This window comes from Atractosteus spatula, chromosome 6 (assembly GCF_055471065.1).
Source record: "Atractosteus spatula isolate fAtrSpa1 chromosome 6, fAtrSpa1.hap1, whole genome shotgun sequence".
NCBI classification, from domain to species: domain Eukaryota; kingdom Metazoa; phylum Chordata; class Actinopteri; order Semionotiformes; family Lepisosteidae; genus Atractosteus; species Atractosteus spatula.
In genome coordinates, this window is record NC_142711.1 from 57,897,383 (window position 1) to 57,969,471 (window position 72,089).

Below are 72,089 nucleotides of genomic sequence, written 5' to 3' on the forward strand. Positions count from 1 at the left end.
TCAGTCATAACACAGGGCAGCACAATATATGAGGGATGTTAGTTTTCAAATGTATGTAAGAAAATGAATATAAATTGCATTAATATATATCAAAAATTGGATAATATTGTATTCTACACTGACTCTGTTTTAATTTTTTTTTCATTCAGTTTTATGTGCCCTGAATCTCCGGACAGCTGGAAGACAGAACTCCCTGTCATCTTTGTTCTTTCCAACTACTACCTAACCTAGTTTTCTTACACCTTTTATTTTCATTTTTAAGTGTACAACACTGAAGTAATATTCTGTCATGCAGATTCCAGCCATGCAGAATGTGCAGGGGATACTGCAGTAGTTCGTATTTCAGGGGCTGCAGGTTACTACAGAATTTTAGAAATACCTGTTGTGGTGGCTGCACTATTTTGTAAAACCACCAGGTGGAGCATTTGGGCTGTCGCCAGAAAATCCCTAGTTTCAAATCCCGGTCAAGGTTAAGGGACAATCTTTTTTTATCAATTATAGAATTTAAGTTGTATACTATTTAGACTTTTATTAATTTTACAGCATGTTTAACATTAAACTATTTAAAAAGTAGGTATGTTTTATAAAAGCAATATTGCTCAGTTGGATATATAAAAATGAGTTTATTATTATACTGTAGCTTGTAAATCCATGCTGAAAAAAAAGAAAAGAGACACAACATTTCATCTGTGGAGCCTTCTTCAGGTGTGAAGTATTTGTTAAATTTCTGTTAGGATATTTTAAAGAAATTCGTGCTTAAAGAATTACTCGTTATATATTATGTAAACGGAGGGTTAGGGAAATGGTGAATATTAGGAACTGACCAAGCAGTTTAGTCAATAAGTGAAATAATTATTCATAACCCCCAACCTGTAAGTGATTTCTCCATTACATACCCAAGTAGTTGGTGTAAACAGAGGCACATGAATTCTTTATTCTCTGGCACAGCTTAACAGAATAGCAAGCTCTCTCTAGCAAGATTCAAATACTTAGATCCAGTCAGGTTTTGTTTGGATGAACATGAAGGGCCTCTTGCCTAGTGGAAGCTTCAAGATACAATTCCTCCTGACTCCTCTCTTGTGTTCTGAATTTCTTTCACTCCTATCTCTCACTCACTTCTCTCTCCTCTCCTCACTGCTTCTTCTCTCTTTCCCCCCTTCCTCTCTTAATGTTATCTTATATAGTGTGTTTCTAGACTGATCATTGTCAATCATTTACCCACACATAAATTAACAAGGTAAACCAAGGCAAATATTTTTCAATTGTTTTTTATCAGCCCCCCCATTCTTTATCTAAACTCTTCCTGGTCACTTTTACCTGTAACAATGTTATGATGAAGCAGTTTCTACTTTGAAAAAAGGTGTCTAGAGAGGATAATTCTTTGGATGGTGACAACATCTAATCACTGTAACATTTCTGATTTTTTTTTTGTTATGGAATATTTTGTCCTACTGTCAAATCAAATCAAGTCATACCATTGAAGAGCAAAACAGGGTAAAGAAATAAATCAATAAATGGAACAGTATTTAAACTCCTTACCAGTCTGGAATCCATTTTTTTGCTACCACATCAAAACAATGTATATGACCACACTTTAATACATGTCACTAATTGATCCTTGGAGTGTTTACACTGACAGCATCTAATTCATTAATGGAAGGTGAATTTACCTCTCCACCTCTCCAAAAGAAACACTGAACTAATCTAGTAGAACTGACAAAGCCTTTGCCATTTTGATCACTATTAAATGATGAACAAAATGAAATGAAAGCACTTGACCCTGACCACAAATGGCAGTGTAAACGTGCCTCATAACAGTCCGGATTAAATCAATGCTTCCAATCAGATCAGAAGCTTTATTCACCAAGTACAAGATATACGTGGAATTTCTCTTGGTGCAGGTCTCGACATAAATTCCAATAAGATAAAAGTAACAAAAAAGACATCTACAGATAAAAACAAGGTTCAGTGGTATGTACAATTTAAAGTATGTACAGTTTAGTAATACAATGTACAGTGAATACTGCATATATCTACAGAAAGTATTGGTAGCATGTGCCGTTAATTGAAAATGTACAACTGATCAAAGAGGAGGGATGAGAGAAGTGTCCTTGTTTATAAGAGTCATGGCCTGGGGGGAAAAGCTGTGCAGGTGTCAGTTAGTTCTGGTTTTTAGGGCTCTCACTCTTGGTCTCCGCTGAGAGGGAAAACACTGGAAGAGAGAGTGGTCGGTGTGTGAGGGGTCAGCCATGATTTTTCCTGCCCCCCTCCTTATCTTAGACGAGTATAGATCTGTGTGTGTGTGGGGGGGGGGGGGGCTGGCAGCTGATGATTTTCTCTGCACATCACACAACGTGCTGTAATTTCTGCTTTGAGTGTGATGATGCAGAGCCAGACCAAGCTGAAATAGAGGATTTAATGACTGATTCTATTATGGCTGTGTAAAATTGGACCAGCAGTGCTTGGTGACAGCCCAAATGTCTTAAGCTGTTTTAAAAAATGCATGCACTCTTGGGCCTTCTTGGTAATCGTGGTGATGTTCCTACCCCATTTAAGATCCTGTTGGATGACAGTTCCTAAAAATGTATAAGACTGTGCTCTGCTAACCGCTAAACCATGTATTTGTAAAGGAAGAAAAGGCGTGGGCTTCTTCCTGAAATCAATGACCATCTCCACATTTTTTTGTGTATTCAGCTCCAAGTTGTTGACTCCACACCATGACACCAGGCAGTTTACTTCCTCCCGGTATGTGAATTCATCACCGTTTGTGATAAGACCAACCAGAGTGGTGTCGTCCGCAAACTTGAGAAGTTTGACGGATTCGCTGGTAAATGTACAGTCATTCGTTTAAAGTGAGTAGAGCATGGGAGAAAGCACACAGCCCTGTGGATCACCAGTACTGAGAAGGATGGGGTCTGAAATTTGGTCACCCACCCTGACATACTGTTTACTATTGGTTAAAAAGTCGTGGAGGCAATGGCAACCAGAATAGGGAACATTGAACTGCCTCAATTTATCCAGAAGTAGATCAAGAATGATAGTATTGAAAGCAGAGTTAAATCTACAAACAAAATATGGGCATAGGTGTGAGAGCTGTCCAGGTGCTGCAGGATGTAATGAAGAGCCATATTGAAGGCGTCATCAACAGACCTGTTAGCTCTGTATGCAAACTGCAGTGAGTCCTGAAAGGCATCGGTCATGATTTTAAGGTGATGCAGAATGGGTCTCTCAACGCATTTGAAACCAAGCAGAGGTTAAGGCAACTGGTCTGTAGTCATTCAGGCAGAAGATCTTCTGTTTTTTGTGAATCAGAATGATAATGGAGGTTTTGAAACAAGGAGGCACCGCACACTGGGCCAGGGACTGATTGAAAAGATCAGCAAAGATGGAAGTTAGCTGTACAGCACAGTGCCTAAGTGTTGTTGGTGAAACATGATCAGGGCCGGGAGCCTTCCTAATCTTCTGTTTCTTAAAAATACAGCTAACTTGATGCTCAGTAATGGTGATAGGAGGGTGCAGGGTGTGAATTGGTGGGAGTGAAAGGGAGAGAAGAGGTATTAAAGGTGTCACAGACTCACTGTGGCTAGGCTGGGGGGAGGGGGGTGAAGTGGAGATCCTTTGACTCTCAAATCTTGAATAGAAAATGTTAAGCTGGTTTGCAAGTGAGGGGTATGCTACAGCTTTAGAAGGTTTTGATTTATAATTTGTAATGGTCTGGAGACCCTTCCATATGGATGCACAGTCATTTAAGGAGAACTGCTGTTCTATTTTTTCCCTGTGTTGGTGTTTGGCAGCCCTGACTGCCTTATTGAGTGCATACTTGGCCTTTCTTTATGCATCCCAGTCGCCACTTTTATAGGTCTCTTCCTTGGCAGAGCGTAGTTTTCCTAGCTCAGTGGTGAACCAAGGTTTGTTGTTATGTACCTGCAAACAGTCTTTGTTGGTATGTAGGATTCCTCACAAAAACTGATGTAAGAAGTAATTGCATCAGCATAGTCATCCAAATTGTCATTGGTTGTTTTGAAAATGTCCCAATTGGTAGATTCCAAGCAGATCCTTAACTCCTTAATGGCCTCAGTTGACCATATTCTCACTGATTTTACCTCAGGCTTAACAGCTTTAAGCTTTTGCCTGTATAAGGGGATAAGGTGGATGAGGGAATGATCAGAGTTTCCAAATGGGTCACGGATGATCGCCTGGTATGTATCCTTAATGGTGCTATAACAGTGGTCCAAGATTTTGCCTTCTCTGGTAGGGCAATTGATCAATTGTATTTTGGCAGTTCAACACTCAGGCTGGTATGATTGAAGTCACCCATAATGATAACTGGAGAATCTGAATATCTTTGTTCTACCTCTGGTCAGCCAGCTGTTGAACATTGGCAGAAGGGGGGATATACACCCCAACCAGAATTATAGAGGCAAATTCATAAGGGGAGTAGAATGGCTTACAATTGATGATAAGACTTTCCATATCAGGAGAGCACATTCTGGCCAAGACAGACACATCGCTGCACTTTCTTTGGTTAATATAAAAACATAATCCTCCATCTCTGGTTTTCTGACAAAGAGAGGAGTAGCGGTCCACTCTTAATAGTGAGAAACCGGGTAGCTCCACCACAGTGTCGGGAATAATCTCATTTAACCATGTTTCAGTGAAGCAAAATGCAGATATTGTAGAAAACCCCTTTATCTTTCTTACCAGTAGTTGCAGTTTGGCAAATTTTTTGGTTGAGTGACTGCACGTTGGAAAGAAAAAGACCAGGAAGTGCCGGTCGAAAGCTATGTCACTGAAGCCGCACAAGGGAGCCGCCTCGTCTCCCTCGAACTCTCTGCTTCCTTGTCTCATTGCTAAGGGAGGTTGCTTGATGACCGTCCGGAGAGTTCCTTTGCAAAATTTCCTTGGGAATATACTGACATTCTATTAAAAAATTGACATGTAAGAGCTCATTCCAATCGAAAGTAATTCAAACTGTTTCACTATACGTGAGTTTCACAAAAAAAACAAACATGCAAGTCACCAAAACACCTGTGGCTGCATCTTGGGATGTCATTTTTTTTTCAGAGTTGTTGATAAACATTTAATAATACATAAAATAATTCAATTCAGTTTTTATTTACTGTAGTCAATCATCTACATTTATCAGAATCATGTTCATAACATAATTTAACATCATTAAATTAAACAAGATTTTGTTTTTGTTTCCTACATTTATATTTCATCTTCCAGCTAGATGCACTTCCCAGTTGATCAGGCATCAGTAACTGAACAAATGCAAAAGCCCATCAGTGCAAAAAATCCCCAATGTATTGAAGCTTGAAATAAATATGTCTGCAATTAAATATCAGTGCTCTTACAAAAAGCATACACAGTGTATATAAGATTTACCTTACAGTTATACAACCAGAAACATTCCCATTGCTTTGAACCAAGAAATATTTACACTGTGCTTTATCTAAACTCATAGAGACACTTCCTAGTCACTTTAAGTTGTAACAATATATCACCGATTGAATAAGATGTAGTAATTAATTACTAAGTTAATACTTTAATTAACTGTTAATCATAAAATTAAATTACCAATGCCAGGTTTCACAGAATGTAAAAACAAGACCAAATATATAAAACATATAAACTGTTAATCATGAGAAACTAAAATAAAATAGTATAACTTCATAAAAACTAATACTAATAAAAAGAACGTCCCGTTCCACTATAAAGCTATTTGATATTTTCAGGCTCTTGAGGTCTAACAATGACAGGTACAGTGCTAAAGCCCCAATATCATATTAATGAGAGTAATGAGATATTTGAAATGTAATTTTCTAATTTCCAATTGCTCAATGTACTTCAATTTAATTTTAATTATAAAGAAGGTTTCTGATATAATTGCACTCATAACCAGACATTGCACATTACTTCATATAACTCTTTCACCAAGATTGCAAGGAAAGCATTAACCAGTGTGAATGACATATTAAATGACACAATTGAGAATTCAGTAATTAAGATGACCTTTTGGTGAGAAAGCAGAATACCATAAAACACTCAATGAGACTCAATTGATGGTGAAATTCATTGTACATATATACGCTCACGAAACTTGCAAGCCATACATATATGTATATATCTTTTCATTTTCACGCTTTTTTAATTTTAATTATTAGTTATTTAGTCATCTCTGCTTCCTTATTAAGAAAATCCATTAATGTTGAGTATACTCTTCATATTATTGTATGGTTTCTAAAAATATACAGAATTTTTACATTTTGGATACCATTTTATGGTCAAAAGAACATTTGTCTGATACATAATTCAAATAGTGGTGAAAACAACAAAAGAATACATAGAAAAGCAATCTATATATTTGATGCAAAAATGAAATTTGTTTAAACTCGTTTTTAGATGGGCAATCAAAGCACTCTGTCATTGGTTTGCATTGCAAATAAGAAAAGATTCTCAATCAGGATATGAATTTAAAAGAAAGCAACCTACTTTTTTCATTTTGTATGTTTGTAATAAAATCATAACTGATATTTTTTTTCAACTTTTTTTTACAATTTTGATTAAGAAATTGTCACAGGTGGGACCACATTAAGTTGGACTACATTCAGCACATGAGGGAAATCAAGTGTTAATTACTTTCATTTACCTAATAATATAAAAGCTGTGCAAATTCACTTTTTGTAAATGCAGAATGCATGCAAATTAGAACCGTCATTAATACGATCAAGACAGCCATCCGTTCATCCATTTTTTAACAACTTTTTCCAATTCAGGGTCTCTGGGGAGCCAGAGCCTATCTCTGCAAGCAACAGTGAAGACAGGGTATACCCTAGATTGGGTAAACACACACAAACACAGACGTACACACTCACACCTAAATACATTTTTTCCAGAAGCCATTTAACCTATCAGTATGTTTTTGGAATGTGGAAGGAAGCCGGATCACCTGGAGGAAACCCACACAAACATGGGGAGAATACACAAACTCTAGACAGCATGAGTGATGTGTGTATTGTAATTCAGACACAATTAGACAAAGGAAATATTATGAGAAGTAATTGTGAATGTCTAGATGCAAAAATAGACACATTATTACATAACTGGAAGACCAATTGTGACTCATGCTATAAATATATTGAAATCAATATTTCCCCTAGATGCCACCAGGTGGTGCATTTTTTTATTTCTTTCTTTTGACATGATGCTTTATCATTCTTGTTGTTCATCATTTTGCCTTTTTTATTTCTGTCACTTATCTAGCTGGGCTAGAGTAACTTCTTTTTCATTAAAGGCTAACATTTGTTGTTAATCACAATTACTGATGTCTGTGTGCTATATTTTGGCAAAAAATTAAATGCGTGTCTAAAACTTAAAATATATATCACATAAAATGACCTGCACATTTGTAAGCATGACCTGGAATTGTGCATGAGGACCTATCTGCTGCATAAAAAATGGAAAATCAAGTGGAAAATATAGAAAGTGGAAAATCAAAGTGTTCAAGAAGATATTGTATGCAATTTCTTGCATTGCTCAAACCACCTCATAACAGAAAAAAAAGTGTAATTAGTAAAAAATAAATTAAATAAATGGAATGCAACTTCAACACCACATTCATTCTACTGAAGTAGAAATCTAATTTTGCATACTGTGTTTTAACTGTTTTTCTGATGGCATTTTAAGCCAAGTCAGTCTCAGCAACAGGACAACAGGCCAATACTTAATTGTGTCTAGGAACGAAGGGGGAAGTGTCCTTAACTTTGAAAATATGCAATGCAGCAATGCAGCTGATGGGGGCACAACAATATAGAGTTTATGATTAGGTTTTCAAGTGCTTCCATGAAAAATGTGGACAGAAACTTTTTTTTTTGCCCATGAAGTTACCTGCTAGCAATGTCTCAATGAAGATCATGGATAGAGTTGAATCCATGGTGAAACAGAGTGTCAGGATTACCAGTAGTGCAAGTCACAATGACTACAATGACTACAGATCTGTACTGTACAAAACTAATTGTAAGACACGCAATCTGCTGCTGTACAACAAACCAAGACACTGGTTTATTTTATTGAGATAATACAAAGGCTTTTTGTCTGTTAGATCAATTATTTAATCTATTTTAAAATGAAAGAATTATTGGTTTTATTTAGAAAAAAAATGTAATGTAAAAATGTAAAAATGTAATTTCATTCAAAATATTTGAAATAGAAAACCCTTATGCCACAGATATTATTATATGCTATCTATGCCATATGGCATAGATATTGTAGTGTGTTGGAGAGAGGATAAAAAGTGTTTAACTGCAAGTCAGAGCACACATTCTTTGGAGTGTTTGGTCAGGCCAATTGATACTCCACAACTGTGGAGAAGGTAATGGAGAGCCGTTCTCATTTGTCTTTCATTTTTCAAAAAATACTCTTTTGTATGATTGATTCTATAAACGACAGGATCTAGAAACTCAGTGTTTTTGTAAAAAACTGCAAATAATAGTAGGAAACATTGTGTGTCAATGTTTCTCTAAGTAATTGTTAAGGAATATTCATCTTTTGACTGCTGCCTTGTTCTTTGTTTACTCTGTTATCATACTGTAAAATGAACAAAGAAAAGATGTGACTGTGTTGCCTTGACCTTATAATTTACCTTCAGGGTAAACTGGTGGTAAAACCTACTTGATTTATTTACACCCCTCACCTTATAACAATATGCTTAAATATACAGTATGTACATATACATATTAAAGTTTGCAGACATACTGTATGTACTGACAACTTATACAGTATGCAACTTCCATAAAGCAAATTACTTAAAAAAAAGGAAATGGACTCACCAGTATAGCTAATTATACTTACCTTGTTCAAAGAGTTAGCTTGTGCTAGACAACAGACAAAAATATAAAGAGATAAAGTAGTTTATTAAGAGACCATCTGTGTCAGACAGCTTGGCGGTCTCAGTGGAGAACATAAGGGAGTATATCCAACATGAACAGTAAACATAAGGGGATTTTAATGAAAAACAAAATGTAAATGAAACTATCCTAACAAAAATACAATGTAAACACTTTATACAAAAATGGCACATTTTATTCAGGACAATTAACATCCAACCCTTAAAATGCAAATAATTATTAGGGAAAAGTTATACATTTTAGACTTACTGTTATTTGCTTGCACTATACTTCCATTTCATTACGAACTTTTTAAAAGAAAAATATGACTAATTCAAATAATATTAAATGTACCTTTTTTAATGTCTTCTATTTTATTATTTAATCATTTTGTAACTGTAGTGGTAAGCACCAAAATAATTGTTGCAACTAGATCTTGAAGGGGCTGAATATGTTCTTTTAAGTGTTTTCATAATTTATTATGAGCACAGGTGTAATGAATAACACAGATGTCAATTATTCTTTATAATAAAAAAGAATACACAAATGTCATAGTTTCTTTATGCCAAAGGTACAGGTTTGTATTCTTTATCTTATTAATATATAAATATTCTTAATACTCAGAAATTCTGGAGATTAAGGAGACTTAACTAAACAAAGACAAATATTTATACTTGAAAAAAGCTGTTTTCCTTCAAAACTAATTTATATATTATTCAGAACTATTTTTCTGAACATATACAATAAGACTTTTATTTTATTATTGTTCTGATGATGGTGCTATTCTCAAGGCTTGAAAGGCTATGCCAGTTTTACAGAATTGGAAAGCATTCACAGAACATTTTGAACCTTTGGAGTGATGTAGGGTTTTTTAATTTACTGAAACAATTAAAATTGGAATAATAAATTGTGAGAATTCTTTGAGGGCTGTTAGGAGTCAATCAAACACAATATAAAGCAATCACACACACAGCAGTTAGAATAATATACAGTTTATGAATACAACAAATATGCATAGCAAACCAACTACACTAATAATATACTGTATATGTGAAACTGTCTGGCAAGGTACAAATACTTAACCATTCATTCAGGAATTAAAAAGATAATGAGTCGTTTCAGAGTTAAAATATATTGACTATACCATTTTTTATTGTTTACCTCATGTTAGTTACAAGAAAACATTAACTTCCACATTGACCCTCCTGACTGTATATTGTACAGTACAGACAACATACACTAACAGATAGAATGACCTCTTATATGTACTTATCTTGCAAACCACCAGCTTCCCTAGTTCCTGTGGAACAAGCCACACTTGCCTGCTTGTTCACTGGATTCTTCAGCCAGGATGTTTTATTCATTACTACGGACAGTCATCTCATCAGAGCATGGCAGTAGTCTGTCATCTTGCTGTACCTCTGAGGAGCCTTTATCCTCCACGGCAGCCAATGTACCTCTGCTACCCTGGAGTTATGATGAGTGAGAGGTCTGAGGCAGGTGTCCCCAGATGGGTGCTGTGCAGTTCTAATTTGTCCCGGTGGATGAGAGAGTGACCTCAATGTGATTATGAACTGTAGAGATGAAAACTCCAACTGTTGCTTATGAACCTAACAAGTGTCCTTATGTTTTGACATTCAATTTTTCAATTAGCAAATTAATAAAAGACAATATAGCACCCCGTTATAATGAGGTAGCTGTTTATCCCTCCACAATTATTTACAAATATTTAAAGATGATTTCTTGGGCCCTGTGTGACCCTTCACCTCTGACTGGGTGATTTCTTTTAACTAGTATGTTTTTTTTTGCACAGATCCTTTTCCCTGTTTCACCTCCTATTCAAGCAAATTTAAGGAAAGGCCTACCGACTCTTTCAGTGGCTAACTTTCTAGAGTAAGGTAACCCTCCCTGAGTCCAATCCAGCAGGTGGTGTGTTGTACTATCAGTTCCGCCTGTTCTGTACACACACACCATGTGTGTGTGTTTCTTGTCTAGCCCTAGCTAAAACTGACCTGTATAGAACTGAGTGGTTATCAGAATGTTCAGTGGCTATATAATAATCCAGATAGGCTTCCTTAATATTGTCCGGACATATAACAATATATTTTGTAAAAATAAAAAATAGATTTTTATCACAAACACTATGTCATGCATGAAAGCAATACAATTAAATCAATATTCTATAACTAAGTATAGGTTCACTTTATAAATATTAAAAAGTTAGTATTTTATGTTTATCCAAAGGTTTTAATCTGTTTGAGTGTAGATCTTCAATGTAATTCAGAATTATTAAAACAAAACTTAGATCCCTTTGATGTAGAGGAAATTAATTTTTTGGATGGGGAACCAACTACTGAAAAAATGAATCCATTATTCTAAATTTAGTCTAGTCCTTTTAATGTTTTTATTTATTAAATGTTTGTTTACAGAAACATAAAAGAGGGATTACAATTATAACAGCAAGCACTAATAAACGCTTCAAGAGTCAGGCTGTATCCTTAAAATAATCTAAAATTAGGGAAAATGTATCCATTACAGCATTAGACTTTAAGAGATATACCTCTCTAGTAACTAGTGCTTAATTTGCCAATCACAAGGTACCAGAGCTCAATATAAATGCGAGAGAGAGTGAATGTATAAGAAGCTCTAGGGCTCTAGAGTACAAGGTGTCCTCTAGGGCTTAACTGTGACATGCACATAATATCATTGTAACACAAATTGTAACTAATTTCAAGCCAACACCTTCAATAATGTGACAACAAGGTAGCTTAAAAAACATATTCAGTATATAGTTAATGTAATGTTAAATACTATAATGATATGCTGATAGGCCTCCCTTTAACCCTTTAAATTTGACCATAATATAAGGCCTGCCATGTCTACTTTAGGATATAAATGAGAGGTTTCTCTAATGATATATGAATTATAATTTTACAAAATAATTTCTGTTCATTTTTAGAAGGGGTCACAAAACTGAAATGTTTGAAATGTATGAAATACTACACTAACAGTTGTTGCTTTCATGAAAACCTTTTCAGTTTTTCAGTGTGAAATCTGGAAACAGACTAATATGCATGAAAAATTGAATTATTTGAATAAACTATAAAACATGTATATAGTATATTAATGTACATAAAGCTAAGGATGTAAGTTTGTTGGGTTTTTTACATTTTTCCATTGGATGCCAAAATACATATTAACTTAAATGCAAAAAATACATTCACATAAAATTAGGAAATAAGTAAAACAAGTATAATTTCTTTAAATAACATTGTCAGAAAGAAGCAGAACAAATTATAGAAAACAGAAAAAATAAAACATCTTCATGTCACATCTGTTTCTCATGATTAATTTTCAGCTACATACTGACATTTTTGAATTTCAATCAAACCCAGGTGTCAGGGGATATCAAGTATTGATGGAGTTTTATGCCACACCACTGACAAAGGAGCAAATATTGTGGCTTACTGTCTAATGCATATAAGCAGATGTCAGAAACCAATTTGACACATATTCCATCAATCTCAGAATATACCCGTTTGTACAAGAGGAGAAATAAGTAATTTGGCTTAAATTACTTAATAAAGCTGATGAATAACATTATTAGTGGAGTCATTTCTTTCAAAACAAATAAAAATAAAGTAAGTTAATTGCACAGTAGTAGCCATGACATATTTGTCCAAAATGTAAAATGCTGAAGAAGAAATAATTTTAAAAGCAATAATGATTAAAAAATAAATGTTTACATTTTGTTAATATCATCACAATGTGTTTTATTAAACAAACTTCAACTTTATTTTTTCAAGTAAAATATGTTGCTACTCCATACAGTTAAGATATTAGCCATTTATACAACATTTATACATTTTGTGAAGATAGGTACTGTATACTGCAATTTTCATAATTTGAAATCTTCCTTACACTAGAAATGTTATTTAAAGTGTGGTTAATTGCTGAAGACCTGTTGTTTTACTTATAACTTTCAGTTGGAAAAAAAAAGTTGAGAACTTTTTTAATTTACAGTTAGTAAAATAACTTATAGCATATAGCTTTTCCTGGTTTGGTTGTTGTATGTGAAGACTCCAGATCTTGGTTCATAACATAGAAGGTGAAAAATACTGGAATTGAGAGACTGATACAAAACAAATGAGAATAGGACATTACTTCAATCTTGAGAATTAAGTTGGTTATTCTTCTCTGGATTGATTGCTGGATGGCAATATATTTGTCAGAGCATGATGACCACAATGTATACAATATACTAAATTCTTACCAGTGCGTTGTACTAGTATGCAATTTTAACATAACATTCCTTGATATAAAATATGTTAATGTTATTGTATACTATAACATTGTGCCATTTTATTTCTTCACAACATTCTTTAAAAATAAATGATGTGCCAGCATAGATGCATAGGTATTTTCATTAGCAGTTTCTCAAAGCTTATTGTTTCCCATCTTATATTTAGAGTGATAATTATCCACTACTAGAATGCTACAGATAATCCTCTAATTTATTTCTCATTATTTCTACCTTTTCCATAACCTTAGAAATCATAGTACTTAAGTATTGATCTATAATTACTTGGTTAAGTTTTTTTTACTCAATGGTTGTTATCTTCTTGTCTTGAGTGGCTGTTGAAATAGTTTTGTTTATGGTGCATAATCTCACTTCCAGTAAGTGGAAAAAAATATCTTCTTTTGACCCTTTATGTTAATAATATTTAATAAAGATTTTCATTAGACATACCTGTTGCCTTACCTAAAGGTTTCCATTTTTATCTCACAGGCTTTAATTCATCCTTTATTTATTTAACCTCAACTGCAATGTTCTTTCGTATGTCTCCTTGGTTTTTATATCCTTTTTAGCTATGCTTGCAATTTATTATACTTATTTCTTTTAACAGAATTATGTTACTTTTAAAATGTTTTATAAAGCCCTTTCTTTATTTTTAGACTTTTAACTTTCAAAATATTCTTCAAACCACACCATATTTTTCTCACATTGCCTAATTGTTCTCTCACATGTTTTCCTTCCTGTATCTTAATTGTTTTGACAGACTAAACAAATTCTATTAAGCTTTCAAATAAACTGAGTAAGCAAACAATTGCCATGACTACAATCTCAGCATCAGCTCTTGATATCTCTTTTTGTTTTCCATATTCTAGGAAAAAATAAAGTCTCCCATGATAACAACTTTACACATACAGTACATCCCTCTTTTCATTAAAAATAAGACTGCGTTAGAGCTGACAGATAAAATTTGGTAGTCTGTATCTTACTTTTAACACTGTACCCTTTGATTATTTACAGTATTTATAAGTTTGAACCATATACATTGTGTGACATATGATCTAGCTTCAGTCGGAATGCTCTTTTAAATAAATAGTCCTACAGCATACTGTATCCATCACCACATCTTTCATATTTCTTGTCTCTTAATAAGGCTGTATGCCCACTGATATTGAATATCAGCCTCTGCTAGTCATGATACCATGATTACAATTACATTCCTAGTCCTTGTATTAGGAAGCCTAGAAATTAGGAACTTGTAGGTTCCTAATAGTCCTAGTATTTAGGTATAAGCATTTAATTACCTGGTTTTTAGATGTATTATTTTTTCCATTTGGTTCTCTCCTTGACTATATTCCAGACCTATTTATTTTTCTTGGACATTATTATATATAGACTATTATAATATATAGACTATTTACATCTCACAGAAAGACCTCCATACCAAGAAATACTGATACAATTTGGACAGAAATTAAAATACAATAATCAATTAAAAAGTAAAAATATATCTAAATTGAGGAAAAGCTTCCAGAAAATACTCAATCTAAATTGCGTATTATTCTTAATAGAAGCTTATTACTCACAGATTACACATGTATATACTTCTGAAATTTCCCTCACGGGATCAATAAAGTATCTATCTATCATGTCATGGTCTCTCCATCAGCCATGCCTCTGCTCCGTACTGTCTGCCAAAAAGGCAGGATACACTGAGCACCTGGATGAGTGAGAAGTCACACATTACAAGGTTTTAAGTGGTATCTAAACACTGTTCAGTCTCTCCTCAGGAGTCCAGAATTGACGTTCAGTCCTTCACTTCACTTCTCCTTACAGCTTCCCAATTTCCTGGCTTCCAATTTCCTCTGCCTCACCTGGGCTCCTCTTGGGAGCATTGCCTATGGTAGTGTTGTCCACAGCTTTCAGGCTGCTGGGTATGGACTAGAAGTCGGGACCCACTTTAAACAAGGACCTTATGTCTCGCAGTTGACTCCCTCGGCCCAGTCTATGTGCTGTCCTGGTCTCAGCAGGACCCCCGAAAGAGCACGCGACTTGTACAGCCTGGTATTTGGAGCACCTTTCTTATTATCGCCATCCTGAGATCCAAATTTTATTTTTATGTTTTGTTACAAATGGGGGGTTACGAAAATGGTGAAAAACAGGAACTGACTGAGCGGTCAAGTCAATAAGTGAAATAATTATTCATAACCCCCGACTTTGAAGTGATTTCTCCAGAATATACCTGAGCGGCTGGTATAATTAGAGGCATGTGAGTTCTATATTCTCTGGCACAGCTTTGGTGAAAAGAGCAATAATCCAGGCACACTTGGTTGAACAAATATGTCATTAATGATCATCATTAATGATGACAATACAAACACTCTACTACACACAACAAAACAGAATAAAGCTGAACAAGACAGTAAAAACAAAGCATTTAGAGGTCTAACATTCTAATCACCCTGAAAAAAAACTAGGCTTCTATTAAGCATGAAACTCTTAATGCATACAGAGACCACATAAGAGATAAGCTGCCTTCTAACTAAATACAATGCAACCTGCAGATTAATATCTTTCTCTACACATCTCCCTATTCTAAAAATGTACCCTAAGCAGGAAAGACATTTCTAACCGAGTTTTGTTTTACCCTGGAAACCCAAGTTCCCTAAAAATAAAGAACAGCAAGCTCTCTCTAATGAGGTTCAAATATATAGCTCCAGTCAGGTTTTGTGTGGATGATCCTGAAGAAGGGACTCTCACATGGCGCAAGCTTCAATTTCCAGCTCCTCCAGACTCTTGTCTCTCCTTCTTCTTTCTTCCCTACTCCATGTTGTCTATCTGTGCTCTTAATGTTATCTTATATGTTGTGTTTCTGTACTACTCATTGCCACTCATTAACCCACAGCTTACCTGGGTAAACCAATGTAAACTTTACAATGGTCCTCCAACCAAGAGACCCCCACATCTCAACAAACATTCTCTCTGCTTAGAAGCTAGAAGTGTTTACTCTGTCAAGTGTCACAAACCTTATCTAAAATCTAAGATACTCTTCTCAGTCACATAAAGCTGTAACAGTATGCTGTATTATTTCATTACTAACATTTGCAGTGTCACAGATTTGTAACCCATTAATGTCAAGTAAATACTGTATATGAAAGGCACATCTTGAACAGAGAGGTTAAAGGAACCTATCTCTGATGCCTAGAAGAGAGAATACTACCCAGACATTAAAAATCTCCAAGCAACATGCAGACTAATAATAATAAAAAACTTTATTTTATGTAGCGCCTTTAAAGGTGGCTTCTCAAAGCGCTTTACAGGATGACAATAACAATAAATAAGAAGAATACAACAATAAATAAGAAGAATACACAAGATAAGACACAATTTCAATTACAACAATAACAATAGAGGAGACCGTGGAAGGTGGTACTAAGAAGAGCAGAGGGGTGGAGAATGGAACCAGTTAAGTAAAGGCTTTTCTGAAGAAGAAGGTTTTGAGTCTGGATTTGAAGGAGTTTAGAGAAGGTGACTCTCTGATAACCTTGGGCAAAGAGTTCCAGAGATTGGGGGTATAACAGGAGAAGGCCCTGTCACCCATACAATGTAGACGGGCTTGGGGGACAGTAAGGAGGGCAGAATTTGAAGAATGGAGGTTGCGAGGTGGGGAGTAGGGTGATAATAGTTCAGACAAGTATTGAGGTGCCAAGCCATGTAGAGCCTTATAGATAGATAGATAATACTTTATTAATCCCGTAGGGAAATTGATTATAGGTGAGCATGAGGATTTTAAAGTCTACGCGGAATTTGACCGGAAGCCAGTGCAAGGACTCCAGGATAGGAGTAATGTGAACACTTGCACTAGACCTGGTCAGGATTCTGGCTGCTGAATTTTGGACATACTGCAGTTTGTTCAGAGTAGATTTAGATACCCCAGCGAGTAGAGCATTGCAGTAGTCAATTCGAGAGAATACAAATATGTTGATCAGCTTTTCAGCCACAGTTAATGATAGCATAGGACGTAGTCTTGCGATATTTCTAAGGTGAAAAAAAGATGTTTTGACAGTATGCTGCACATGTGGGTCGAATGTTAAGACAGAATCAAATATAACCCCAAGGTTTTTCAATTTTGATTGAAGCTCAAGTACAGAGCCATCTACAGATAGGGTTACAGGACTGGCTTTATGAAGTTGCTGGGGGGTACCAATAAGCATCACTTCAGTCTTGTCGCAGTTAAGATGAAGGAAGTTTTGAGTCATCCAAATTTTTATGTCAGAGATGCAATTAGATAGAATAGAGACAGCCACATCAGTGTCAGGTATGGTATGTATATTTGAGTATCGTCAGCGTAAAAATGAAAGCTGAGGCCATGTGATCTTAAAAGCTGACCTAGTGGGAACATGTAAATGCTGAAGAGCAAGGGGCCTAGTATTGAGCCCTGGGGGACACCAGACTTGACAAGACACTTTTCTAACTCAAAGATCTCCTCCTAGCTGAAAAAGGAACCTACAGTAGGTATAGAGAAAAAAAAAAACTTAAAAGTTAAAGCATAAGAAATTCATGCAAGGTTTTATAAAACACATCTATTTAATATAACCAAACACCGCTTTTACTATAACCCACCTGCATGTGTGAAACAAAGAAATACTTCTGGAAAAATTGGCTGTTATAATGAGGCAGACAGCTGAATATTGTAAATGCAGATCTTTGTTCCAGACAACAAACAGTAGAACATATTTACCTGAGTTTAAAAAAAGAATAAGTTCTCATTCAGAATGTGTTTTTTATAAGGATGATTATTTACTAGCTTTTGATAGTTTTCCAGGAACACTTGTACCACTAGGGGAAAAACAGTATTCCCCAAGAAATAAAAAAAGACTATACAATTGTGAAGATTAGTAGCAAAAGGCTGTATTGTTATTATTTTATGCTGAGTGGTCTGCCAGCTCAGGTTTTGGCTTCTATTCAATGAAAGGAGTATGAGTAAGGGCATAATAAAGAGATCAACCCATATTTCTTCAAGAATGAGAACACACAACACAAAGCATGCTGTCCCTTGTGATTAGTCCAATCCCAAAATGACTTTTGTGTTTTCTCTTTTTAAGTTCATGACAAACTGTCAGAATGACAAAAAAAATTCTAAATGTCTCATTTGGCGAAAAAGAAAAAAATGTTATTGCATTTGAAGCATCGTCGCTTTAGTTTACTAAACAGATTGTAAAATTATTTGTCCTTCTCCTTCTCCATTTTCACATTTTTAAGAAATTAGTAGAATGTACAGTGAATCCAGTTTAAAATGAGTAAAACATCACTCTTTAAACAACAACAAAAATTAAGATATGACCCAAATACACTTCAGTTTGTTTTCTGAGTGCCTTATAGGCCTGGTACTCTTTCATTAGGTGTCCTTCAAGTGCTCCTATATATTTTTTTCTTTTTATGTCCCATAATTTAATTCACATTTAAGATAATTAATGTTCTGTGTTAAGAATTGTGCATTTGGGATCAAATTACAGTTTGGGAACCTCTTAAGAATTTTACAGTACCTAATCCTTTCTTTTTGGTAAAACCATCAACTTCAGTATAAATTTTCATTATTTACTAAATTTTCCATTTCAACATTAAAGTTTTTCAAATAAAATGGAAAGTTTAAAAACATAATTTGAGATTAAACACTAGTGATTAAAAATATTACTTTAAACTTAATTATTAGGGATTTTAATTAAAGTAATTTAGAAATAAAAAAGGGATGATTGGAATTAGTAGAGAATATTGTTTAGACAAATGTTTCTTACAGAATAGAAAATATTTAGTCATTACAAGTTATTTTTTTGGATTTGCCTGGCAGGATTTTCATAACTTCTGTCTTTGATGATGTTATAAAAACAGATTTACATATACATATAATCTTGTTCTATTTACTTAGAATAACAGCCAATTCAAAGAATCCAGACTGGCATAAGAATAAGGAGGCAAACAGCAGCAGGATTTTCAGTACTTTATTGATAAGCTTTGGGAAGTCAGCTGAGAAGTAGACTAAAGACTGGAAATATTCATAGCTCTAATACTATTGAGAAAAAACCTGTCACGTCTCAATTCACTTTGTCCTCTTTGTGACTACTCATTCAATCTTGTGTTCCATTTTCACTGTGAATAATTTTGTCAAAGAGATCTATGACATTATTTTCTGCATCTTTACATGTCTGTGTCAGCCTATGAGCTTATTTAAACAGAGCTTTCAGGTTTTAAATTCTATTTGTGAAATAATCTTCCAAAAAAGCATTCAGAGGCATCAATCTGTGCGATTCTGCTTGTAATCAAACCCTTTTCATAACATAGATGCATTCAAAAGGCAGTAAACCACAAAATAAAGAAAGAGCCTTTGACTGTATGCACATACTGTATTTCATTACATGTATAGGTCAGTTAAAAGTCAAGTGTTCATACAAGTATCCTTTTCTGCAATTTTTATTTTATGGTTGCATCTAATTCTAATGTTAAGTCTAGGCTTGCTTATGGTCACTATTTAATTTGTACGGTAATACCTTGAGACAGTGTTGGGTGCAACGTGTTTTATTCTTGTTACTGACCATCTCTCACTGTCACTTCTGGTCTTTATTCAAATTGCTAACTGTATAAAAAGCACTAAGACAATGCAACTTAAAATAGTGATAAATTTATGGAATACTCCTGTTGCATGTCACAGACGTTCAAGAATAAATAGTTAAATAATAATGTTCAATGAGCCTATTTCCCCATGCATTGTAAATAAATATCTCAGGTTGGTTTCTTTTTTATTTTCTGGGGTTCATATGCACAGAATATTTTAAACTGCCAGTGAGATAGGTTTCTACAGTATATGGTTGCAGTTTTGACATTTTTAAAAAATAGCTTGATAATAGGAAATATATACTGTAAGTCCTTGTGTGTTTGCCATTTGGACTAACACAATAACAGTTTGGAGATTGGAGTTTGGAGATATCAACATTCGGGACTAAGGGAAATTGGACTAATTCGGCACATGTTCTATCGAATGTGGCCAGTTGCTGTTGAAAAAAAAGAAGCTTATATTATAATAGTTATTTTTTAAATGTTAATTTATGCATATTATTATATAATTAGAATTTTTAGATATCTTCTTATTATAAACTAGCTAAGAATAAAATGATATGATTGTCTTTTTTTTCTGTGTCATTCACACATGCTCAGATGTTATGTATCTTTTATAATGTAAATGGAATGTAAATCTGTAGTAATTCCTATAATACAATTTTTAATATACAAAACATGGTCTATTTGACTTGAATTGCTCGCTTTCAGTCAGGAAAGGGACCATAAGCAAACCCAATTTACCATTATAAGAGTTCTTGTTGGATATGAAAGTGACATTCATTGGACCATAATTTCCAAATTAATGCTCCAGTATGGTAACAGAAGACGCTGTGCGATAGAATATGATATCCTATTCTTTGAAGAGTAATGATAGCTCCAGATAGCTCCAGCGCCCTGACAGATTCTGCTGTGGACTTGTACACTATGTCCTCTCTAAAGATCCACCTTAATTCAAGTGCTAAAACAGTTTTCACTTCTTTACCTGATCTGCTGTGAAGTGGAGGTGCTGGTGCATAATATCTGCCATGCATCACCAGGTGGAAGCTACACTTCTGTGATGGATGAAGTGGATTCCTTCCGATTTGCAAAAAAAAGTCTGGTGATCCCCTTGGGATGAAAAGTACTATTTATATACAAGATAGTGATGATCTTCATGGAAGATGTTTCAGCATAGTTATAACATAATTGTGATTTGAAAACTAGAAGAATGTATCATATAAAAATGCAGAAGTCAATATCAGGTGAAACCGATTGTTTTAAGACTTAACCAAAATAATCAATTAATTAATACTCTACTTTATAATTCCACATTAAAGAATATAACTTTCACAAGTGTTAACCATTTATTGTTGAAATGATATTAAATTTTAGTTTCCACACTTAAACAGTAGAGAAAAAATGTAGGAAATCGAATTCAAGAAAAATAAGAAGAGGTTAAATATTAACAGACTTAATACTTTGTCAGAGCTATATAGGTTATGCACAACCTGTCTTATGGTTATTCAACTGTAGAAGGAGTGGAAAAATAGAAAATATGTTGACATTTTTTATCTTGGCCTTGGATTTAAGTCATTTTATTAAGATAATACAAGTTATAACTTTTCAGATGGGATTATCAAGAGTTTACTTTATACAATATCAAAACATATGGTGTTTGTCCTAGGTAGTGTTCCTGTAACTCTAGTTTACAAAATAGAAAATCTTATTTTATTGCAAAATCAGCTTTCAGATTTAGTGTTCTGGATATGCTATCCTTGTTTTGTTTTTATTGAATATTATTTGACTTAATAGAAACATACTAGAACCAGACAAGGTAGAAACTAAAATAATAACATGAATTGCAAAACACTGAACACTGAATTGCAAAACACTTTTTAAAGAAATCAAAATCTGTGTTGAGAAAGAAAAAACAGATGTTATCTGAGAATAGCTGAAACATTGGTGCAACTATGCACAGAATTCTACCTTTGCATTTATGACAGCACATGTCCATACAGCACAACATGTGTACAATGGATTGCCCACCCTATTCACCTGACATGAGCCTGACAGAGCACCTCTGGAGCACACTGGAATTAACATATGTATTGCCAGTAGTGAGCTTCAGCAATTTAATATGATTTGCCAGACAGAAATAAATGCTTGTAATGTTGATGCCATGTCAGGTGCAAAATTGGATAACAGCTAAAGTAAGACATTAATTTTGCTAATTTAAGAAATGGAACTCATTTGTATTTAACCACCTTTAATTTGATAATATGTGGTTTGTGGCCTGGAATTGTACTCCATTTTTTCTGCTCAAGACATAAATCAATCTGTATTTTATTCTTGCTTAGTAAAATTTAACATTCAACTCATTTGATACATTTATACGTCTCTTGGTACAGTTCTCAAGAAAATATTTTTTTGAGCAACACATAAAGATCTGCTTTATTTTTAAAAAACAAAACTTTTCAGTCTTGCTCTTGTCCTTGTTTTGTCCTTTGACATCACCATGTTTGTACTATCTTTTCAGAAAAAAAATGGTTCCTGCAACGGAAAAAAGTGACTTTAAGTCTCCCAAAATTAGCTTGTATTCTGTCAGTGCTGTACAGCTTAGTATACTTTTAAATCCTTTCATTTTGTTGGCTTTTAAGACATTTTAAGACATTTTCCTGCTCGTATCCAGACATAAAGCACACAAAGCAGACCAGTCACAGTCTGCTTATAAGCCAATTTAATTAGGCAAGCCTCTCAAAGCATTTCTAAACAAGACGTCTTTAAACCTAATAAGACATCAAACAACACTGACAGTATGCCCCCAGGAAGACATACACATTGTTTCACAACGGGCAAAATATTCATCTTTCTCCAGAAAGAATTTCAAGAAAATACTACCATTCTTTGCCAATTTCCATTTGTTTTATTATTACACTTGTGATTTTCTTTACATCTTTGTTGAAAAGGCTATTCTATTCATTTTTGGTCAGTGTCTCCAAGCCTATAATTGCTTTTTTCTCATACTGTATCTGAGCCAGAGGCTATGTAAGGAATGGGGCTTAATGTTAATGAAAAAGCCAAAAAAAAATCCAGTCTGGGAAGATAATGAAGCTCAAATGAGAGACATGATTTAAATTGATTTTTACAATTTGATTTATTATGAAAAAAATGCATTTTGTTTATATTTGTAGATGTTTTCATATTAACTCTGGTGTACTTATGCACATATATAACTCATGCTGAAAAGAGAAGAAAGGAAACACAACATTTCGGCTGTGGAGCCTTCTTCGGGTGTGTGACATACTCGTGTGACAGCCAAAAGGTTGTGTTTCGTTTCTTCTCTTTTCAGCATGGAATAAACCTATTGCTTGTGCCTTTGCAGACTACGCATGGTGACGCAGCTACTCACCTGAACTACTTCATATATAACTCAGATGCACTTACTGTACAGTATATTAAACAACTGGACTGGTATGAAAAGAAAATAGCTGTCAACTCCCTCATAATTCAAGAACATAAAATATCCCAGTAAAACAGTGTGCACCTTGTTTTAGAGTAAGCTACCTTGATGAAGGTGGACATTGTCATCATAAAATTGTAACCAACACCCATTGGTCAATTCCACTATTCTACCAGACAGGCACCAACCCTCTAGGTCAGCTTGTTGCATGGCCTTCCAAAGATATTTTTTATCTTACCCCTTATACACTGTTTTCACATGGCTGTTCTTCTATTTTCATTCTTTATGCATACCACAGAACCCCCAAATACACCTGCCAAGTTCCTTGTCAGTCCTTGTGGTGGAGACACGCCAGGCACTGGCTCATATCAGTGCTAGAGAGCCAGATACTGGACACACAGCTCCTACTACTCTTCTTACAGTGAGAATAGAGAGTGAGGCAGTGAAGATACAAGGTTGAGTTTTCTGTTCATTGGTTTGGCTCAGTATTACCCTGGAGGGTGGTCCTTCAAGCTCAGCAATTACAGTTCCCTCAGATGCACAGCCCTTTCAAATCAATGACCACCATTCATTCATTCACAACAAGAATCAACTGAAATGAAACCTAATCACCTCTGGGCGAGAGATCACTCGGAAGAGAGTCCATGCTGCAATCCAAAAGCTCTTTTCTGTCTGATATCCTCCAGGCTTCTTGATTTCATATGCTGCTCCCCTTCTAAAGAAGAGTGCAAAGAGACTTTCCCATTGCTCTTCTCACAGTCCACCACTGACACACATGCCATCACTTAGTACACAAACTTTCTTTCAAAGTGAGTACAGTTGCACCACACTCACACAACAAACACTGTGCTGCTTTATATTGAACCTCAGCACCTGCAGCTGGCAGAACCAACCAACTCAGCCACTCTGCATCCCTGAAAAACATAAACACTCAAACAGCCGAGGTGTGTGAAAGGGAGGCCAACTGAGCACAAGACAGGCATTGAAGACTGTGGGCAGCTTACATGTCACAGCCCTTTCTCAGCCCTTCCTCTGACGAACCCCAGCACCTTAAACATACTCACAGCTGCCAGTGACTTTCTCACACCTTTCTCACACCTGGCCAACCTTCATAAAACTCACTTGCCTACACAGTCTATGGGATCAGGCTTTTGGCCCTCATACCCTATTCCTAAGAGGGAGGGTTGTCTTTCTGTAACATGCATCAGGTCTGTGTGTCATCGTCCTACAGGTGATGTTACCCCCGGAGATATTTGACAGTCCATTTAAACAGGAAAGCTCTCAGTTGCATTTAATTAACACTAACTCCATGCAGCTGTGCAGCACCAAAAGAGCATTGGCTAATGGCCTTTCACACTTATGTTCAAGCAGATACCTTTAGATTGTTAATACTCTGATTCTACTCAAGAAGCCTGATTTGACAAATACCTGCTGTTGTGTATACATGTCTTCATGTTCATCGATATCACTTTAACTCTGACTCACCATTGGATTCCTAAGTATTGTGGTTAAGAAGGGTGCACAAACTGTAACCTCATAAATTCCAAAACTACATTCATGAAATGCCAAATTATGTGTTGAAGTAGATCACTCATGAGCACTTTATGAGCTCCATGTATTTTCCAAAATAAAATTGGAAAATTAACTTTTGTTGTTCATGTATTACTACATGTAGGAAAAAGACATCCAGTTTTAGCAATTTACTAAAAACACAGTTTAAACTTTAATATTACAGTAAGCATACAGTATAATAAAGACATAAATCTCTCAGGTGTTGACTTTGTTGTCATTTGATAGATGAGTTAAGATACATTAAAACCATAACTATATTCTTTATTAAAGTCAGGAGACGACATCAGCAATTGCTCTATAGGTTGATATTTCGTAAATAAGGCTGTTTTAACATATCCACATAGGATTGAATAATTCTGGAAGAAATAATGTCCTAATGCACACATTGAAGCAGATAGAAATAACATTCTGTAACTAGTAGCTGTCTCAACTGTATGGATTGAGTCATTGCAGGGCAACACAAAGCTGTTGACTAAGGCATGGAAAGAAATCAAGGAACAGGTGAAAAATGAAGGAATCAATTCCACTCTGAAAACAGAGCCACATGTAGCAGCTGATGCTCTGGAATACTTTCCATGATTAACCAGATTGTTGTATTTGCATTGTTTATGGGCGATTATCCCAGTTTTCACTTTTCCTGTTATAAATATAGAATGTACTCATTTTAAAAGTGGTGTGCTACTGAAAATGTAGCATTTGTGCGGTGGTATAATTTACAGTACCTATATCAATACACCCTGTATCCTTTTCAGAAGTGTTAAAGTTACCTACTGTAAGTGTGGTTTTATTTTTCCTCCTAGTATCTATTAAAATTCTTTTATACAGAACCTCAAAATGTTCAAATATTCAAAATTTGAACACCATCTCTTCTTAGGGACGATGAATACTTCATAGAAAAACCTTGTATTCAATGTCTTATTTACCAATTAGAGTGCAATCGGGTCTTCCAGATTAATGCTGCATTAATTTAATTTCTGAGAGAACCCCAGTGTTATTGAATCAACAAGATTGCATAAAGTGACAATCTAACCATTACTCACTTTAAGACAAGAATGTCTCTGTGCTTCATTCCTAAATTTACTTGACATCTTATTTGTCAGTAATAAAATAAACATCCAGTAATCTTGTTACAAAAAGCAAATGGTAAAATAATAAACCAGTAATAATTCAATTAAATAAGAATCAAGGTTTAACTACAGTTTTATACTGTATGCAAATGAATTATAAAGATTAAGATTACTGCACTCCCCAAATTAAGGGATTACCAAGCGTAGTAAAGTGAGTGATTTCTTTATTCACAGATACAGCTAGATAACTGAGCGATGACCAGCAACCTTAGACAGGACAAATATTTATTAATAAGGAATAACACAACTACACAACATTACCAATGGTAAACATATAATGGATATTTACACATATCCAAGAAAGTTAAAATAGCCCTGCATTCTACAGACATATAATCTAAATATTAATCACTTTATGAGGCAAAGAAAGAAATTGTATTCTACAGTATATAATAGACAGGACTGTATTCCAAATGAACGGGAACCAATTTTTCAGTTTTAAACAATGGATCATTAACCCAGGAGAGAAATGTTTTGTCTGAGGATTCCATAACCTAGAAAATCAGACGTTTCTCAATAAATTAGACAGAAAATATATTAAAAGTACGGTTCAAGCCTGTTTTGAAAGAGATAAAATCTTTTATGACAGTCCACTTATGATGATCATGAGAATGGATGATAATAGTTATGTCCGTCCTTCCAGTTGATTGTTGGCTTCTTGTTGTTCCTCCTTTTCTCTTCTTTTCTTAGTGCTACTGTAGCTGTTTCTGTCTTGCCCTGAGCCATTAGACCTATTTTGTTCCATGATTCCTTCCCCATGAAGGTAGGCATAATGAACACACTAGGAATAGTTCTGTTACTGTTGAATAGTTATGTTTTAATACTGTATGTCTGACAATGGTTTAACGGTGAAGTAATTTAACCTGTGTTAATTATTAGGAACATTACTTTGATACTGTGTATCTTTTGTCATATTTGCTAAGAATAGGGCAACCAATCTGGGAAGAACAAAAACAGATAGTACTTAGCTAACCTAGCTAAACCCCACATGCAAGAATATATTATATATTGACCTAAATTTTATAAATATGATAAAACTTATAATGTATAATAGATATAATAAGATTTCTGGAATCAGCCTTTCAAGAATTTCAGCCTTTCACTGTTACTTAATTATACAGATGATTCCTAGTTCATATAGTTCAAGAAAATTACTTAAATGTACGTTAGTCACATTTTTCTGAGTTTATTTGTAATAAGTATTGCATATTTCCAAATTACTTTATTTGCTACCTTATAACAAAATGTACAAGACAGGGCTAAAGGCCATCATATTTAAAAGTTATAATGAAGAAAGAGATGTGACAAGTGTTATTGTTCTTTAAAGATCTGTTTAGCATTTTTTACATTGCATCTAAATTTAGGTACAAATTAATTTATGGAGTAAGACAAAGTTCTTTGTTACATTTTCTCCATGTAATAAAATTCTAAATAAACAGGAGAGAAAGGCTATTCATTTTATCTACAAGTACCTTTAAAATTCACTTCTTATTTTCATTTCATGAATAATATCAACTTTTCATTATAGTAAACCAAAGACCACTTCTTAGGAAATGTTCTCTGTTATATATTCATGAAGATGTCTCCCTGATGGAAAACAATTTATTTTAAGTAAAAAAAAATGTTGAAATGTATTTTCATTATTCATAGAAAAATAAAAGGTGTATTTGAATGATAATAGAACTTGTCTTTCTTATGCTTTCATAGTTTATATGCAGATTTACTAGGAGTAAAGAACTTCAGAATGAGGACTATGTAATGGGTAAAAGAATGGGCCTGTTTTATTTTACATTATTTTACATTACAAGGCATGTGCTATTATGTATAGATAATGTATAGATATGTATAGATGTATAGACTGTGTCCCCTTTGTGTTTTGTTATAAATACTGATTGTATGCACACAAAGAAATATGGACAGCATGAGAAGGATATACATTTTTGTGGTTATCTACTGTATTTTCAATGTTATATGTGCACACACTGTACCTGTATACTGTGTATGCAGGATGCAGTGATGCAAAATAAAAATGCAACAGTCTACTAATTACATCTATAGCTGATTGGGCACATGCAATATGGCAGTTCCTTCTACATTTTAAAGACATGCTGGTGAGGTTAAGTAATGTCTCTAAAGTCTCCCATGCGAATGCATGCCCTGCAGGGTACTGGTGTACTAACCAGGATGTTCGCCACTTGACTTGAAATAAAATTGCACAAAAAGTTAATTAAGAAAATGTAAAAAAGCCATTCTTAATGCATGCCTTTAATTCATGAAAGAACAGTAAACAATACTGTCCATCTCCAACGTGAGTAATGAAGACTACCTAATTGTTACTGATATAAGCTTATGAAGGCTGCCTGTCTGTGAGAGAAACACACAGAGTCTGAGAGTCTGTGTTTTGCCAAACAAATGAGATTCTGCTTCAATCAGTGCACTTCACCAAAAAAACTAGAAAGCAGGGGGTTGTGAGGCAATGTTCTGGAAGGCAGGGATCACGACTTTACTACAGGACTGTCTGATTCATCTCAATCAGCCTCCAGAACTACAACTTTTTCCAGATTTTAGTGACTATAGCACATATATTGTGAAGAAAATTAAACTAAGCTTAGTCAATGAATGATCGTTATGCTAGTTGTAGTACATGGGTATCAAGTTAACTGTGTAAGTAGGTAACTGTTCTGGTAATGGAGTGGTGATAGCTCTGAGAAAACTTGTCATCTTGATTGGCTTTCCTTCTTAACTCTGCAAACCTGCCAACTTTAGTCTGTCTTTTGATAGTTTAAGCATCAGCCCATTGGATCCATTAGTATTGAGCACTATTAACACTTACTGTAGGTTTTACAGTGGCTAGATGATCAAAATTAAGGAAGCTGGAGAGAAGTTATTCATTGATGCTTGATAAAAAAACAAAACTACAAAACTAAACCAGGAAAATAATGTCCAATAAGTTAATATTCAATAAATTTGTTAATGATTAGTGAAAACAAAACTAGTGGAATGCTTAAATTATAAGAGATAGTCATGGATTTAAGAAATAAACATTGTGTTTAGTTAGTAGACTATACTTATTCTTTGAACAAGACATTAGGGCAGTTGATAGCATTAAAGCATATGATATGACATACTGTATCTAGATTTCTAGAAAAGTTTGATAAGGTACTTCAAGACAGTTTAATTTATAAATTAAAAGCTATAGTAATCCAAGGTAATGCATGCACTTGGATAAAGACCTTGTTAACAAACAGGGAACGATGAATCATCATAAAGACCATAACCTCTAGTCTGGCTGTTGTTAATAAGGATCCATTGTCTGACCTTTACTAAACATCTTACTACTATATTGTGATGCACTGACAAGCCCCAATGCTCCTGCAATTACCTCATCCAATTCCACGGCACATTCCACATGTGGAAGGTGCTTATCAGGACCATCTTAAACAAGATCAGGCCGGGCTTATCAGCCTCGCTAGGGAACCTCACACACTATTTCAGCCCTGAGGGACCATTCCTCAGGGCTCAGACATTAACCCTAGTGAGTGTTTGCACTCTATTTCAGGTTTTTAGATGGTAACTACAGTTTTTCTTCCCAGTTTCTGGTCCCAAACCTTGCCACCACTAATCATGTATCAACCCCCCCGACCTCATCCCGGTCCCGTCATCTCTCCTGCCTGCCGTTTCCTACCTGCTTCATCTGCGCATCTTAGCCATCCACCATCCCTCCTTATATTTCCCATTATCATCATCCAATAAACCCCTTAGTCTTCACCGCTGAAAGGCTCCAGAAATAATTTATTTGCCGTGCCACTTTTCCACCAACTGGCCTGGCATAACAAATATTAAGTAAAATGAATAGTTGGAGACTTTATGTTAGAAAATACAGTGAAAATGTTTACCAAAATAATGACATTCTAAAAGACCCATTTGTACTGTCATTTTGGAAAACAAAGCATATTGTAATTTAATAATATGGAAAGCTTACAAATGAGAGGAGGTCATTCAGCCTATTGTAGTTCAGTTTGTGTCTAGTAGTAATTGGTCTCAAAATGTCATCCAGCCATTTCGTGATAGCATACAGGTTATTGGCTTCAACATAATTTCTGGGTAGAATGGTCCTCTTATGACTTTTTGCTTTTTGGTGCTTCACCAACCAGATTCTGAAGAAGCACACCAGTTTGACTTTATCATTGTCTTATAGGCTTTTGAAGGCATTTTCACGGCCACAATGAAGTGGATATCTCCATTAACTATACAAATCATGTAATAACATTACAATTTTCTGAAACAGTACCTGGAAAAACAGCATAATCTGATTTTTTGAACATTTATTTCTAGCTATTTTCTTCATTTCATTTTATCTTTAATATGCAGAGACTACACTTACAAAATCAGTTAATTTCACTTTGAATATCTTTGAAGGATTTGCTGACATTTATACTAGGTTTCCTTGGAGGTCTCCCAATTCAGTACTGACAAGGTCTAGCTTGGCTTAGCTTCTGGGCTTTGATAAGATCAGGCTTCAAGCTGGCAATCTAAGTCTTAGAAGAGAAAAAAAATACTATATAGGGATCATTTTGGACCTGTCCTCACAGGTAAGTATTAATTTGGATATAATTGCTCTTATTGACCTGTTTAGAGAATGTAGTTATGCAATCTCAAAACCAGATTGTTTATTTTGTAAGGAAAATACTTATTTTCAATAGAGATCTGCTAGAAGACAATTTTATGCAGAATTAATCCTACCTTTTGTTACTGTTGCTGTTGTTTCTCCATTGTTTCCCCAGACTTGAAGATTATGAGTTGTATTCGGTGAATAAAATGCACACATGGACACTCCACCATGAATTCCTAAGTGGACACAAAGGTTGCTGCTGGAGAACTAAGTCTTCTAACATTTGTCAATTTTATTTTAATACAAAGAAATTAGATGCATTCTAAGTATCTGTGTATATTAAAATCAGAAGACTAAATTACATGCATTTTTACATTATCTTAAAGTGTTTCCTTGACAGTTACACACTTTGAAGTTTTAATTATGTGTATATAATTATATATATATAGTTTAAAAAGTAAATGATTACATTTATGTTTTCCATAACCCCTTAGGCATCAAAGCAGTAATAAGCCTTAGATTTTGACAAATAGTCTGAAGTGGTTGGTATGTGTCTGTCCAAATAAAATTAATAATTTATATAGCCTAATATAAGGTCGCACTTTAATATTTATTTTAATGCAAATAATTAAAGTCACGTTGGTTGCATTATGTCCTACAATTAAAAATAAAACACATTTTAAACCTTATTAATATTAATTTGTTACTAATATTTAAGGAGATGGCATTGAAAAGAAACGGCAGTTAATAATCTGCTATTATTTCCATTACACATTATAGCAGAAGAATGAGTGAAGGCCAAAGAGGAGAAGTAGCATTCATAGTTTGAATGTAAATCCTTCTGGAAAGTTTTATACCGTTATAGGATGATTTTTTTGTCATTGTCATTGCTGTAGACTAAGACTTGCTCAATTAATAACTCCTGGTCTGACTGTCTGACATATTTCATTGTTGTGTATCTATGATGAACAAAGGAGGCTAATACATAAGCCTACATAGAAACATGCACTTTGAGGTGAACATGGTAGGCTAGAGCAGAATAATAGAAAAAGACAACCTACTGCACAGTGGAAAATTGACAGAGAACAACCACATTAAGGAGAATTAGGATTTTTCTGTCCACTTCTTGTATTAGATGGAAAAAAGAAAATAACATCTGTCTTCCTTTGCCCTGAGGTGATATTTGACAGGCAGTATGAGTGAAAGGAGTGTGAATTAGAGCAGGTTCACTTTAATACTGAATGTTTTTTGGTGAGACAAAAGTGAATGTGGTACTGTTGAAAAATGTATAAGAAAATAAAATACAGCATGTTTCAATTAACCCCTTGTGTATTTACCATGCATCAGGCATGTCATAATTAAGGTGTTAAAGCATAAACATACATGTATTGTGACAAATCCCTGACTTGTGGTAGCATGGATCCATGCACATAAAACACCCAAAGGACACCTAAGCTCCAGGTGTTATCCTACTTTTTACTTCAGTAGAGTTTAACACAAGGTTATCAGACAAGATGCTATAAAGAACATACATTTAGTAACTAAAAAATAATGATTTTTCCTAGAACTAGTTGTATCAATTACTCACAACCACCACCTTCACTGTGCAAGCCTTTTATATATAAAATACACTAATTAAAGCAAGAATGTGAACAGAAAACACAAAACTGTATAATTAACAGTTTAACAGTCTTTAAGGCACTATTTACAGGCCTTTAGAGGAGGACCAGTGGCCATTGCAGTCTTTTCCTGGTTTGGCCTGTCACAATTTATAAAGTATACAGTATATCCCTACAAACCATAATCTTAAAACTTTACGTATTCTTAATTTCCCAATGAGACACAATATGTTCCTTATAAATTAAACCTGACCAGACCCATTCTAGTAAATTAAATATCTAAAATCTGTTCAGGCACCAAGTGAGCTGAATGAACTAGTATTGAACTAAAACAAAGTGAATATTTGAAACTCAGCAACACTTGTTATTTCAGGTTTTTACATTTTTACATTTTTTTCCAATAAATTGTGAAAATGTAATAGGACGTGATCTAAATACTGTATATATCTAGATAGGTGGACATTCATTTTCCCAACCATGATTGTGCCAAAAACTCCAATTTAGAAACACATTTAATATCACACATAGCAACAATAGTTGGAAGGAAATAACAATTTAGTTTTAAAATAGAAAATAAATGATTTTTATCATCTTAATAGTGGTGGTATACTCATCCATTTTCTAACTGCTTTATCCAATACAGGGCAATGGGGGACCAAAGCTCAAGGCATTGCTGGGATAAAACCTGGATGGGAAGCCTGTTCATCTCGGGTCACACAGACAGAGAAACTGACATTCAGACGAGGGTAAGTTTTCCCAGAAACCCATTAACCTTCCAGTATGTTTTTGAACTGTGGGAACCAACAAGAGCAGACAGCAAAAACCTATCAATAGTATATATATATATTATTTAATCATTTAGTATTTTAACATTAAAAAGTAATGTCATAGAAAATCCATTTATATTTTCTTGTTTTACTTGCTTTTTAAAATATACAGAAACTGTATACATTTTGATAACTGTCCCTCCTTAATTCTCCCTCAGCTTGCATTTATTGTCTAAATTACCCTCCTGTCGGTATGTTTTATTGTTATTTTGTTATTTTAATTGGAATATAAAAAATGTCCTGAGATTATATTTTTTCCAGTTTAAACAAAATGTGCAATGCACATAGATCTCCACGGTTTGGAAAAAATATGCACTATTCCAGATGGCAATGAATAGTTTTATTTTAATTAGGATGCAGAAATGGCTTAATAACTATTGATTAAGGTTTAAAGGGAGGTAGAAAGATGGAAAATAAAATCCAAAAAGTTCATTCCCTAATTACACAGCATTTTAGGCACTGCATATTTTTTTAAGAAACTTTACTCATTAAAATCTTTTGCATATTAAGAACAAGAAAATATCATCTGTTCCAAGTAACCAGCATATGCTATGAAAACATAACATAAATGAATTCATCAGGAATCACACCATAATCATTTTTATTGAAAATAAGACAATGCTGGAATCATATTTTTTAGATTTCATAAATTTATTGTGTTTCTTTAAACAAAAACAAGGGAATTTGTGTTTGTTTACAGAAAACAAGGCTTTGTCAGGAAGGGGTGTTCATTGGGGGAAATGAATAATACATTGCTTAAACATCAGGTCTTCTGTAATTTTATTTTCTTACTGAAATGCAATGCTCATTCCTTTGTGATTTTTAAATGTACAGTGCATATGTTTTAATATGACAGCTGTTTTGAAATAATAATTTGAAACAGAAAAACAACAACTAAAGTAAATAACCCAATGGATTTTGAAATTCAATCTCTTTGTATGCTCCTAAGTGTTTGTGAGAATATTCCCAGAGTAGATACATCAGTGATACCTAGCAAAAAGAGGGTTTGTAATGTTTTACGATTTGCATCAGTCTTCACTTGCTATCTTCTCTACTCTTTGGTAATGTGATTTCATGAATGTTCTTGTTCTGTTTTGCATTGTCAGATTGTGAATAAAAAAAACATTTAATTGAACATGCATTTGCAGTGTTAACTAAAAATAAATAAAAAATAGTATGAAAATGTCTTCTTACCTTCTTACCCCCTGGGGATAACGGGGACTCTACATTATAAATGTAGATATAAAACCCCAAAATAAACTCACAGTAATAAATAATGTGTTCTGCATTGACATTTTATTAAGTAATAGACAAAAAATCTTGCGGTTATTTTGAAAACATTTTGACATGTTCCTTTTAACTACATTGCTGCTGATAGTGTTGCAATAGACAATGAAGCACTCATAGTTTGTAATGTAGGGCACTGTGCCCGAGGTACACTTTGGTACAGTACAGATAAATGTTTTTCCCACAAGCAGTTTAAAACTATACAGCATCACGCTGTATGCATGTAGCATGTCTTTGTCCAAGTTTTAAAACTATATTACGGAAAATCAAGTGTTTAGAAAAAAAGGACTTTTTTGATTATGTTAAAGAGTGACAAGCAACCCCATCCCCCAAGCAAAACATAACAAACATGGTGAGGTGTAACACTCTTAGCCTGCATTATAATGGAATAGTTAAGTTTCAGTGTTTTTTTAATACCTTTTTATTATTCTCGACTATATTTATAATATATTCAATTTTGTTTTAAGGCTTGTTGTAAAGGATTGTCTTTAATTGGCCAACTTGAATAAATAAGGTATTTTGAATTGACTTGAATTAAACTGGTTGGACTGTTTTTTACTCCCACCGTTAACAGTACTATGATAATACTTTGAGCTACTGTATATGAATGTATTTAGATCCTTAAATTAATATAATTAATTTCTTTAGATTAAATTCTATATTATAGATAGGCAATTCTATATTATATTTCCTATTAAGTGGATTTTAAAAATTATGCATTTTTTACTGCAATAACGAGCACAGGTATTCATAGAAAAAGTTAAAACATTATAGCTTTTTATAAAGTATATAAACTTAATATAGTCAGAGCGAGCACATCAAAAACCTTTCCAAAATAACCACAGAAAGTGACCAAGTGAAAGACTTTGAAACATTAAATGTGTATGAAGAAAGTGGAATACTGTTGTGTAATTTATATTTAAAATACTACTACCAGCCATATACAAGTTGTATATAATATTTATGTTTCTAAATTAATATAGTTTATGAGGTTTAGAGATGTTGTTTCTTTTGTTTTTATGTTCAGGTAACAAAATTTCCTTTGAGTTGTAAAATTCCATATTTATATTCCTTATTAAACGGATTTAAACATGCACAGTAAAGAGATTAAATGAAGCAATCATTTCACTAATAACAACTAGTGCACCACAAGTTCCACCTATCAGTCATTTTGGGCAGCCAATCATGTACCGCGGTAGTCCACAGATGGTATGGCTGGATACAGGATTTTACTGTGAATTTTGAATGCCTACATCTGTAAATATTGTCTAAAAGTAATTATATGAAAAGTGTGGAACTAAGTCTAATATAAACTGTGCCCCTGCACGTCATGTCGTATTTGCATGTATTTTAGAAATTGATTAATCTTTAGTTGTTCTAATAATGAAACATAACATGAACAATTCATGCCTGATATAATCACACCACAATAAGTGTTCAAGCTAAATTGTAGCACATCAAAATATGTGAGCCACATTCTTTTATTATGCTTAAAAGACATAGCTCATGAAAATTACTAAAAAATACAGATTTTGTGCTTGGTAACATCTCAAAGGGTTGTGCCATAACTTTACTGCAACAATAAAGAGTAGGGATAGGTCTCTGGACCACAGTCATCAACTGGAATTTCATGGGTTCAAATCAAATCAAAGGTTTTGAGCATAGTTGTTTTACCCTCAGGCAAAGTACTTCAATTACGCTGCTGTAGTATAATGACCAGCTGTGCAAATGGATACTAAGTTAAGCTGCTTTGGATAAATCTAAATTACTACTATTATTGCTAATTATAATAACTTCAGCACTAAAGACATTTTAAACACTGTGGTAAAGCATTAAAGGTCATACCAAACAATGCAATCAGCTGTCAACCCTGAAATAAGCGTGTAGCTCTCCATGTGTACTAGAACACTAACAGAAGCACTGTTGACTTGCAGTCATGTCCTGCACCTAGATTTCATGTGCATATCATTGGGAGATAGGTGGAAATATGCTTTGACTCCCAGATACGTGAAATTCCTACTTTATTCTGCATCTGTATGACTGCAGGGATGTATTAATTGATATGATGAATTTATGTATTAATTTGGTTTCTAATTAACTGATCACACTTTCAGTCTATAAACGTGATTAATATGTTATAAAATATAATAGGTGCCTCATACCTCTAACCCTTGAGCAAGGGTTTGGCTTAGGGATGAAGTTAGTGTATATTTATTTTACTATGGACAGCTCATTTGGTCATAATTGATTAATGCTTAGTGGAGAAATCACTACATAATCTGTGACAAACCACATCTAAACCACTTAAAGCCTTGTATAATATCAAGGTATTGGTTCCATATACCAGATGTAAGGATCTAACAGGTCTTTATTTCTTTACGTTTTGTGAATTATTGATGGCTGGAAATGACTATAATATTTTATGTATGTGGTCCACTGTCTGATAGTCTGCTTAAACATTTATGTAAATAGAAGAGTAGGGAATGAGAAACACCACAGATACCTTAAATGTCAGCAAAAGTAACCAAAAATTCCGAAGTGATAAGACAACAGGCACATTTTATTTAGTCATTTTTGTAGAATAGATTACATTTATACTTGCTCTTTCATTCATACTGCTTACATTTAGATGCATATATTTTATACTATACAGTATTTCAACAGTGATCTTGTGTCACTGATTGAGACAGGTGCTTCATTGTCTCTGAAAATTATATTGAAAAGATGTCTAACTGTACTGTAATGTAATGATATATTATATAATTACTATAAATTACAGTATATACGTCTTAGAAGAACACACATATAAGTTGCCTCACAAATTTAAATTTCTTTAATAGTAGATAAAATTACATTTGGAATTAATTTAACTTGGAAAACATAATCAAAAGTACATTATAAACAAGAACATCATAGAAAAGATGAGGGAGTGAGGGAGATAATTCAATGAGATAGGAAATATAGAAGTGTCCCTGAGTTAATGCATGAATAGTATAATTATATGGAGAAGCACTGATTATCTGCCATTTGGTACAGACCGGAACTGCTGAAAATCTCACAATATAATGGCAAATTAATGGTAATCTACCCACTGAGGTATGAAGTTCAAGGTTTTCTGTCTAATTCAATCCTTGTAAATATGATGCAATACAAAAAAATTGTTTAAGCATAAGGTTTTCTCTCAATTCAATTTTTCCTTAACATGCGTATCGTTTTTCTTTTCATTAGTTTGGTGCATTACAATCACTTTTATCTCATTATTGTTAGAATTAGAACAGATAACAAGTTTCATAGAAGAGATCTTTGGTTTCTTCTTAATGCAATTGATTTTAATTATTGTATGTAAACAGTAATAAATGCAAAATTAAAAATTAAGGTCTTTGAAGGTCTCCTCGCTTAATGTAAAATTTAATGTTACTGTTATTTGTTTAATGTTATTAAAAAAGAGAAACCATTCCAAAAAACTCAAAATGTTCAGAAAGATCATCAGACATTCATTGGAATATACTAAAAAGCTTCAGTGCAAACAGTTCCAATTGTTAATTGAAAGTGGCATTAAAGGAAAGTGTAGAAATTAGTTTCACATGTTTTTTCTTGCACTGTATATGTTCTGAAAGAGCAGGTCTACGTCAGTATGTCAATAAAAGATGTGAAGAAAACCAATAATTATTTTATAAACGCCAAACCTTAGAAAGAGTAAGGTTAGTGGATGATCTTGGTATAAAAAATTTAGCAGACTTCAAAAAGCAAAATACAGTAGCTTCTACAGTACATCATTAAATATCAAATACCATTCTGCATAAATGGCTTCAAGGGCCCATTTATGATTACAGTGAAGATTAATACATTGCATTTCTACAGCACTTATAATCTCAATGGATCCCTAAGCCCTTTACAAATAGGAGGAAACCTACTTCATCCAACACTGAAGTACAGCAAATACATGGGTGAGGTGCAGCACTTATTATGTACCAGCAACACCATAGCTGGTTCTGCTGAAAAAGTGAGAATTAAGTTGAATTAAGAAGGAACTTTAGATAGGCTGAATTCTGCAAACTTAAGTTTTAGTTCAGTTTAGCTAGAACACTTAGAATAACAGAAGTACACACACAAAAAGCATCATGATTTACAAATAATTAAGTTTTGTGCAAGTTTTGTGTGCTGAAAGACACAGCCATTGTGGCTAAGTGAACACAATATGAACATGAGGAACAAGTAAGGTTTACTCTATGCTGAAAAGAGGAGAAAGGAAACACAATGTTTCGGCTGTGAGAGCCAGGTGTGAGAGTGTGAACCTTGGGGCTGCCCTCACACCCGAAGAAGGCTCAACAGCTGAAACGTTGTGTTTCCTTTCTTCTCTTTTCAGCATGGAATAAAACTTTAACTTGTTCCTTTGCAGCCTACTCATGCTGATGCAGCTAGCTACATGAACTACAGTATGAACTTGTCCTCAAATCCACATTGTGCTCCACAGAGCCAAGATCTACACAGTATTTTTTAAGCTTTGATATATGGCTATAGAGATCGCCCAATTGCTGTATTCATGCAAAATAATAAGCAATAATTTAATCAGTCAGTGACTTTATTGTGTACAGTCTGTTACAAAAAGTGTAAGCATAAAGTTCTAGATCAGTGAGTTAGGTTGGGACCTGTACCAACAATAAGCGTCTCTGCTATCCTCCTAATTATCTGATCAAGGTACATTTTTGGAGATTTTATTAATCCTTGACTGAAATGGTTTTGTCACATTACTCTAGGAACAGTAAAATGACTGCTGAATTAATGCAAAACCACCACATTTTAAGAATTATATTTGAAAATTCCTTGGAGAAGGTTATCAAAATATAAGCTTTTAATTAAAACAATTACAATACAATGCACATGGTGTTTCACAAAAGAAATAGAACAATCAGATGTGAAGGATGTAATTATGTATTTTAGACATAGATATCAAACCAATCAAAGAATATATGAACAAAAATACAGATTATTTTCAGTATACAGATACATTTTCAATATGTAATATGACAATGTCAAAACACAATCTTGGCATTCTTGACACATGACCTGAACAGCATTTATATAGACTTCTGTAGGATGTTACACCAGTTTCTTGTGTACGTATGCAATATAATCTCTGGATTCACTAGGAAACTCCTGCCAGACTGTGGGGAATATGCTATCTAGAGTTTGAAGTGAAGCTTCTTGGAGCACAAAACCACAGTTTATTTTGGTACATGGAATGTACGTACCTTGTAAGACATATCAAAGTTCTGCAAGGACCAAATATTTGCTCTGCACATTCTCGTAGAGCAATGTTTTCAATGAAAAACATTTATGTACTCCAAATTCATAATCTTTTGACAATGTACATGTAGAGAGTTTGTGAAGAGGATTCTTAAATCCATAAGACAGCAGTATACCAGGTGGATATTTAGGCACTCATTTAAACCATTAAATGCTTTTAAGTGAAGTTTGCACATTCCTTTTTCAAATTCTAAATGATTTTCTTTAGTTGTGTTCATTTATTGATTTCCACCAATAAACTCATCTTAATCAGTTTCTAATTGTGTAATTACAGCTCCTGTGCTGATTGCCTAATTGCTGAGAATCAACTAACTAAAGGGACACAAGGAGGATAACAACTTACTGTAAATTAAGGCTAGGAATCCCGAAAAGATCATATGATCAAGGACATTTTAGGTAATCCTACCTGGGTATGTTTTCACCCTTTGTCACAAAGCAATCCTTTTCCCATTTGTTGTTTCTGACAGTAAGATTATTTTTTTATTTTCCTTATGTACAGGTTGAGCAATACAATAAGCCTCAAATTAACCTCACAATTAACAATGTTAATAACATGATGCTGCATTATTATTTTAATAATTCTAACGCTAACTACATCATTATTAATTTAAATATTATACAGTTACATCACTGAATGTCATAAAACAAATTCATAAAATACTTCACATACAAAAGAAAATCTTTCATTATGCATTTTGCTTGTATGGTCATTTGCCCCATCGATGAGAATACAATGTAAGTTGCTGGATGTTGAAATTCCATGCACTACAGTCTACATCCCAGCAGATAGGTCTCTTTTTGTATTTTGGCATAATTAACTAACATGCTATTTACTTTTGTTTCCTTATGACTTTGAATTTCAGACACATGCAATCTGTCTTTCAAGACTACATTAATGGCACATTTAAATGCCAATGGCATTAGATTGTTTTCCAGTATTGGTTGCCTAGTAACCTTGTTGCTGTTACTCTCTGATTAGGTGCTCATGAACATCAAGCAAAGGCTGTTTGGACACTTGATTTGTTTTTTTCAACCCCTGTAATTTTTTTTCCTTGTTACTTTGATTTTAGGAAATTCCTTTCAAATATGTTGCAGGATACAAAATATATCTGTGTTACTGTGATTACAACACTTTCTTCGAAGACATCCTTTAAAGAAAGAGGAGGGTCCATCATTTTCTAGTCTCCTCTAAAGGCCTTTTTTAATCAACAGTTCTAAATTCCAAATCAGATTTATTGATGCTTCACAAGAATATGTGTAATATTACAGGAAAAAAATATACAATAACTATTTTATCAATCTTTTGTTGATACAGTTTAACATGAAATGTTCATGTTTTGGGTATGCCATTTTAAGAAAGACCAGATAATGTAGGGAAACAAACCTAAATGAGATATATTTTTCTTTTACAAATGCAATACTTATTTTCACTGATCAGATAATGGCATACAATAGAGCAAATTAGATATTATATTTTAACCTATAAAATATCACAACAATAATCATATGAAAACACAAGAAACATCAATTTAAATTAAAAGAAAATATTGGTCTTAGTCTTAGTTCCTATTCAAATTATTTCTTAATTTATGCATTCAGCCTTTTAGCCTTGTAATACATATGCCTTATATGTATGAACAATTCAATTGCATTAAATATATTTTGCCTGACTTAGAAAATATATATTTTTTAATAATACTGAAGTGTTCAATTTAATCTAAACAAGAATGTGAAACTCAAAAAAGAAAGTAGGCCAGAGCATACACAGAAATTAAATGCAAGTGCATTTAGGACAGAAAATAGGACAGTTCTTTACGCAGATTTCTGAGGTTTTGGAACAAACTACCTAATCTAGCTGTGGAAATATATTGACTGTGATCTTTTTTAAATGTAACGTAGTAGTAGTAATAATAATAATATATTGCATATAATTGGGACACTTCCAAATCAATTTCTAATTTATTGAGCTACAGTATATGTGAATATTTGTCATCCTAGAATTGATTGTAGTTGATTGTAGGTCAAAGAGAATTCTCTGAAAGTCTCACCTGTGTTTATACAGAGGATCTTTGCAGCAGCTTCAGCTCTTATACAGAGAAAATATCTTAGAAATCTAACAAAGACAGTAAATGCAAGGGTAGATATTAAAATTCTTATTTCATCATGTTATTCAGGATAAATGATTACAGTAATGTTGAGTGTTGGTATCTAGTAATGTATCTTGAAGTCACATTAGTGTTAATGTGACATTGAGTATTTGTAAATGGATTTCAAAGTGTATCATTTGTTTACATTGTTCTGTATTGACTGACTGATGTGTTTGAGGAGCCATACTTTAATTCTATTGAAAAGAACACAGCCTAAATTACATCAGTTTTCTTTTCATTTTTAAAGAACTTTGTTCTATAAATGACAGGTTTCAATGTTACCTTTTTTCATCCAGTCCAGATGGTTTCCAGAAGATCAGAATCAGTTTTAAAGAAAATGTTTGTGGTCTTTACCATTTAAGACAAAGTTTACAAAGCAAAATCAATAAACTCTTATATGAAAGCATATAATCTCACAAAATCCACTAAATAAAATATTGTGCTAGGAATAAAGGTTAAATTAAACATCATTCTCAAAGACAGATCTTCACAAATTATTATATTCTTATTTTGTTTTTTTCTGGATAAGAATCAAATACAGTACCAGTAGCTACTCTTTTGCATTGCATGACCATTGTATAGCAGGCTGATTGCTCCCCAGTGCAACAAACAGTTCTCAAAATGTGTGGTAGATAGCAGGATATATAAAATAAATCACTTTCTTGTCCAAAATTCAGCAGCCAGAATCCTGACCAGGTCTAGTGCAAATGATCACATTACTCCTATCCTGGAGTCCTTACACTGGCTTCCTGTCAAATTCCGTGTGGACTTTAAAAACCTGTCTAAACTATTATCGCCCTACTCCCCACCTCGCAACCTTCGCTCCTATAATTCTGGTCTCCTTACTGTCCCCCAAGCCCATCTACATTGTATGGGTGACAGGGCCTTCTCCTGTTATGCCCCCAAGCTCTGGAACTCTCTGCCCAAGGATATCAGAGAGTCACCTTTTCTAAACTCCATCAAATACAGACTCAAAACCTTCTTCTTTAGAAGAGCCTTTACTTAACTGGTTACTATTCTTCACCCCTCTGCTTTTCTTAGTACCACCATCCACATCCATATACATCCTCTGTATATTGTAATTGTGTTTTATCTTGTGTATTGTTTTTATTTATTGTTGTTGTCATTCTGTAAAGTGCTTTGAGAAGCCACCTTTAAAGGCGCTATATAAAATAAAGTTTATTATTATTACAGAGCTTAACCATTGTGGTGAAAAAGCTGTAGTTTAGTTTAGTTCAGAAGAAGTAAACCATTATATTGAAAACATTGCTAACAATAAAAGGTTAAGTGCACCCAACAATACAAATTCCAACACACTTTTCACCATGTTATTTTTTTGTAGTTTCACTTTGAGATGCCACCTCAGGAGTAAATAAAAATGTTTTTCTGGGCAGTCATAAAATGCATGTCATATGTATATTGCACCCAAATTTTGAAAAAAGGCTTTAGTAATTGTTTCTCTTTCAAACAGAACATTCACAAAAAGCCCATTTGGTTGAAAACTGTATGCTCAAAATCTGCTTGCACTTTATTTAAAAAAAAATACAAATGGAATAGCTGTTAGTTTTTTTCAGCAGTTTTAAATGCATTTGTCTGTTCACTCAGGAAAGTGCTGGAGTTGTCCATAATAACTCATTATTCTCATTATTACATAATAACTTTCAATTCTAATATTTAATAACCATTAAATTTGCATATAAAGTATTATGAAACACCTGTATCTGATGTAGTAGTATATAAAAGCCTTCATGTCATACCACGTGAAGCAATATTTAAAATTATTTTTGTGATACTTTTTACGAGAGCATAGCAGGATGGCTGGAACTGGAGTTTATCTTAATCGTCTCCGTGTAGACAACATTTATCATATTATGCACTTTAAGTCCAATCCAGATTTTATATTGATTTTTGACACATAAATAAGTGGAGATTTTAGTCAGACAACAAAAGTTACAGTTGAGATGACTACTAACAGATACATCATAAAAAGGCAAGAACCTGATAATATGACACTATGAAATTCGATGAAGGCTTTACGTTTGGGAGAGATGACAGCAACCAAGGTCTGCTTTACCTCTGCTATTTTAACTTGTAATTCTCCATGACATAAGGTCCTGAAAAATTACAAGTACAACCGTAAGCTTCACTTTCTTGCTGTGACTATTAAACTTTATCACTCTATTACACTCTTTCTACATCCCTTCTCCACCCCATTTCCATCTTTCCAACCGCAAAACAGGAAATTGCAACCGTATATTTAGTATTTTTTAGAATTTTAACGTTGATAAGTTTTACATGGCCAAAAAGTTAAGAAACTTGCATACAATTAATTGTAGATACACAACTAGCACTATAAAACAGTACATTGCATCATCTTTCTCAGTTTACCTGCTGTCTGTACTTTCTCCCTTGCTTTACAGAGATATTTACCATATTATTTTAGTTTCCATGAACTCTTGATTAATTCAGCACTGTACTTTTCTTTTATTTGTTGTACCCATGAATTTACATTTAAATTAATCTTAGGCTTCATAGGGCCCATTACAATAAAAACAATATAATCGAAATTTAACTGCAAATAATCCTGTGATTAATGCTTTAGAACAAAATACTAACAAAGTACTGGGATAAAACTAGTAAGTTCATTATTACAATTTGTATACATTTTTAGGTGCATTTTATAAATTATTTCAATTACTCAATCTCAAAAGGTATGTATTGCTCCCTAAATGTAACTGAAAAATGGTATTCAATCAGTTAATGAATCTCTACAGATTAATCAATGTAATATTATTTCTATTCCCAGAAGTAACATTAAACAGACTAAAATACTGTTCATATATTAATATTTAATGAACACAAAATAATAAAAATAATCCAAATATAATACATTTTTATATAGTATTTCCAATATATATCTACAAGTAATGCATTTAGTTGTTAAACACATATTTAATACTCCATGTAAAATGTCGGAAAAAAAGCCAATTCTGTATGTTTACAGTATAAGGCAGGATTGACAACACACAACTGCTGTCTCTTAGGATGGGATGCCTAAGAAAGGGACAATTTAGGATAAATGATTAGGATACACCATTTATACGGGAGGTGAGAGGAGAAAGTAACAAGTGCCAGAGAAAAACCCACCACACAAAAAAGTAATACAAAATATCTAGGCAGAAAGGTGACTGAGGAAGCAATCAAACCTAGGAGCATGGATCATAAGCTGCCACACCATGCCATTAACCAAAAGTAATACATTTTTTTTTCACTTTGGATAGAGTACCATGTTCTTAAAATATCATTAATGTTTCTATGGGCAACCAACTGCACTGTGTGCATATTAATATCTTAATATTTAGTAGCCTTAGCCTTGTTACAAAGAGATGCAGGTGCACATTCCTCCCATACAATATTATGTTGTATATTTTTATTTTATGATATTAGATACTCATGAGAATAACAATGAGAAAAACTGGTAGGGGGGTATAGCAGACATTGCCTTTAAAAAAACTAAATATTCAAGTACAGGATCAGTGTAGTTGCTTCTGTATTCACATCTACTAATCATTATAATGCAATATAATGAGAATGAATGTTGTGTGTTCCCATATGAAATAGAAACACTGGAAGCTGGAAGAATATTTACAAATACAAGACTGTTAATAAAGCATCTCCTAAAAGAAGGGGGTGGAAAATAGTTTATGGACTACATAAAATAAGTTTTTTCTTATTTGTGTGAAGTTATTACTTATCTGTTGCATACTATATTGTTACAAGGAACAAAATAAGTAGCAGAGTTCACAAAATTTTAAAGTAAAAACATTTTTAAAAAACTCATTACTCATTAAAAAATGTGCTACTTAGATGGTGACTGTATATAATAGGTCACTCCAAACACTTTAATCATTTTTTTTATTGAGTAAGCAAATTTGTTTGGGAAATGTGAAAAAACACTTTTGCTTTTCTACAGCATAGAAGATTTGTATTTGAGGACTCTCAAAAGACTTCAAAATTAAATTGGTAAGCCTAGCTAGAGAACGTACTGAATATTTTCAATGAATGAGGGGACAAAATGTTTCTGTAAGTGGTGCATTTGCAATGTAAGATTTAAATAAGCAAAAAAGTCAACCATTGAATTCATCAATGTACTATTCATATACTGTAGATTTTTGGCAAACATTCAGGAGTTTATATTATTTTACAACTACTTTCAGTATGATATTTGTTCTGGTTAATAGAGATAAAATTACATAACAACATTTTACCGTTATTAGAAAAATTTCAGAGGTTGTTCTTTTAGACAGCTGCATTTTGCTTCAGCACTTTGTGGAAGCCTAATACTACACAATATAACACCTTGCAGCTAGAGACTAAGAGGCTGTGTGGTACACTTCCTGACTTTGCAATAATGCACAATGAAGTGTTGCACTAAGAAGTGTTTTGCTCTCTCAGTGAATTTGACATTTATGTTGCAAATGTGTCATTTCATAATCTTTCATTTCATAACCTTATAAGTGAAAATGAAATTTACAAAAATTGCAGTTTATGGCATCAGCTTGCATTGTACATTTAAATTTAATTTTTGAAAGCAGTTACAATTGGCAGCCATATGTATAAATAGGAAGAGAGATGCACTACACCATTTCAAAACTGCCTGTTTTACATTAGTAATCACTAGAAACACTAGTAATCATTTGTCCTTTTCAATATAAATTGTGAAAACTCTATGATATCTACCTGCAGCCTGGGATAATACTCTGTTAACAAGCCTTCCAGGTGTTGTTTAATACCATACCATTTCTTTTAAGATCTCAAGCACAAATTAATGGCAATTTTCTCTTTGAATTTATTTCATGGGATATAGTCCATCAAAACATTTCCTTCTTAAATGCTGATAATTTAGCAGATAGATAAGAGATTTGATCTAAGCTTCATTTTAAGCCTTTATCCTCTATTTTTGCCATGACTTTTCTGTTTTTAAACACAAAAAGTAAGCCATTTCAGCTTCCCTCTGTTCTGATAATACATTTTCATGGTTTCGATCCTCCCTTATCTCTCCATCCACTTTCTCAACTTTTATTTCTGTAACTCCTTCTAGTGTCACTTAGTATCTGTAAATCAAGCTCCTTTACCTAGTCTCTTGGCCTACACTCTTATTTGTGTTACAATTGATGGTATTGCCCATACTATTCATTCACTCTACTCAAAAATGCCAGAGTCTTACTTGCACTTAAGAAATTTTGTTTGTACTATTTTTATCTAATTTCCAGCCCATTTCCATTACTGTCCAATACTCTTAAATACATCATTGACAGTCAGCTGTTTAAATTGCTGTGTCTTGGGGGGAGGACATCAATTGTTTAGCTTCATCTTAGAGCATTTCTTATAGTGTTTGGTCATGCCATTTTAAGCTGTCCTTTATTTTATCTTGTGAACTGAGACAGCCAAAATGGCCAGGGTCCAGACGACCATGCAATTATAGCACTGTTTAACATTGACTGTATAATCCTTGAATAATTCATTAAGAAAATCTTTTAGTGAATGGTACAGTAACAAAATAAGGCAGTATAAGACACAGATGAAGCAAGAAAAAAGATTGGTAGTGTAAAAGGTACAGCACAGCAGAGAAGTATAGATACTTCTTTTACAGGCTGAAGTACCGAACAGAACAAGACCTCTGTGTCTCCATACACCTCCATGATTCTTTGCACCTTATTGTCTATGTGCACCTCCTTATATATAGTGTGCTTCCATGAACTTAGCTTTATTGCATGCCATTTTTGCACCTCTTTGCTCTCTGTGCACTTCGGTACACCTCTGCTCTCTGGTACACCTGAGCTTCTATTCTGATTAAAAATTATAGTCCCTTCCAGTGACATACTGTACAGTCAGGGTCTCTGTTCCTGACTGCTTGAAGTCTTCTGTTATTTTGTGCAATTCTTCTTAGCAGCCCACTGGTTGCTGTACGACTTAATCTAGGCTGTTATTCATTACCAGGAATATTTCCAAAAATAAAGAAAAGGACAGAAGAAGAAGGAATCCACATCTTATCCACTTCATAATAGTTTGACTAATGAGCTTTCTGACTGCGTTTTCATATACTCTAGGTGGCCTTTTATTACCTGAATTAGTCCTTTCAAAAGAAGAATAAAAAATGCACATGTAGAAGAAGGGACACCACATATCAGGACACAATATAACAGGTTCAGCAATCTCTGCTTGTCTGCCTAAAGATTACATTGCAATTATGATTATGTACTAATTGGCAAGAAGCTTCCTTAAGATGAAGGCTATTTCTCCTGCATTACATGACTGGTGCCAGTGCCTCTAGTACATGTGAAGTAGATTCACATGCAACTTGCCAATCAGATGTTGGTTCAGCCACCTCCTGCATCCTCAAAAGCAAATTCTATACACTTGTTCACCCTGTGTCTTGCCAAAGCATTTACAATTATCCGAGAGCCCTAGGTCTGCTTTTGCTCAACTTAGTCCATATACTGCAGTTTCTTGTTTTCTCTTTGATTCCTCTGCCTTCACTTAAAGACAAGCTCCCAGTCTTGCTTTTCCTGAGAATACTTTGTACTAGCATAAGGAATTCTATTCAAATGTTGCACACAGCATGGCACTCCAAATGACCAAACTTGCTCAGATAAAGTAAAGGTCAGTAAAGGGGAACGGCAGTCCCAATTTCTCAGACCAGTTTTTAATTATCTTTAACAATATAAATCAATTGAAACTATCTCAGAATTTTACAAATTTCAAGTTAATTGTAAAATTGTGAACTTTGTGCAAGTACTGTATGGTCGCCATGTTGTCACAGACAGATGAGAATCCACTGGTCTCAGTACAGGTAAGAGTGAGAGTGCGAATTGTGACATGAGAATGAGTGTTTGCATGAATTGTGATGTGAGAGCAGCCCTTCCTGTTAACTAGTTGCTCTAAGCAAATAAGAAACATGGTCTTCTAATAACATTATTATGAGTGTCTTGACTTCCATTCTGGGGGCAGAGGTGGATTGGGAAGAATTCTGAGACAGTCACACAGCCATGTGGTACATTAAGGCTTCACTGCGCCACCTGGTAGTTGTACAGAACAGTGCAGTCCTGCATCAGATTATTTGAAAAAATAAAAAGTGTTACACAGAACTGTTTGCCACACCGTGACCGTTGTTGTAGTATGTTGCATGACATCTCATGCACTTTAAATGGCTACATTTGTAACTGTCTTTTCTGGTCTATTTTTGTAATGGTGGTTCTGGAAGATAACAAAAACCTGTGGCAAGGGAAGAGTAGTCCTCATAGTCAGCTACAAAACAAAAGTAGTTCCTGCATTTACGGGTCTCATTCCATGACACTATCATAAGATAAGTTTTTATATTAAAGTGTCTGACTATTTGTCAGTTACAGTTAAAAGAAGTTCAAGTTAAATCTATTTTAAATTTTAAATTTCACATAAGTGATATATTTATTATTTAAACGTAATTACAGTTCTAAATACTTGAAAGCATCATACACTATTATACACAGTTATTCAGCACATTATTTTTTTAAAGTAATGCAACATCATTTTATTTCGTCTATTAAGAAATATTAAGTTTTATTTTTTGTGTGCCCATGATGGTGGAAATCCAGAAACACATCCATCTACATAATATTTGTAAGTAAACTGAAAAGATTAGAAAATACTGAACACATATTTGAAAGCAGCTGAATCCGGATACTGTATAACACAAACAAAATGAAAAAAAGATTTAACAGATACTAAAATGAAGCCAAAGGGAACTGGTATAACTACAAAAAGAAAGAAAAAGATGAGCAATATCACAACATGGTAGTCTGAGTTGAAAGGGATTTTTTCACTTAAAAGGGGCATTTTTTATACATTAAATGAAGGTTGATGTGGTGAATGAGGTCAGTATCTGTAGCAAGAAGGTTAATAAGATTTTTTTGAAACTTTAAATCACCAGAGTAATGTGAAATGACCTGTAAGGTTAAAACACTTGTTACAACTTCTATCTTCGACAAAGAAATGGACTTAAACTGGCCTGCTGTAAAAATGCTTGAAATGCAGGGAAGTATGCATTGCACTTACCAACATGTAGTAATAATTGTATAACTATCAGAATTAACAGATTTATGTATATTTCTTGATAGGTTTTTTTTTTATGTGATATAATTTGAAATTTTTGTGTTACACAAGACTGCTTAGAGTAAATATCTGGTATTACACAATGAATTTAGATTTCTTTGACCACAAAAAATTGTGATTAAATGATAATCTACAGAGCTACTGCTAAACCACTATTAAAAGTGTGATATTTATTATACTGTATGTAAACAAAGTTTATGGCATCCTTGGTTAGAAATCTAAATTAAGTTGTAATACATGCTATACAGTACATTTTGACATATTTTAGAATGTCTGTGAAGCAGATGCAATACATGTTTTGAAGGTAAATGTAAAAAAATACATATGTTGCAAGTTGAACAGACCCCTTTGGAGAGGCATAAATCTTTCACTCATATCCCAAAAGCTGGAGGCAACAACAATTTGAGTATATTCACTTGACAGATCTCTGAACGATTGAAGCTGCTGGTGCTTGAATTCAATGAGGATCTCATTTTTAAATGGTCTTGTCTTTTTCCAGAGTATCTGAGCATCACCAAATTCTAAAGCCTGCTGAAAAGAAAAGACAGAAGTAATTGCACTTAAAAGCACAACACGATATGTGAAAAGGATGTATTTTAAAACAAAATCCAAGCATATTGCATATGCTTACAATATTGTGAGGATAAATGAATGAAGAAACTGTAGAGGTGTAAGAGACCAACTGGTTTGTACTGTTGATTTGAAAATTTTGAAAATTATAGTGGAATATTCTGAAATAGGATTGGATAATGCATATTCTGAAAAAAAACTATAGCAATGTACTCATTTATAAATACTTTACAGGATCATAGGGTGCTGTTTTATATAATATATTTAGTTCTTATGTTTGATGTTCAGCAGCTCTAGTTACAGGCAATGTCTGTAAAATAAGCCCAACACTGTGAATACAACTAGTGACATAGAAGAGAAAAGTTCACCTTCTAAATCCACTAGTTCCCAACAGAGGGCCTCAGAGTCGAGAAAACCGTCCCACTCGCTCTTCCCTGAAAGCCGTGTGAATATCTCTCACCAATAACACCTATTACCTTAATTGAGAGGATTAAAGGCTCATGCCAAGAGTCCTCAGCTCAGGTGCACCCTTTCTCTACACTAGAGAAAAAAATATATTTTACAGAGCGTTAATGCTTGCCCTTAACTTCAGAAAAAAAGCCTTCAACGTGATGATATCATATACCGGCATAAGACATGAAGCCAGCAAACAGGGCAGCCTAATAAACCATGCATGGTCACAGTCTCTCAAGTTAACTTGAACATATGTAATTCTTATTTGTTTGTTATTAACTTTAAAAATGTCTGGACAGGTTTCTGGTAGGTAAGTATACTTAGCATACTTTTTATACTTTATTTCTTTACTTTTTTAACATTAAAATGATAACTTTTATTTTAATAAATAGAAAATTGTTTATGCTCATAATATGGAAATATTGGAAATACTGGTTGTGACTGTGGTGTCTTATATATGTGCTCAGACTTAGACTTTTGTGCTCAAATCTACTTGTTTTTCTAAAAACCTAATCTGAACAATCTAATGAGATATTACTAAGTGAAAAATCAACACAAATTAATGATTTATTGTACATGAAAACCAGTTACATTCTAAAACAAAATGCAACAAGATTGCCTTATCTTCTTTTTATCTACCTAATAAACAAAGCTTCAATTTATCATCTCTCCCATACTTCTTTTCACATATTTTCCGTGCTTCGGACTGGAAAATTCAAGCCAATGTAACAAATTATAAATTAAATTAAGCTAAATTAATTTAAAGAAATTTAGATCTCAGATGGAATGATGGCCAAGAGTAAGAAATCCTGTTTAACAGTTTTAATATTTAATAGAACAATTTGGAAGGATAATTTTAAAATACCATCTTAAATAAGATAATCTTTAAATCAAATCAAGCACAAAAACCTTTGCTTCATCTTTTTTTATCTCCTACTAGTTTTCAAACAGTTACATGCTAGTCGAGATCATTTTGTGCTAGTGTGTGTCTTACTGTTCTTGAAACATTAAAGGGAAACCCATATGTTATTTTTACTTTTCGGGTTGAAATGAATCAACAATGTTGAGTGCATTTAAATTCACAATGAAACTACCAAGTACATGGGAACAAGTACAACCTCCAATTTACATCACAAAAGAGACAAATTTTCAATGTATGCGTAGTGCCATACTGCTGTCATGGTCTGCAATTCAGAACAAGGCAACAAAGTTTCTGAGGCTCTGTTCCATTAGAAACATGCTTAAGACCAAGGCAATATGTTTTTTAGATACTTTTAAGTATTGCAAAAAAAGATCAACCTGGACTCTCTAGCACAGCCAGAAGTCAATGCAACAGAAAAACACTGTGAAGAAATTATACATCTCATTAATTTGCGTAATTTATTTCGCATTTCAAGGAAGGAGGAGAAAATCAATTATTTTAAATTTTTTCCAGTTCCAAGCAAGGAGAGTGTCACCAACAGTTTAGGAACACAGCATAAAGCAGGCAGGTACAGAGAAAGAAGAAAGACAGAGGATGACAGGAGAGGAAGACAGAAGGCAAGAGCTCCTTGTCCAGAACATCAAGGGAGACCACATTCATGTTAAATATTTCAACCTTCTTAAGAGACCTTACCATTCTGTTATTTTTAGGAAACAGAGGATTTCCTGTTTAAAGAATCCTTTGGTTAAAACCAATGCATCCTGGTTTGTAGATGCATTTTTAAAATGGAAAGATAGGTTTCACATTCATTTTGTACTGTAGTATCCAATTTTTTAAATATAGATTGAACAATTAAGTACTTTTTTGGTTTAGAAGACAGCTCTTCTTTTGTATTTCGTCTTGTGGCCTGTGTAGGCATTATATAAGAGTTTAGTACTTGGTAGCAGTCTGGGGTTTTCTGGATGGACAGGATGTAGTCCTCTGGTATGCCTTGTTTATAAGTTTGTAAATAGTGTAACTTGTATGTTGTATGTTGATGTCGTGTTTTGTTTAGTGTGTCATTGTTATTGTCAATGGATATTTGTTTAACACAGTTTGTCTGCATTATTACTCTTTTCACCAAAGCTGTGACAGCGAACAAATAACTCAAGTGCCTCTAATTATATGAACAGTTTGGGTATATTTTTGGCAAAATCATTTAAAAGTTGGGATTTATTATTATTGAATTTAGTTATTGATTAATCTGCTCAGTTTATTTCTGATTTTTTTTATTTTCATAACCCCCTATTTGTAACAGTATGAAATTTCGTTCTACTGTAATTTCACATGGCGTGCTTATTATTAGGAAATATAACACAAAATAAGGAGTTGTACCATACAGTACAACATTTTGGGCCTCATTCACTTGAGATCCCTACATGGGGCCTGTTTGATATTTGTTAATATAATCTGTGATGCTCAGTGACTGAGGTCTGCGATTTAACATTAATTGTTCATAAGATGGATAATGATAAAGCTATTATGATCTTGGAGGTCATTCTGTCAAAGGTGTCTAGCACCAGAGATGGAAGAATCTCAATGTCACAAATAACAAACTGAATTTCCAGAAGAAGAAATTGGTGTCTATAAATTGCTGGGATGAATAAGCATTGGTTAAACTATGTTACAGATTTGTTTGTTTCCTGGTCAGAATTAAATTGGGTGCTTTCTTTACCATCTCCATCTCAGGCATCCAGTGCATGATAATGAGTCCCGCATGTGGAATATATGGTGCACTATTGGAATCATTTTTAATTGATGATTATTCTCATCTAATACACTCATTAGAGTTAGATTAGAGTAGCTTAGGGACAGCAATATAATGCATTATTTACCAACCAATCACTAAGACAATTATATGCAAACATCATGCAGTCTAAAGTACTAATTTATATGTGACTTATTATGTGTGTAGTCTTGAGCATTTTAGTATGCAGGCACACCACGCATAAAGAAGTGTCCATTTTAGAGAACAAGTAGAAACATTTGAGTGGCTAGTGTCTTCTGTCACTTTCTGACTGCTGAAAGGGAGTAGTACATAATTCCAATCAGCAAGCAGCCTCTGGCTCTGCATCTGTCTTTGCAGTCCAGTAAGAGAAATTGAGGAATATGGTTACAGATAATCTAAAGAGGTAATGCATGCCAGTGGAGTTGTGGATATAGATATTCACACATAGTCTGAAGTTAGTTATGTATTCCTTTCCCACTAATTCTTACTTATTTGTATTGGTTCTCTCTGGACTAACTTTTTTATTTCATTAGTATTGGTTTCACATTTAGATTTCACGGTTTAAATAATAATTAATAATAAATGTAAAATGAAAACATTTCTCACTAACTTTTCTTTCTCTCTCCAATGACTGTTTCTGGTCTTCTTATTTTCCTCTGTTTCCTGTTTTCAGTTATTAATTTGTAGTTTTTTTTATTTTAATAGTGGTAACTGTACAAAAGGTGTTAATTTGAGGTATTGTAACAATTGTACATCCTTTTTACTGCCACTGTTTGTATCAGAATTGCACCACTGATGATATAAAGCTTGACACACTTGCCAACTGCCTACTTTAATTGCAGATTTTGGATTGCAGGTGCCTCTTTGTTCTAGCTAAAAGACATTTGCCATGGAACAAAGGAAGGAAACAGATGTAATGTAAGTGATGGACTAATGGATTTGCTATCTTATTTTATTAATAAAAATATTTTTAAGTATAACAAAAAATACATATATTATATATTATAGTATGATAAAATGTAATGAGGGTTGCAGGGTAGCACAGTGGTTAGGATAACAGCCCTGGGTTCAGTTCCTGGAGTGCTATCTGCATGGAGTTTGTATGTTCTCCCCATGTTTGCATGGATTTCCTCCCACAATCCAAAAATATGTCACTTTGTTAATTGGCTTCTGTAAAATTTAGCCCTAGTGGGTGAGTGCCTGTTTGTTTCTATGTGTGTCCTGCAATGGACTGGCCTAAGATTTTACATTTAGGGAGCTTCCCACCTTCCACCCAATGCTGGATAGGGTCTGGGCCACCATGACTCTGAATTGGATAAGGGGCTACTGAAAGTGATGGTGATGATGAAAATGTAATGAATATAATGACTTCTCCATCTGACTAAGGGGATCCCTCAAAATATTTGCCAGTCTATTGACTTTTCATTGTGAGACATGTTAAAGAAAAGCTGGACAGTCATTTCACTGTTTTTAAGTAGGGTGTGTCAAAGGAGCTTTTTGGGTTGTTGGTAATTAACTGTAATAGGGTTTTAATCAGGTGTGCATTCACCTGTCTTTTTTGTATAAGTGAGTGTCGAGATGGAATTAGTGTTTTGTGTTGACTGAAAGGACTGGACTGGGATGGACTATTATTGTAATCTGGGTGATAATTAATTGTATCTAGTTCTATGTCAAAGTAGGTAAGAAGGAAAGGTTAATTCCACACTTAAAAGTAGAAATAAACAATGTTTCATCTGAACTTCATTCATTTGTATAGACCTAAGTAGCCTCCTTTCATTGTTACCATTCTTATATTCTTATTGTCTTACATAAGTAAGAATCTAATGAATAAATACTTTAATACTTTAATTTGCACAACAACTTCAATGCCATAAGAATAATTATCCCTAGTAATAAGCAGTTCAAAATCAGATATACTCAGAGCTGATATAAAGCTAATACATATTTATGTTCCGTCTGTACTCTCTAATGATTTAATCCTCACAAGGATTCAAGACCTGAATGGTCATCAGCAGAGTTCCAAATAAGATTTACTGGTGTTTTTTTAATTACTTCTGAAGTGGTTGTCTGTATCCTTTCACACAGATTCAAAGACTGATTACTTACAATATCTCTATTGATTTACACATTGCTGTCTTCCATACTTTATCTGGAGTTCACTGCCCACATTTTCATTCCTTAGGCTTCTTTTCATATTCATTCTGATAGTTTATTTCCATTGATGATTTTTCACAACCCTTTTGCCTTATTTACCTACACACCTGAAGAAGACAACACTAAGGCTTCCATGTTAGGACATACTTTGCCTTCCTCAAAAATCTTTCTCTCTGCTCCAAAACTCCCTCCTCCAAAACTATGTGTCCTGCGGCCTGCTCTGAAAATCCCTACTTCCTCCTCCATCATCAGATAGCATCACATAATTGATCTTTGGTTGCTATAACCATTGTATAAGTAACACAATCATAAAAGTCTTAGCCTGGTCAACTTTGTCATTGGATGAAACCATTTGTCATAATTTCTAAGGAGAATTGAAAAGGAAGATAAAAAGACATTTTCTGGACAGATTTAACATGCTAATCTTCTTTAAGTTATATAAATAGGGAACAATTAGTACAACAACATTAACAAAACAATGAAGGTATTGTTAAACACAGCAGGTTGGTCCATGTGTTATCAATTGATAAACTCACCTGATAAAATGTTCAATTAAAACTGCTTTTAAAATAAAAAAAGGTGTTCACCTAAATGATTGTAAATAATTTGAATTATTTTAATACAATGACTGTGGACATTAATGTTACATTATTGACTCAGTATTGTTCATTTCAAGGAAATGTTCTATATTTAAATTTGTGAATAATAACTATACTACTGTCTTGCAGTAACATCACTATTCCTTTATTCTGAGATTTTGAGTTTTGCAGGAGGAAGGAATGACTTTTGGAAAGGGAAGGAAGGGAATCAAATATGGAACCACCAAAGCATTGTAACATTGTATTCTACCTTCTCTTTATTGTTTATTGTTTTTACTTTGTAGTTTGAAATCTTTTCCAGAAACAATACACTCACACAGCTTTCCTGATCACTGTATATAAAGTATCTACACAGTACTGTGAAGCCTGACATAGGCTTGCTTTGCACTTTGGAATTTGATTTTTTTTTTGCAGGAACTTAATATTTGTGGACTTTTATTTTTCTTCCTGCGACCTTATCCCACTCTGTGGATGTCAAAAAACAAAAAGAATCACATGACACGAATATTCTGTGCACCTTACTATGTCACACTAGCATATTCTCTGGAAATTTCTAGTCAACTAAAGTTAGCACTGCACCTTAGCTCTACACATAACTATTTTTAGGAGGGGGCGGTGAAACATGACATGAGGTGTCATCCAGCAGGAATTAGATGCGAAGAATCCAGCAGCCTCTTACCAAGCCTTTATGCTCTTAAATAAGCACTAAACAAGCCGTCCTGTACATGTCAGTATCTATACAATGCGACCCGCTCCAGTTACTCTGCATCTCATATTTTGTAACCTTGGTGCGCAACTTCTAGAATATAATTAGTTTTCCACTTTTTCAGTTTTTACCAAGTTCATGGAAATTTAAAAAAATGCACATTTTAATCAAATTAAATTAATTTAAAAATGTTAATTAAATTTGAAAGATTTTTACTGATTAATGCAGATTTTTCTTTAAACTCAATAATTGTCAATTGTTTTCTTAAAAATATTATCACCTAATTCCTAATCACCTAATATTTTGAAGTGTAGTCCTGAAGGTAGAGTAGTTCTGAAATGTAAAACTCACTGAACATATAGTTGAGTTACTCAGAAAAATAATAATATAAGGCAATGCTTATTAATAAGACAGAATTAAGTGCTGCTGTGCTTTTCCCAGTGAGGACCCTCTCTCTCATCTCATGTTGGTGCTCTGATTTAGCGATGTTTGTCTTCCTGATGAGGAACAGTTCCCAGGTTGGGATGTAACCCAATTATGTAATCATGATAGATGCCTACTCTTGGCGCCTGGTTGTCTAGTGAGACTCTAAGCAAATCTGAATCATGGTCCTAGAGTCAGAGGTCATGGTCAATCATTCCTCAAGTTGACCAACCAATCAGGAACCTGCAAGGTGTGGAAACCCCATCTGCCTGGCACCCTCTTGACCAATCACCAACCATACTGTTCTCCACTTAAAAGTCATTGCACAGAGCTCCGAGATTGCTCCTTCGTGCACCCTCACACTCCTTCAAACTCATCTGAGCAATTTGGCTGTCTGACAATCACGTGACCGCCAGTGCTCTAGTCTGGGTGTTGGGACTTTTTCCCAAGTGCCGAGCAAGAGAGAGCCTGTACATGAAGACAGAATTCTGCCCGAGGTGAAGCCTGCAGCAAAAGTTTGTGAACTGCTAGCAAGCACCGTCGTATCCACCTGATCAACAGAGCAATACGGTTGGGCTTTTGTCGACATCTGAATACTTTCATTCAGAGGTAGCCACTACGCCGGAAGCAAACCAGGTTTCCCCCCCCCCAAAAAAGTGACTTGCTCTGACTGTGCAGTCACCTCAGTGCACAGATTCACTAGTTCAGCACGAGGCTAACTAGCAGGTCCCTGGAGAGTAACAACTGTCCAGCGTGAAGCCAACAGAGGAACTCTCTCTCCTTCTCCACGCGACTCCGAGCTGCACCAGGACTGGTTGGGCATCGAGCCAGGAGACCACGGATTGGATACCGCTTCGACAGAGCCTGTCATCTGTTCCTTCTGTGTCCGTGCCGGGAGATACAAATCCATACTGGATGAGTATAAATTCAATATTCTACACTACTGATCTTGAGAAATCAATTTTTATCTCAACACAGGTTGATATTAATTTCATTTGTATAAGTAATGTATTTTCTTATGATTATCTAATGTATAATCTGAATTAATGAGACTGATTAACGAGATAGTGTAGCGAATGGTGTACTAAATGCATATTTCTTTGTTTTGTTTCTCTTTGCGATTGTGATATATTCTGTATCTTGGTAACCCTCACAATAAGATCTGCCATCTGTATCCGGGCAGACTGTTATCTGTTTTTATATGCACAATTTGATGTATTAATACATGTTTTTTGTGTACTTGAACCGGTGTGTGTGTCGCTGATTATTCTGACGACTGATTTCTAACAGTCCAAAGAACCACCATGTAAATTACTGTTTCAATGAATAAATTGTCCCAGTAAATTCACAAAACTCCTGCAAATGCTCTGTACACATTGTGCTATGATTGGTCATGTCATTATGATTTGAAAAAGTTGTCACCCTCTGTGGTAACTGCATTAGGGGTCATTTTGGTATGTTGGTATTTGCTATCACTTTGGTATTTTTGATATATTTTTTTCCTGTCCAGTTAAACTGGGTTTGTAATTTGTCAATTTGGTATACTTTTGTGGGTCCTGTGTTCTTATGTTCTTATTCAGTCTATCAGAAAACAAGAACTGTGACATGATCATGTAAATTGTAATATTTATTAAATATATGCTTGATTAAATATTCATTTTATGGTTTTATATGACTGGCACTTACATTTCTTTATTGCCTTGTGAGCATTTTCCTTAAAAAAACTAATTATTTTTTACATGATGTTCTGCTACTTGATGGGATTATTTTAATGTACAGTTAATTTGACAATGTGCATGCAAAGGTAACTTCATTTATTTCTCTGTGCAAGATTTATGTTTACCGTTATATTAGGGCGAAAATGACAAAATCATTAAAGAGCATACAGTAGTTATGAAATAAAAAGTGAATTAAAAGTGTATGATTGTCATTTGACATCCTGTATTAAACAACTGTGATGTTTTCATCTTAGAACTTATTTGCAACTGATATTAACATCAAATATAATATTTACTGCACAAAGTATTCTGTTTCTTCTCAATGTGGGAAAGTGATGAATTTATATGTACTGTTGTTTTAAATCCATTCCTAGTTCAGCATGGATTTTAGGTCCCTTTGTTCTTTACTGTATGCTTGCCATTCTATTCTCCTCTACATATTAATGTTTCTTTGACGAGCTACAGTGGTGAAGCTTACAACATATACAATATCATCCTATATTAGCAGCGATCATATTTTTCAAATAAGTTATACAAAATATGTTTACCCATTATTCAAGCATGATACCTTTGCATAGCTCTTGTACACATCAGGTTTTTTGTATTTTGATGAAGAAATAGTATATATATATATAATATAGTTCAGGTGGGTAGCTGTGTCAGCATGCGTAGGCTGCAAAGGAACAAGTAATAGGTTTATTCCATGCTGAAAAGAGAAGAAAGAAAACACAACGTTTCGACCTGAAGAAGGCTCCACGGCCAAAACGTGTTTTCTTTCTTCTTTTTTCAGCATGGACTAAACCTATTACTTGTTCCTATATAATATATATATATATTCAGGTGTCACCTGAAGAAGGCTCCACAGCTGAAACGTTGTTTTCTTTCTTCTCTTTTCGGCATGGACTAAACCTATTACTTGTTCCAATATAATATATATATACAGTATATTTATCTAAAATTAAAACTGGAAGTATCAGCTTATACAGTACTAGCAGCCATTATTAGATATTTTATTACTTCAGTAATATAGACTGATAAATAAGAGAATAGTAATGATTAATTTTAGTATGTTTACATTTTCAGCTATTCTGTGTCTCACGAACAAAATCTGGTTTTGAAAAGATTTTTCAGGGCTAAAAGAAAAGGATAAGGAGAAGCCCTGTACTTTTACCCTTAACATGTATTTTTGCACATGGTTCATTGCACAATGCATAGCCGGAGGTTCTAACAAGAAGGTACCATGAAATTAGCATAGCACTACTGTTGGATGTGGAGAGTGCATACAGAAAACAGTTTTGTATTGCCACTGTAATGTTTCTACAGTACTGGAATTCAAAAACACTATCAGTGTGTACTATGGTATTTATATATAACTTGAAGATAATAATGACAGGTAAATTTTAATTTAGCCTCTGTAGGTACCATGGTACTGTAATAGAAACTGTACATCAGTGATTTACTGAGTTTTCTGCAATTTAATTACTATCTTTAAAAGATGAAATGAAGAATATCTTTGGATCAATATATATCAGGCAATATTTTTGTTTTCTGGAGAAATAATGGGATAAATGAACTGGGTTGAAGTTTCTAAGTATTGACTTAAAAAATAAGTTCCTTCAAAAGTGAAAAGAAATTGGAAATATTCTGATTCAAGATCAACTTATTTAAATATGGTACAACTGAGTATTGCTATGTTATATTTTCATACATATTTAGTTTTTAGTTAATATATTAATAAAAAATAGAACATTTTTTTCTTAAACATTTCCTTTTGTCTTGTTTGTGGAAAGACATGTTAATGTATATTGTTTTAAAGTTGTTAGGACATTAACCAATTAGCATACCTGAACAAAACAAAAAAATGTCACAAGGAGTTAATACAAAAAAGAGCAATAAACCTTTCAAACAAAGTAAGTCTTCCAATGACCTACTTTGTTCATAAGCTGCAGAATACACATTGAGTACTTATAGTCACAATATATGAAGACAGAGAATGTCTGGATTTATGAAGAGATTTTAATAAGATGTTTTTTTTTCTGAAAAATGACAACAAATATCCATCCAAGGAACCTTTTTGAATACAAAAATGGTAACTGAACCACAGAATCAAGATCATTTTAATGATCTACATGTATATGGTGGTATTAGTCATCCGGGGTACTTTTAGCCCTCAGCAATACAATAAACCCTGAAGCATCCCAGGTGCATGCAGGCATATGTTGCTATTGATGAAGGAATGGCTCCTTCAATCACTGCTGAGGTAGGCAGGTTCCCTTATGTGTAGTGAGATACTTAGCTTTGAGTAAAGAAGACTTGACTATTCCAAATATGGTGGGTACATCATTTACATAACAAAAGCATTTGGCGTAGGCTTTTATCCAAAGTTACTGACAATAACATCCTGTCAAGATGTAAATGGTACTGTACATGTAACAGTAGGAAAAAACAACAGTAAGACTACAAAGACATTAAGAGAAACATTAAGTGCTTAGATATCAGTAAAATACTGGACTTTAATGTTTTTTTTTTGTTCAAGCTCACATTTTCCTAGAAAGTACAGTATAAGGAGCAAGGTAATAGAAGGTGTTGACCCAGGGTAAGACAAAGTTTATACTATGCTATGCTATGGCATCGTTTGCACAGTATATACTGTATATAGCATATATAGCTTGCAGGTTTAAACTACAAGTACCAGGAAGCTACAGTATGGTGCAATTTAGGACCACATGATGGCTTAGCTTGGTTGATTTAGTGTAGCTGTTTTCCATTATCTCTGGATAATAAGGCCTGTGTATAAAAGGGTTTGGGAAACACAGTACGACATCTATTATTGAGACCAGAACTGGTATGGTGGAAGCCTGAGGTAATTCTAATTTAAAGTGGAACTTTACGGTGGTCAGTCAGTAAAGGGACTACCCCACTGGCTAGAACAGTAGATAGGACTTTTCTTAGAAACAAATTCCACTGAGATGTATGCATATGGTTTTACTGTTTTTGGTACATACTGTTCCATTCTGGGATTTTGATGACTGTAAGGTTTTGGTGAAAAATCCTCTAAGACTTGAATCCTAACTCTTCTCTTAAACCTCAGGACAATCAAAACAACAAGTCTGTAGTGACCAGTACACAGTCCCCAATGTGTCACCTTCTCTCTATATGTATATCTAGACATGGTATAAAAATGTAAAGGGCAGAAAATCCACATAAAATGTAAACTCATCAGAGGAGTAGTAAGTGTGTTTTTAACAGACAACTGTAATGAAATCAGCTCTGTATACTTGCTTATAATGAACTAATTTGAATATGCTGTGAATATGCAGTCTGTAGTTTGTTAGACCACTGACATATTGGTCAATACAAGAACACACGGATATTTAGATTTGCTTTTTTATCTCAAAACATTTTTTCTGTATGTCTTAAGTTCTACTGTTGCCATATAATGTTGCTTTTGTTTTTTATGACATAAGCTCCTAAATGTAAGTTATGCAGATTAATAAAAAATATTGGTATTTTACCTAACTATACTGCAATTCAAGACCTTCAGATGTGAATTGTGCTTGAATAAAACCTGTTATTGATTGATTGATTTAATGTGAGTGCCCATTCCTGTATTTATATATTTACATTTGATTCTTGGCATTAGAAATAAATATTTGCCTTTAAAAACACACTTTGCATATGATGACTACTTTTGAGGCTATATTGTAAATGAATATATACTGTATGATATACCAAGAAATAAAATGATCTCATTGATAGATTTCTGTATGTTAATTTATAACCCAGTGCAATTCAGAAACTAGAAGTGCCATTATGAAGTTTCTTACCATATAGACTTTGAATTGGAATAATAGACAAAAGCTAATATAAGTGAAAAATACAGCAGACTAAAACATTTTCCTGTGTAAAGTTTTCCTTTGCTGTAACTCTGTTACATGAAGGTTTATGGAAATCAAGTTGAAATACTTGCAATTGGATTTCAGACACCAGAAAGGGAAAAATGTGGCAGTCAGCTTTTTGATGCATAACATATTCTGCCTCATATAGCAATAAGTATAAACTACATTTTCATGCAGCTATATCAGATGCTGTACTTGATATGCTTGAAAAAATTGAGAATTTGTTGATCAAACCCTTACAGAACTGTCATAGTCCAAAATCATCATCTCTGAAGAAAACTGATGACAGAAACACATGACACAGACAGTGATTCTGGTCTTCCAAACTTCCCCTTTGCACACAGCAAGTAGTTAAGAATATACAATTCTGGGTCTTCATTACTGCTGATTCTCTACCTGTCTTATGGTCAAAACATCAAACAATTTGGAGAAATACTGCTTTGTTACAGCTTTACCGAACACTTCCTTCAACCGGTAGAAATTTCAGTTTTCTATTAGCAAAAGTGCTGTACTGTAAAATACTGTATAGGGAATAATCAGGTCTGATCATAGTACAAACACACATCTCCTTCTGTAGCAGGGTTTTAAAATCTGTAATTCTTTGCATTTTTGATGTTTTCAAATACTCACTAGCATTGCCTAATAACTGGGTTTTCTGGATCTTTTATTGATTTCATTATGAACTTACTACTTCTCCTCAAAGGTATTTTTCCATGCCTCCTTGTGATCCTCAGCCCAATAACTTTCTTGACCAATTGTTTCATGCCAGCCAAGCTGTTAAAAATCTGTCACCCTGTTTCAGCTTTGTTTTTTTTTTTATTCCTGCCCCTCCTCCCTCCCAGACAAAGCTATTTTTATGTGTCAGTACTCTATTTTATGCGGACACTTTCATGAAAATGTTCCATATTAAGCATTTAAAAAGCCCTAAACTGAGCTTGTTGACACAAAGTTCACACAAAACACAAGTGAACTAGGAATACAAATAAGGGAAAATGAGAATAATCAACAGGAACAGGGTACAAAAGAACACAAAGGTTGAACATGTAACACATTAGGGCAAGGTAATGGCAAAACAAGGATAAACACAAACAATCGAAAGTACAAAGAAACGAACAGAAACCAACAAAACAACAAAGCCAAAGCTATACAAAAATACACACACACAAAACAAAACAACAAACCAACAAAGCCAAAGCAAAAGCAAAAGCGAAAGCGAAACGAAGCGATAACCAAAGCGAAATGAAGCAAAGCAAAACCAAGCGGGACCGAAGTGATTTAGTAGTCCCAGCATGTAACTGGAGCTACGAAGAAGGCACAATGGCACCTTTACTTCCTCAGGCAGTTGAAAACAGTTAGTCTATCATCAACTTTCCTTACTACATTTTATGGGTGCACTTTTGAGAGTATGCCTATATATGGTATTACAGTGGGGTTTTGCAAGTTTATTTGTTGTCTGACCGAAAGACATTACAGGGGGTGATCATGTCGGCCCAGTCCATCATTATGAGTACAGCTCTCCTCTATTGTTTACATTTTTACAACTTCCTGTCCTGGAAAGGTTGGAAATATTGCTTTGTAGGAGCATAAAGGCACATACTTCCAGATTCAGAGACAGTTTCTTCCCACAAGTTGTCAGATTACTGAACTCCCCCTATTACTGACTCATACTGTCTTTTTTTTTCTCAAACTGCTTGTGCTGACTTCTATTTGATGTTGTTGCTGCTGTTGCTCTGTTTTTATGTATTTGTGTTTCCTTAATGTCGAATGACACTTGTGCATATGACAAATAAATTGAACTGAACTCAGAAGAAATTTATTTAGTCAGTTGAAGTTTACCATTCGAGCATTTACCCTTTATTTGGCAAATCGCATGATAAATGTAACGCATTTTATCCCAGGATAGACTTTAGGTAGACTGTAAAGTGGGTCATAGGGCTACGGTTGTGTTTTAATTGGAAAGTATCAGTATTTTTCCTCTTCTCTCTTTTCTCTTGTATCAGTCCCTTATTTCCAGCTGGTCTTATTCCTTATTGTGTGTCACGTAATACGTGCCTCGGTAAACAATGGTTTCTTCACTGTACTAATTTAGCTAAGAAAATGAGAGCACCTTGATGATAAAAAAAGAAAAGCAACAGAGTCCTAAAAAAAATGTCTTGCTTATTACTGAGGACCCATCATAAAATAAATGCTTCATAATGGCACAAAGACTTGGGTTTGTTTTATAAAATGGTCACTGTTTTATTATTCAAAATCTGATGATAAAATTAACACTGTTGGTAATATGCTCTTGATTAAGCGCATGGATTTAACTATTAATTGTATTATCCTTTTTTCCATGTTTGTGTATAGATACAGAAAGCTAAATCTGAATATCGGCTTCCCAAAAACTGCACATTTCTATATAATATTATGAATAAATGTATTTAATGTTTCAGACGATGCTGGATATTTGAAAATTTCTACCGCCAATAAGACATAGTTATGTAGACCTGGCGCTGAATCTTCATTAAATACTTGGACATATAAAATTTGATGATCCATTAAAAAAAAACAGTTTGCTTACCACTGTAATGAATGTTACAATTCTGATTGAGTGCAATGAAAGAAATGTTTTTGCAGCACATAAAGTATAAATTTCAAGATTGGCTCACTTCTGTTTTTCATGTTTTGCATAGCCATGCACTACCATCAGATTTCATTATTTTTTTAGCTGTAATGAGGGGAGGGCATATTCTGTTATATGAAAAAACAGATCAATTACACACAAAGTACAACAGGTCCATCTTTTAATCTGAAAATGTGTACTGGTGTGTACAACTGGTTTATACAACTGGTGTGAATGTGTCAGTTTCGCCAATAAATTATTTTAAGGTTTTAAGATTGGCTTGAAGCTTAATACATTGGTTTTGTGAATTGAAAACAGCAAAAAAGCAGCAGTGTTTAGGGATGAAGGAAATTATGTTTTCATTAATTGTACTGCATTGGTTGCAAAGGGTGATATCTGGACCTGTGTTTTTTTAGAGTAACTTCACTATGGATTTTTTAGGTTATTAGATGATAATTGCATATCCATGAAAAGCTTTTCAATAAAATAGATTAAATTAATTTAGTGTAGAGAAAACAATGTATGTAATATAGTTTAAAAATGGTTTTACTTTAACAATTTTCATTTGGACCTAGAATTTCTAGACAAATACCCTAGTTTAGAACTAGGACCAAACTTTTTGAAGATTTGAAACAAAGAAGCTTTGTTTCCTATGATAAGGAGTAGTGGTTTGTTATGATGCCACTTGAGTATAGTGATTCATTACTCTGTTGTTTTGTTTTAAGATTAACTTTTTTCATTTCTCTAACATGTGCGCAGGTACAAATTTCTGAAAGATCAGTTTCATCACTTGTTCGGGTGGAGATATTTTTTAATAGTTACATTTAACTCTTCACAGATAATGACAGTGTTAACTGACCTCTCTTCCCCACAGAATGTCTTTCAAACTTATTCCATGGTGATTTTAACCAGTCAATGAACTCAAACGATGCTGAGAATTTCATGTTTGCCAGCAATCCTGGTTCATTAGTTTTTTTTCTCTCAAAAGTAGGACACATTAGTATTCCAACATTCTTTGATTGTTTGAACCATCTTAATAATGCTGCAGCTGAGCTGCATATGAACTGATTTCCTATTTTTCTCTTACATTGAGGTTCAAAGGCAGAGATGATACAAAAAAAATGTATTAATTTCAATTGAAGTCCTAAGGTAATCTCCAGTTTCTACACACAAATTTGTCATTTCTGCCTTTTGGAATTTTTGCTGATACTGTACAACATTTCTTATAAATTAATAAACATTACTATTTTGTCTTACAATGACAGATCAGATATACCACACAAAATATTCATTTTTTCAGGTGTTTGCACCACCTGCTTAAAAATATGCTATCCTTTATAATAAGAAACTTTTTGCATGCATCACACTTTAACTGCAAAAGTAAGAAATCTACTACTATGTAGATGTAAGTAAAAATGTATATTTTTTTCATATAGTACTTTAGGTACTATAGGTATATTACTTTTATATGGTTTGGTCCAGGATTAGAATGGTAAAGATTTCACTAACTGCACTTGCTTAAAACAAATATGGAGCCATAACAACTTACAACTTTCTGACATTTATGTGACATCACATTTGCCAGTGTTTTCTTACATTATGTTTATCTGAAAGCACATAAATCCAAAAGAAATTAATCAAAAGAGAAATATAACTTAAGCCACAGAAATATCTCTGAAAAGAATGCACAGATCATCCAAAATGTTTTTGCGGTGATGATTGTCATCTTCCATGACAACAATGCACAATATTAATGGAATTCTAGCAAAGTTATAATAGAAATTTGTGGGGAAGAGTAGATCATAATCTCATTCACTTTTGGTCTCTTACCAGGGACTTCCTGTAGTGCATCTCTGTCATACTCCTTCTGCCACCCCATCTATACCACTGCAGTAATCCCCTGGCTCAATTCTCACAATACAGAGTAGGTTCATCCTTATAATGAGGCTGCTTAATTCACTTAGCCAGGTGAGCTACACCAAATATACATTGCATATTTAATCTCTCATTCATTAGACTTTAATAAACAGCTGAAATTGTGTTTTATTCAAATGTTCAGGAAGAGGTCACTCCCTAATGTCATTTTTTGTCCTTTTCTGCATATCTGCTTATGTATACATATGATGACTTCAAACATGGCACAATCTTAAAATTCTAAAATATAAATACACTATGAATAAATTAAATAAAGTGCTTTACGGTGCACTGAACATGCATCAGATGGAAAATGTACAAATTTCAATTTTACTAAAATACAGGATAATTATGATTAACAAAATGTCAGTTTCCTTATTTTATTTTTGTTATTACATAGATACATATTTACAACAAGTGTCTCAGATATGCCAGAACTGAAGCAAAAACAGTCTACATGTCAAAATGATATATAGAAGCGCACCCATGAGAAGTGTGGGTTTTGATCAACTCAATCATGTTGCGATTTAGTCAGAGTTTGAATGAAAATGTATACAAAGCAATCACTCTTAGTGATTTGCATTGATGAAAAGAATGCATACAGTACTTTTGGAATCAGATAGTCTGACTTTTAAGTCTCTTTTGCTTTCAGGAATATATTTCTCAGATATTATTGTAGGTCACAATAATGGAGAAATTTGGAAATCTTATTAAACTAATTATTTGTTAAACTAAAACTAATAAAAAGAAGAATCAGATTTAACGATTTATATGTGGGGGAAAACAGTAACCACTTGATAAAAGAGAATCAGATCATACAATATGTCTTACATACATTTTACTATGCATTTTTCTCATTAAAGTATGTGTTTTTATTAAAAATCACAAATAAAATCAGTGAAATATTTAAATAGTTCATGTGGGTAGCTGCGTCAACATGCGTAGGCTGCAAAGGAACAAGTAATAGGTTTATTCCATGCTGAAAAAAAGAAGAAAGAGAACACAACGTTTCGGCCGTGGAGCCTTCTTCAGGTGCTCACACCTGAAGAAGGCTCCACGGCCGAAACGTTGTGTTCTCTTTCTTCTTTTTTTCAGCATGGAATAAACCTATTAAATATTTAAATAGTCTAGTTATTCTGTTGTTTTAAGCAGTATTTCTCTATACTGTATACTGTCCATCTAGTCTGTGTCTTTAGGGTAAGTAAAGTGTCTGACTAAGTTAAGTTCGGGTGACTGAAGAGGTTTATCAACAGGCGCATTAACTTGCAAAGAGTTTAGCTCTTTGTTTGAGATTGTTATATAAAAGAAAGCATTTGCATTCAGGCCATCTTCCTGAAGTTAGAGCAATTAAAATTAGATAACCCACCACAAAATATCATAGTATCACCTTATTATTGTTATCTAGACATAATTTAATAATTTTACATCTCTCACTTCTGTTTTTCATTTTCTTTAGAAGTGAGTCTAAAGTTTAGATATCATTTTCTCTACCCATAAGATTTCTGAAGAGAAGTAAATGCTTTTGTTTTTTCAGTTTGCTGTTATTTACAAAGTTATGTGTTTTGTCAATTATCTTTGACAATTATCTACAGTATCTTTTTAGATCTGCAAATCCTATCTTAAGTTAATTTTATACATACTGTAGCTTTATAAAGATTACATCATAGTCCAATGGGAGGTGTTAGCACTAACAATCTTCGAGCATCAGATCAAAATAACCATTTGAGTTCTTGGTTTATACTTTTGATGCAGATAAACAACTGAGGCATACTAAAAATGTGTACAGTATGTGAGAAAAGAAAGGGTGTGTTCGTTGAACTATAACAATAAAATAGGTTGAGTCTGATTTATAGCCCTGATCCCACTGACTAGTATTATTTTTCCAACCAGTGGAAACAATGTTTATATTTGTACCTGATAGAAAACTGATATCCAAATAACAACAATTACATTATATTTTAGAGCATTGTGGGTGCAATACAGTTCTTATTTCAGTTAAACTTAAAAATCTTTTACTTCAAATTGTAGTACTGTATTTATAACCTGGCATGCACCCACTAGAACCAAATTATACAGTAAGCCTTTGTGTTACAACCTATTTGTGAAAGTAACAAGAAAAGAAAATATATTCTACTGTAAGGCACTGTGGCTGATTACAGTGCAGTCAATCATTCATTTATTTAATTTGTTTAATTTCAGATCATGCGCAAGCCTGTTCACATTGCTGTAAACATTTTGTTTGCCAAGATTATTGGTTGGAACAATTTAATACAGGCTTGGCTCTTACCCTGTATATATGGGTACTGCCAGGCTTTATAATTGGCAGTTTATTCTCTGAATTGTCTGTTTAAGGAAAGAGAGGCTCAAGGCAATGGCAGTTGAGAGAAGCAAAGTCTGACTGACTTTGACAAAATGATAATTGAACAGATTGGAAATAGATGATTAATCAGTGTAATTATCTTCAACATAGCTTATCTCCCAAGGAGGAATTTATTGGCAAGTGGATATATTTGGATACAGTCCACCCAGGTCAAGATTTATTTTATAGACACCAAATGATTATGGTATTTTGATGCATTAATTGAGTCTCTTTATGATGCCCCATTTGTTCATCCAACAAACAATAGAGAGCTATGTTCATAATGTTATATTTGTATGAATTATGAAGATATGTATTACCCATAATGACATTTAAAAGTAAAAATAGTTAACAAATTTGTCATTATATACATACAACTTTACATATGCTTCTAGAATCAAGATTGTATAAATAAAAATGTAAATTTAAATGTTTTTATACAATGGCTTCACAACTATATATTATGGATATATATTATCTGACAAAGAATTAAGTGTCAATGACATCTTGTGTCATGACATCGAATATCTATTTGTCTGAAATATGATGGTTGCCTTGTTTACTTCACAATTTTATGTCTACAAGAATAAAGACCATTAATTTCAATGGAATCTTCTATAGATCGTACTACAACATTTCAACTGAAAATATTTCAAATACATGTAGCTATAATACTAGACTGAATACAGTGTTTTGACAAATATAAATACTATACAAAAGGAGTTTCACACAGCATCATGAATCCATTAAAAAAAGTAAACCAACTAAAAAAAGTATTACATTCAACTGCAAAATAGCACTGGAGAATCCCCCCCCACTAACCAGAATATATGACATTTATGTGCCCCTTCTAAACTGTTTTTTATGTTTTGTATTTACACTGTTTTCATATAGGCTACTGACAATTATGTCACAATACTCATTTTCTAATTTTATTATTTATAGATATCTTCAGACTTTGCTGTTGATGCATATGCATGGTCCTGATAATCATTTTAATTTTGTGCCACATTTTTGTTTGACCCTTGAATAAAATGAATGTGATTAAGTGTCAATATACTTATATATCAGTGTTAATTTGCATGCTTGTGTGTGTAATTTGTGTTAATTAAAAGATAAATTGAGGTACTTTAGGTAATGGAATGGGAGAAGTGTTTAATAAGTGGCTTTAGAGGAAGCTATATTGACCTCTTGATGCTGGAGGACTGAAATACAGTTTAGAAAATTAAGAACAACTCTGTGTTCTAGATATTACAATAAATAAAATTTTATAGAGCTGTAGATGGGTAGTTTCCTATACTCAATTTACCACTACAAATGAGAGAATATTGTTAATATTCTATAATGTTAATAATATTTTTTGATTAAATGAAAAATAGAGCTTAAATCTGAACTTAGATCTGCTTAAGCAGGTACCATATACTGTACATCCCCCGGGATGTAATTGCTTTATTTTTGTCTAGGTAAAGTATTTCCAGTATTAGATCATATAGTACTCCATTTATCCATATAGTCCCTATGTCACATATAGCAACGGTTAATATATTAAAAAGCATTTTATAGGAATTATTATTATTATTAAGTATGCAGTAATGTAATCCAAGCAAAATTTATTAATTCTCTTTATTTCTGGAAGTATACCCTACTATGGCTGGATTGATCAATGCTTGATTGAAGAGCCATCCATCTTCAAAATCAGGATAGCAATGAGGAAAGTTGATATTTCATGCTTTCGATTTCACTGGAATAAAATTTGAGGGACTCATATGTATTTCAAATAATGACACTGCAGGAGACAATCTCTGTTTCTCTTTAAGAATTTATCAGCAATTTCCATGCATGATATTGGCTTTTACTGAGCCATTTACAGTCCACCTGGGAGGATGCTGTGTCAACAACTCATAGTCAATTGTATAATTTCCTTTGAAACTGAATAACCTGTTTATACCTGTGCAACCACATGTTTTCCCAAACCATCTGGTCATGTACTTATCTCAGTCTAATGAAATGCATTGATAACAGAGGTTTGACATAAACTCTGTAGGAATTCATATGAATCCTTTATAAGGACAAATTATTAGCTTTTCTAATTTTAGTCACTGAATCTTTTGTTAAGA